Genomic DNA, 72,089 nt, shown 5'->3' with positions numbered 1-72,089 from the left:
TGTGGGTATTGGAAAACATGATACATTGATCATGAGGTTGTTTAGTAGGAGACTAAGTGGAGAGACGTTAGAATGGTTCACTTCTCAGAAAATGCGTCAGTGGTTAACATGAGGGGCCTTGGCTAAAGATTTTTTATAAAGATTTTAATTTAATGTCGAAACTGTCACTGACAGATACTATTTGGATAGGATCAAGAAAAAAATGACGGAGAATTATCGTGAGTATGCATACCCTGGAGAAAAGAAGCCGCCAAGGTACAACCTATGATGGCTCAAAGTGAAATAATCACTGTTTTCATTCAAGCTCAAGAACTTGAATATTATGAAAGGATGTTGCTCATGATGGGACAAAAGTTGTATGAATTGATCAAGATGGGAGAAACCATAGAGGATGGTCTTATGTCTGGAAAGGTTACGAGTCTTACTTCTTTGCAAGCCACCAACAAAGCCTCATCGTATGTTGCCATAGGATTTCCTAAGAAAAAGAAAGAAGATGTGTCTGTTGTGTCTTTTAGCCCGAGACCAAGAGCACAAAGATATTTTGGGTATAGTTCTGCCATTGGGAACTCCAACCAATTCTTTTCCCCAAGCAATTACCCACTATTTCCACAAACTCCAATTCTAGTCTACTATGCTCAACCAAACTATCAAGTATCCCAACCTATCTACCAAAATCATCCACCAGCATACCAAAATATACAACCAAATCACCAAGCCAATGCACTAGTTTACCAAAATCCTGGACAAAATAACCAAAATACCAATAACCTACCTCGCCCTAACCTGGAAAAAAAGCCTCCCCAAGTCTTCACTTCTTTTCCAGAAACAGTACCCAACTCCCCAATTCTTTGAGCGTCTAAAAGCAGTAGAAATGATTCAGCTAATAAAAGCAAAGCTAATAAATCCTACAACGAGGTTGTTTTGAGTGTGTGCCTACCATTCTCGAGGAGCGGTACATGATATAGAAAGATGTATCAACCTGAAAAATAAGATTCAAGACTTGATTGACTACCAAGTTATCACTCTCCAAACTCCTTCCCCTAATGTGAATCGTAATGTATTTCTTGATCATGGGGGAGCAACCATAAACATGATCGAAAGAGAAGAAGATTGGCTCAACTACAAGATCATAAGTAGAAAAGATGTCAATTCACTCATACCAATAGTGACCCATAAAGGCTTGTCCAGAGTTTGTGGTGATAACTGCGCCTCATCAAGCATTTGCTCGGGCAGCAGAAGAAAGCCATGTCTAGCCCAAAGAAAAGTTTGTTGTGGAAATGGCTATAGTTCAAGGAATGACGCATTCTGAAAGATGTTATATTTCGGAGGAGATGACTCAGGTAACGCAAAGGAAAGAGAACCAAAAGAGGCTAATCACAGAAGGTGAAGCTGAAGAGTTTTGGCGAAGAATGCAATCCAAGGAATACTCTATTGTCAAGCATTTGGAAAATACCCTAGTTCAAATTTCTATTTGGGCTCTCTTAATCAGTTTCGAGTACCATCGACAAACATTGTTGAAGGTACTTGATGAAGCGTATGTACCAATGGGAATAAGTGGTGAGAATCTGGCCAGCATGGTGAGTTGTGTCACTAGAAGTCACCAAATTACTTTTCGAGAAGAAGAATTGCCACTTGAAGGAGTGATGCACAACCAAGCCATGTATATCACTGTCAAATATAGGGGTAAGTTTATGGCTTGAGTGTTAATTGATAATGGCCCGAGACTTAATATTTGCCCATTATCAACCCTCACTCAACTAGATTATGACGCAGGAAAAATCCATCGAAATCGCATGAATGTAAGAGCGTTTAATGGTGCACAAAAAGAGACCATAGGAAAAGTAGACTTGTGCATCCAAATGGGGTGTCCGGAATTTGTCACTGAGTTCCGGGTAATGGGTATAGCCACAAGCTACAACTTGTTGCTAGGAAGACCATGGATACATGCGGCCGGGGCAGTTTCATCCACATTGCATCAACTATTGAAATTTATTTGGGAGGACCATGAGATTGTCATTCAGGGTGAAGGAAGTGACCTTAGTTACCCTGACTCCTCTATTTCTTTTATTAAAGCATCTCCTAAATGTATTGATTTTCATATGATAGAGATAATGAATATTGATGATGAAGATACAATACATCAAGTACCAATGCCACCAATGTACAAAAGGCTTGCCATAACTATGTTAATAAATGGGTTTGAACCTGGGCGTGGGTTAGGAAAGAACTTGGATGGAATATCTGAACCTCTTCCAATCAAATCCAACAATTTCTACTTTGACATCAGTTATATCCCAATAGAGGAAGAATTGTTTGAAGCTGATACAAGGAAGAAGCATGATCATGATATACCAAACCCTATTCCAGGTTTGTACCAGTCACTTTTTACCAAAGCTTTAGAGCCTGAAATTGATGATCTAGTGGAAGGGATATGAAGATTGTTTGATGAAGAAGATTGCACCGCAATCTTGGATGAGTACACCACGACATCATTCATTCGAGATGTTGGATCCAAAGAGAAGCTGCAAAATTGGATATCCATTCCACTCATGGTCCATTGAATGGCTCGGTAGACAAAAATAAGATTTGGAACTTTTATTTTTAAAAAATCGGTGTTGTTCGAACGAGGCCTAAATCCACCATTTATGTCACTTTATTTTTTTTATCATAATGTTTAAAAAAGGAAATGACTCGCATTAACTTGAGGCATGACCAAAGTTTGTATGACCTTTTGAAAATCAATAAAGCCTCGTTTATTTTAAATTGATGAATCTTATTTTTCTTAATGGATTAACATATTATATATATTCAAACTCTTGCTATCTAATATGATTGATTGGTTCTTATTTTCAGTAAAACTAAATCTAAACCTGCTAATGCCATGACATGTCACGAGCACGGTGAGCCTAGTAAGATCGATGAAGAAGAATGTGAAGAATATGATAAGGAAACTATGATGCCTAAACACATCATAGAGGACTTGAAGGAACTTCAGAATGATAGAAAAACCAAACTGGATGAGATAGAGATAGTAAACTTAGAAGATGACGAATTAGTTAGAGAAACTCAAGTCAGTGTTTATTTGATGGAAGAAGAAAAAGAAGATTTGATCAAACTATTCAAACAATACATTAATGTGTTTGCATGGGCTTATGATGATATGCCTATCCTGATCTTTCCATCTTTCTTTGGTACTGGACAATATTAGCCATCCGGATGGATATTTAGTTACTTCGACGACTTTTGATTGATCTGCTTAGTTACTTCTTTTATCCTTAAACTCAGATCTAGTTTGAACTTTCTAGTTTTCTGCTTTATTGGGTAAGACCCTGGATAAATAGGCAGCTTATGAGAAACAACATCTGTGCTCAATCACATGGATTATTGGGATCTTAATAAAGCTAGCCCTTAAGATAATTTACCTTTGCCAAATATCCACATACTCATTGATAATTCTGCAAAGCATGAGCTTCAATCTTTTGTGGATTGTTTTGCGGGATACCATCAGATTTTGATGGATGAAGAAGATGAAAAAGAAACAGCTTTCCTAACACCTTGGGGAGTCTACCATTATCGAGTTATGCCGTTCGGCCTCAAGAATGTTGATGCCACGTACATGAGGGCTATGACCACCATTTTTCATGATATGATCCACAAAGATATCAAAGTACATGCGGACGATGTCATCATAAAATCCCGTGAGAGTTCATATCACCTGACACATTTGAAGAAATTTTTTGATAAATTATAAAGGTATGAGCTAAAGTTAAACCCAGTCAAATGCGCATTTGGAGTATGACAATGAATGAGCTTACCTTGGCAAAGAAAATCCTTCGAGACAGTTATTTTTGGATGACTATGGAACATGATTGTTGCAGATTTATACAAAAATGTCATAAGTGTCAAGTACATAGTGATTTGATCCGAGTCTCCCCTCACAAACTCAATGATATGGGCTCTCCTTGGCCATTTGTAGCCTAGAGAATGGATGTCATTGGTCCAATAGAGCCAATCACCTCTAACGGACATAGATTCATTTTGGTTGCCATTGATTACTTCACCAAGTAGGTGGAAACAACTTCCGGTAAGTCTGTTACGAAGAAGGTCGTAGCTGATTTCGTCCGTAACAACTTGATATGCCATTTTGGAATACCAGATTCCATTATCACAGACAATGGTGCAAACCTCAACAGTCATTTGATGAAAGAGATATGTGATCAATTCAAGATTACCCACCAAAATTCAACTACTTATCTCCCTCAAATGAATGGAGTCGTAAAAGATGCAAAAACATTAAAAAGATCTTGAGAAAGATGATCGACAATCACAGAGATTGGCACGAGATGTTACCATATGCTTTGCTAGGATACCATACAACCGTCAGAATGTCAATCAGAGCCAGTCTATACTTGCTAGTTTATGGAACAGAGGTCGTAATACCAACCGAGGTTGAAATACCTTCGTTGAGGATTATCTAAGAAGATGAATTGAGTAATGCCGATTGGGTACTCAATCGGATTAAACACTTAGCCTTGATTGATGAAAAAAGGATGAGCGTTCTCTGCCATGATCAATTATATGAACGGAGAATGATTCATGCTTTCAACAAGCGAGTAAGGCCCCAAACATTTAAAGAAGGAAAATTGGTCCTCAAACGCATTTCCCCCATCAAGATGAGTACAAGGGAAAATTTGCATCAAATTGGCAAGGATCATACATGGCTCAAAAAGTGTTGTCCGTAGGTGCCCTGATTTTGTCAGAAATGGATGGCCAAGAGTGGCCGAAACCAATAAACTCAGAGCTGTCAAAAGATACTATGTGTGAGGATTTAGAGTTTTCTTTTATCTCTTTCCTTGTAATTATGTCATTTGTTTGTAATCATTTCTATGCTTGTTTGTTTTAAATAATTCTTTTCTTCGTAAGAACTACGTATGACCTAAATTCTCAAAAATGAGATATGTAGGCAACCTATGTCGGCCTCGATGATTTTCTTATTAAAATTTCCTATTTATCATTTACCTCCCGAGAGGAAAACTAAATTTGACTTGATTTTTTCTTCAACGGGTAATGTAGGAGCCACAACGGCTCAATCATATCTCTTGAAAGTTTTCTATTTATAATAGAAACTAGGATAGAATTTTTTGGGGGGACTCAAAAATTTCAAAGCAGATCTTTCTATAGAAAAGTCAAGACTGAAGGTGCATAAAAAATGTAATTTTTTAGAAGGTCTCAAAAATTCTACAAATCTCCTATCAATAGTTTGAGATTCACCAACAAATCTAACTGGGATAGAAAGTTTTAAGGATAAACTCAAAAATTTCATCAAAACAAGATTAGAAATTTGAAGTTAACTTTAAATGATCTCCATCATCAACAGATGATCTTAGCCAACTTCAGAAGTTCAAAGCTAACTTCATATGATCCCCTGCATTATTAGAAGTTCAAAGTCAACCTCAATAATCTTTAACACCGTCAGAGTTCAGAGTTAACTACAAAACTTTCCAGCTATGTCAGGATTTTCTAACTTTAACTCTCAAGGATCCTCAGAATTCTCCTAACTAGCCACCCGACATGCTTAAAGCTTTGAACCAAGGACGTTCATTTAAGCTATGTGTGACATTACATTTGGCAGTGACATTTTCCAAATTACTTTTTAAAAACTTATCTTTCTTAAAAGTTTTTCATATATCAAATATTTTGCATAAATATATTTTTGTCTTATATCTATCAAAAAGTGGGGGATTAGAACAAGCAATTGAAGATAGCAAGACAAGGAGCAAACAATCGGAGAAATCAACACAGATCGGTTCATTTAAAACTAATAAATTCTCTGTGGATGCAGGTTTATAAGGATGACAAAGTATCCATATCCTTCCATTCAGCACATACGAGGAAGTCAAAAGAATAAAGAGATTTCAAAACTTATAATTTTATGTTAAAGAAGAAAGTAATTGAGGTTCATTAAACAAAAAAAAGAGAAGAAGAAGTTCAAAATACAAGAAGAAATGCCTTATTCAAATCCCCAAAAAATCATGAGTCACAATAAATATAAAGTGTTCAAAAATGAGGATGATATTCACATACTAATATCGAAGTGATCAGGCGAAAGAGCGACTTTCAAGACATGCAAACATCTATATTGACATCAAATTATATTTTCTAGCATCAAAGACACTTGATGGGCATTCATAAGTCGCATCAAATACCAAATAGGGTTTGAAGTGTAACTAGCCAAAATATCACCTATGATGCCAAAAGTCGATCAATTATCGACATATGAAAGATATCGATCATCATCCTACCAATGGAGCAGCATCATCCTACCAATGTAGCAATAGCACCCTATAGGGAATCATCATCATCCTACCAATGGATCAACATATATCCTACCAAGATATCATCATCGGCCTACCGATAGATCAACATCTATCCTTTCGATGGAACAACATCATGTAAGACACCGTAAGTCGAAAAGATTGAACCAAGGAGAAAAGTCTCAAAATTTCGAATACATCCATGAGAACGAGTCCCTCTACGGCTCATAAAGCTTTCCACGACTCATAAGGTTGGGTCGTAAAGTGACCCTTTGAGCAAAGTTTGATGTTTCCCTCAGGAGAGGTTCTACGACTTGTTAGGATGGGTCGTTCTTAAGATGACGGGTCATAAAAAGCCCTCGTAAACCAATTTCAGAGGCCAAGTTTCAAGGATCTCTCAAGAAAAGATGATGACTTGACAGGGCATCTCTAGGAATTAAGGATGGGTCGTAAAGACCACACGTCACAAAACTTCAGAGACTTAAATTTTATAGGTTTTTGGGACCTGCACGACGAGCCCAAAAGATGGGTCATTTCCTTAAATCGTAAACCCTGCCCATTCCCAAACTTCAGAGACTCTATTTTAAGACCTTTTCTTAGACCTTCAATATGAGTCATTTAGATGACTCGACATTGCCAAGAGACCGGTATAATAGGGTCCATAGGGTCAATTTTCTAGAATTAATAAAGGGTAATTTTATCTTTTCCAAAGTTCGGTTCAATGATCCTAAACACTTTTATGGCCAAGTTCAAAGTCAATAAATACTCTTTTCTTTAAAATCCCTCCTGTTCAATTCAATCTCTCAAAATTTCCAAGGCTAGAGCTCACAAGATCTCTCAAGGTTTCTCTCCTATCTCCAAGCTAGGATTTCCAGATTTTTTTAAAGTTCTTCTTCAATTCCTAGTGAATTCAAGTAAGGTATGTGGGAGTTGATTCACAGACCCTTTTCACCCATGAAGTCCCAAAGATTTCTCAAGTTTTTATTCAATTTACAATTGATTATGAACCCTAGTTTTGATGAATTGCATTGGGTTGAGTTGATTTTATTTTTAGATGTTATCAATGATCTTTATATGCATGTTTTCATATAAATTGCATGATTTCAAGTTGAATCATAGATGCCCATGCATAGAGTTATTTTCAAGCTAAGATCATGAGTTAAAGATAATTTTTATGAGTTAATCATGAGTTAAATGATTTATAAAGATAGTTTTCAATGAGTTACAACTGAGATTATGATTTTTGAAGTTAAAGTTGTGATAATGATCAGAGTTAAGATCATTAGATGTTTAAACATGGTGATACAGACAATTCTCACCGAAGTTATAAATTCTTATTAATTACTAAGTTAGATGAGCTATTCCTAATTGTTTTAAAGATGGATTGATAGGAAATTACTATCTTTCCCTACTATGTTATGAGTATGTTTTACGAGTTTGAGTTGGGATATTGACTAAGCACCGAGAAGTCATCTAGGTTGGGCTCGGTCGGATAATGCAATTGGTTATCCAAGGAAATCCTAGTAGAAACCTAAAGTCCCAAACTACATTGCCCACGTAGGTTGTCTTCATGGCTTAGCTAGTGGATCCACATAGCCCAGTTGAGTTAAGTTGAGTTGAGTTGAGTTGAGTTATCTTTGAAGTATGCCCTGGCAAGGTAGCCTCCCCTGTTTCAATGCAGGAGTCATCGACCTGTCTCAATGCAGGAGTCATTGGATTCCATATAGTAGCTTGAATGGTCTTAGTTGTAGGTTAAAGGTCTTATCCCACATAAGTTCAAGTTAAGATTTAAGATATCAAGTTATGAGTTGAAAGTTGAAGTTTTATGATATGCATTGACTAAGAATTTCTTATGTTTAAAAGCTGTTTTTAAGCTATACTCATGCTCATAATGATTGGTCATGCATCTTATGCCATATTGGTTATGTTCTCTTACTTGTCAGCCATACCTCACATACTTAGTACATTCAAATATATTAATGCATATTTTGCCTACATTATCTCATAATGTAAGGACAGAAGACACTCACGACTACCCGCTCATGGCTAAAGTTTTCTTTAGATCTCCAAGGAATTGATGAGTCCTCATTCTACCAAGGACAAGACTTTATTTCATGTTTCTATTACTTAGACATTTCTTCTATTGCCAGGGTAAGTTAGGAACTTGTCCTAAGCCTTCATCGAAGGTTAAACTAGAGGCATATTTAGACGATGTATTGGTGTAGTCCGGGTTTATAGAATTGAGTTTCCCTAAGTCCCTTACCCCACTTATGATTACTTTCGCTTATGTTTATATTATTCTTTACCTTATGTATCAAATGAATGGTAAGATGGCTTATGGTTGGGTTCACTTGCATCTCGATTATTGTGTTACGACTAGGCCCTAGGTCGGGTCATGACAAACTTAATATTAGAGCACAAGATTTAGAAGAGTCCTAGGGAGTCTAACATGCCGCGATAAATAGAGTCTTATTCATTGGTGTGAAGTGCACCACATCCATGGATGTGAGGCTATGAAACACTTTAGGAAAGTTCTCACTTCTTTCATGATCTATGTCGTGCCATGGATCATGGGGATTAGCCTGATTGAAAGGGAGGAGTTTTCTACGTACCAATTGTGTTACATTCCGTATTTTTGCATCTTGGATTATTCGTAAGCTAATGGTTATAAATTCAAGGATTTTTAATTTTGAATTTTAAAATGACATGATTTGTTGTAGATGACAAGTTATATGGATAATTTATGTGAAGTAAAATACATCTCAAGAAGGACCCTTGAGCCAAATCAAAGTAGAAGCCATCAAATATTTTGTTTTCTTAAAGTCACATTTTTGGGTAAGCTAACTTCGGGAGGCCATAACCTCTTTAGAATTTGGGAACACTCTTAAAATGAAAATTGTATATAATTGAAATATATTTCCAACCATAGGTTGTGGGATGAAATGTGATATCGGAATAATAAGATATAGACGTTTTAAGTCTGACAGGCCAAACTAAATAGTGGATTCGATCCAACTCAATTCTAACTCGGGTCAGACCCAATGCCCACAAAATTAAATCTAATTTTTTTATCTCTTCCTTAATATTTTAGACCAAGACATATCTGGAAATTTCCAGAGAGAGTAAAAGAAGAGAAACCTAGAGAGAAACACCAACATCTACCACAATTAAGGCCCCGAATCTCAAAGCTCTTGAAGAGAAAATTGTTGTACGTCGTGTTGCCTTCAATTTGAGCTAAAAATCAGCCAATAAGGAGAAGATTTAAGGTGGTTGCTGCACATTTAAGGTAATATTAAAGTCTCTTTTTCATTGTTAACAAGTTTAGTTAGAGTTTTAACAGATTAGAATGGAGAAAATAGCGTTATAAACTCATTTGGTGATTTATTGAGATTTATGGGTTAAAGGGTTATTTTAGGTAGCTTAAATAGATGGAATTAGCTTAGTAATGATGTATAATAATGGTTGATATTGTTTTGATGTTGTTGATGAGTTGTTGTTCTTTAATTTGGAGGAATAAGGTGTATGAAGATTGTGAGTGTTGAAATCCATTTTTGGGATTGTGTAGCTGGTAGTAATTCTGGAATATCTCATTGTGTAGACCTTTGATTTTAGATATTAATATGTTTTGGAAAGATAATACACATACCTACAACTCTTATGGTTACGTTGTAGTCTATATCTGCTGTTATTATGTCGAAAAAAGAGGATGAATCATAAGACAAATTTTGTCTAGATTCTAGATTGAAAAATCCCTCATGTATAGCTGTTAGTGTTTTGATGATATCCTTTTGTACAAAATGAGTTTTGAGTTAATTTCTTTTGCATTGGAAACTTAAGACAGAGATCTAAAAGTTTCATGAAGGTTATAAAGTCCAGTTTTGCCATTTTCATTTTCAAATTTTAGATACAACTTGAGGTACTCTGCTTTCTGAATTTACTGTTTTGGTAACATGAGTCGGGTGGAAATATTTTAGGCTTATTGTCAATAATAAATCTTATTTTATGTCAATATTTTGGATTGTTGATGTTGCTTGATGATTATATGGCTGGTTTGAAAGTGGGAAAAGTGAGTGGTATAGGAGAGGTGTTGTCCAATTTTTTTTAGAAATAACCTACTAACGATAGAGTACGTTTTATTCTTGTCCATAGCTTAACCATAGTGCTTAAAGTTTTAATATAGGTTGAGACAATATTGGATAACATATACGTATAAACGCTAAAGGTATGTAAAATTAACATTTTCTTCTTTTGGCATGATCCATATGAAACGAACGGATGACGTATGCTTAAATTCCAAAGAAACTCTTATTCGTAGATACACTTGAATGGCTAATGTTCTTGATTTTTAGAATTTATATTGTTATGTCTTGACTCATGTGTATGATTCCAGTCATCCTAGTTGGTATAACTCATGTTGTGGTATAATTCATATTTTAGTATAATTCATAATTAGTGTGATTCATAATGACAATGGAAGAGTACTCGGAATGTCTATTGTCTTGGTTTTCAAATAATGGACTGTTTTTCTTATTTCATTAAGTCTCCGATAATGATCAAATTACACAAGATTGTTAATGATACCCTATTCAAGCATATTGTTATGGTATTATTCACCGAGTCCTACGATAGGCCGGGTATGTTATCATGTATGAATTCCACTACATTATTCATCGAGTCTCTTACAAGAGGGCCGGGTATGTGATATGATAATATGATATTATGATGATATGCCGATATGATTATGGCACCGAGTTCCATAATGGGCCGGATACGGTATCAGTGTATACTACTTTATTCCCCGATTCCCTTGCTAAAGGGCCGAGTATGGTATATATATACATATGATGATATATTGATATAATTGTGACACCGAGTCCCATAACGGGCCAGGTATGATATATGATAATGATATGCATGTCTTCATTTCATAAGACACAGGTACAGTGATTTATTGATTATGATACTTGGCTCCTGAATTTTTATTTCAGATGTGATCTCCTTTACGGTATTTTATGCTTTATATACTCAGTACATATTTCGTACTGACTCCCTCTCTTTGAGGGGCTGTGTTTCATGCCCGCAGATACAGATAATTATTTTAGGGATCCGCCAGCTTAGGATTTCCACTCAGCTGATATGGAGTGCTCCATCATTCCAGAGCATAGACTTTTGGTACCAATCTATTGATGTATATATTATTTATTTAGGGTACGACGGGTCCCTGTCTCGTCATATGCTATTGTTAATACTCTTAGAGGTCTGTAGACACATGTGTGGGTTTTATATAGATGTTGTCAGGTTGTATTGGTATGACTTATGTTTTGGAACATTTTCATTCGTAGTAATAGCCTTATCGGCTTACGCAATATGCTATCTTATCTTTTGACAATTGTGACAGTTTTGAGACGACGACCTGTCCGTATAAATTTCACGTCATATGGGTGTTAATCGATTATAATAGCATACGTATATATGGGTGACCAATTCGGACACCAGTCATGGCCTACGAGGTTAGATCGTGACAAATAGAGGGGTGTTGCACAAATTTGATTTGATCGATGGAAAAGTGAGAGGCCTAGAGAGGAGGAGCTCGTGACTTGGTCTGAGTTCAAGGGGGTGTTTCTTGATCTCTTCTTTCCACTAGAGTTGACTAGGCTAAGGTGCAAAAGTTCATTAACCTCAAACATGGTGGTATGAATGTGAGGGAGTATGCCCTCAAGTTTGCTCAATTGTCAAAATATGCTCCATTCATGGTTGATGACTCAAGAGCTTGTACGAGCAAATTTGTATTGGGTGTATAAGATATGGTTGCAACAGAGTACAAAACGACTATATTAATTCGAGATATGGATATATCTAAACTCATGACCTATGAGGAGCAAGTAGAAAGCGAGAAGTTAAAGTGGAAGAATAGGGAGTCCAAGAGGCCAAGGACTGATGATAGTAAATTCTCCCATGAAAAGTCCAAAAGTGGTGACGTTCTTATTTTCGCCAAAGGTATTCCATCCAAGGGTCTTCTAATGTTACTACTCCAAGGTTTGACAAAGATAGGGTTCCCAACCCTAAACCTTAAGGAGGTGCTCTCATTAGCCAAGCTACTCCCACATGTAAGAAGTATGGTAGGAACCACAAGGGTGAATGTCTAGCCGGGTTGAATGTGTGCTACCGGTGTGGTAAGTCGGGTCATAATGCCAAGGAATATAAGTGTAAAGATGTTCGTCCTCAAGGCCAAATTACTCAAGGATGCCAAGTACAACCAAAGGGTGGTCAACGTAATAATAGGTTCTATGCTCTCCATGGTAGGCAAGAGGTGGAGGAGATGCCTGATGTTGTTACCGGTATGTTATGGATCTTCAACTATGATGTTTATGCTTTGCTAGATCCGGGTGTAAATTCACTTTTGTTTCCCCTTATGTGGCAATGAGATTTGATGTTAGTACTGAGACATTGTTAGAGCCTTTCTCCATTTATACTCCCGTAGGTGAATTATGGCTAAAAGAGTATATAGAAGTTGTCTAGTTATGGTTTTCCATAAAGTTACCTTCTATGATCTAGTTGAGATTGAGATGACCCATTTTGATATCATCCGTGGAATGGATTGGCTATATGCATGTTATGCTTCTATTGATTGTAGAACCCGAGTGGTTAAGTTCCAATTCCCAAATGAGCTGGTCCTAGAATGGAAGGGTAGTAACTCCGTGTTTAAAAGTCAATTTATTTCATGCCTTAAAGCTCAAAAAATGATTTCCAAGAATTGTATATACTATCTTGTGAGGGTTAGGGATGAGAATTCTAAAGCCCCTATCTTAGAGTCGATCTCTATTGTAAATGAGTTTTTGAATATGGTTTCCGATGAATTACCTGGTGTCCCTCCCAAAAGGGAGATTGATTTTGGTATAGACCTTCTTTGAGATACTCAACCTATTTCTATTCCTCCTTACCAGATGGCTCCAAAAGAATTAAAGGAGTTGAAGGATCAATTGAAGGACTTATTAGATAAAAGGTTCATTAGGCAAGGTATTTCTCTATGCAGTGCTCCCGTATTGTTTGTTAAAAACAAGGATGGTTCACTACGTATGTGCATTGATTACCGATAATTAAATAAGGTAACCATTAAGAATAAGTATCCAATTCCGAGAATAGGTGACTTGTTTGATCAATTGCAAGGGGAAAGTTACTTCTCAAAAATAAATCTACATTCCGGTTATCACCAATTGAGGATGAGGAAGTGTGACATTCCCAAAATGGCTTTTTGGATAAGGTATGACCATTATGAGTTTCTAGTCATGTTATTTAGTTTGACCAATGCTCCCATGACTTTTATGGACTAATGAATAGAGTGTTCAAGCAATACCAAGATATATTTGTGATTGTGTTCATCGATGACATTTTGGTTTACTCTCAAAATGAGGAGGAGCATGCAAATCACTTGAGGATTGTGTTACAAAGTCTACGAGACAAATAATTATTTACAAAGTTCAACAAATGTGAGTTTTAGTTAAGGGAGGTGGCTTTTTTTGGTCACATTGTGTCCAATGAAGTTATTATGGTTGACCCTAAGAAAACCAAAGCAGTTAAGAATTGGCCTAGATCATTATCTCCTTTGGATATTATGAGTTTCTTGGGCCTAGCCGGACATTATAGGAGATTTCAGAAAGGTTTTTCATCGATCTCGTCACCTTTGACCAAGTTGACTCAAAAAAAGGTGAAGTTCCAATGGTGGGAAGCACGTGAAAAGAGTTTCCAAGAATTGAAGGATCGTCTCACTACCTCTCTTATCTTGACCGTGCTGAAAGGGTCTGATGGTTCCATGGTATATTATGATGCTTCAAGGATTGGTCTTGGTTGTGTATTGACCCAACATGGTAAGGTAATATCTTATGCTTGTAGGTAACTAAATGTGAATGAACGGAACTATCCAACCCATGATCTTGAACTAGCAGTGGTTATGTTTGCTTTGAAGATTTGGAGACACTATCTTTATGGTGTCCATGTGGACGTGTTCACTGACCATAAGAGTTTACAATATGTGTTTAAGCAAAAAGATTTGAACCTTCGGCAAATGAGATGTCTTGAGTTTTTAAAGGATTATGATATCAGTGTGTTGTATCATTCGGGTAAAACTAATGTCATTGCCGATGCACTAAGTAGATTATCCATTAGTAGTGTGGCACATATTGAAGAAGATAAGAAACAATTGGTTAAAGATGTTCATCGATTGGCACGCTTAGGTGTGCGTTTGGTTGATTTTGATGATGAAGTTGTTCTTGTTCATAATGGTTCGAAATCATCTCTTGAAGTAGATGACAAGGCCAAGCAAGACAAAGATCTAATGTTGGTTGAGTTAAAGAAGTTGGTCACCGAAAAAGCCATTGAGGTTTTCTCTCAAGGGGGAGATGGTGTACTATGTTACCAAGGTCGTTTGTGTGTACCTAATGTTGATGGGCTAAGAGAGTTGAAATTGAATAAGGCCCATAGTTCTCAATATTCGATTCATCCATGTTCCACTAAGCTGTATCGTGACTTGAGAGAAGTGTATTGGTAGAATGGCATAAAGAAGGACATAGCAGAGTTTGTAGCTATGTGTCCAAATTGCCAATAAGTTAAAGTTGAGCATCAAAGACCGGGAGGTCTAGCCCAAGACATCGAGATTCCTACTTGAAAGTGGAAATATGTGAATATGGATTTTATAACAGGTTTGCCTCGTACTAAGAAGCAACATGATTCTATTTGGATTGTTATAGATCGGATGACCAAGTCGGCTCATTGTATACCGGTTAAGACTTTCTATGGTGCAGAAGATTATGCTAATTTGTATGTTCAAGAGTTGGTAAGACTTCATGGTGTGCCTTTGTCCATCATATCTGATCAAGGTACACAATTTACTTCACACTTTTGATGCAAACTTTATTCTGGCAAATATGAGTATTGGATAACTTATATTTTATATCTAAAGTATGTTCAGATGTAGATTTAACAGCATGAGTAGTTTTTTTAAAATATCTTGAAGGAATTAATCCTTCTTGAATACAGCTAACATCTGCTCCACTATCAATCATGGCAGTGTTAGTAATCATAAATTCATTATTAATTAAAATAGTACATTTAATATACCAACGATGAACAGTTACAATCTATAACATTCCTAAAAATGAATTTTGTTTAGAAGAAGGTTCACTAATTTCACCAATCTCTTCTTCTTGGGTTAGGACGTCAATCTTACCTTTCTCTTTATCAGAGGGGAGTGATGATTCAGAATCATCTTTATTATCATTAGTTTCTAATTGAGAGATCCTATGATCATGAATCATCTAATTTTATCTAAGAGCTTTAGTCTCTTTTTTGAGTTTTTCTACTTCAAATTTTAGATCATCTAAAGAAGTATCCCTTATTATAGTATTAGTCTTTGTATCAAGACGAGCAAGGACTTCCGTTAAAGAATAAGATTTTGAATCAATATCAATTTTTATCTTAAAAGATTTAGATTTATTAGACTGGGAGCTTATTGCCGAAGCCACATTAATAATTTTGCTCCAGATTTCTTCATTAGAATTTTTTTTAATAGTTCAATAATATTCTCAGAAGTAATGGTATGAACATTCAAATCTTAAAATTGAGACTGAAGTTTATAAAATTCATCAGTTTTGCATGGACAGTTATTACCTGTGCAGTTAATGCCACAATTAGATGAAATATCATTTTCATTATTGGAAAAATCAATAAGTTCAATTTCACTTTTAGATTTCTCAGATTGAGATTCAGACTCAGAGTAATAATCTGATTCGGAACCCAAAGTGTATAATAAACCATAGACTTTATCATGAACATCTTCATCAAGTTTTAAACTTTTAAGTTTTTGCAGTTTATAATTGGGAGCAATATGTCCATATTGACCACATTCATAGAATTTTATTTTGCTACGATCTTTTTTAGAATAATTTTTGATAAATCTAGTAGATTTACGATAAGCCTTTTTTGCTTCACGCTTGTCTTTACTTCTATGAGAGACACGATATTTTTGATAGGGTCTATCTTTCCTAAAGTGGCGATATTTTTTAGATTTTTTACCCGTTTTATGAGAAGGGCCTTCTACAACAAATTGAGTACAAAAATCTCCTAATTGAGATTTTTTCCTTTTGCTATTAGCTTTTAATTGTTGAGTTAATTTAAGCTCATTGCACAAATTTAATCCCTTTTTAGTGCATGTGTCAATTAATTGACCATAAGTATAAACATCATAAGGAATAGCTGAATGAGTTCCTCTAAGGGTTTTTCTAACTCTTTCTGCAAATAATAGTGAAGTCCATCAATAAATTTAGTCTTCCAATAAATATTATTACTTTCAGATAAGTCCATTACACGACTTAAAAAGGTGGCTTTATACCACCTAAATTCTCCTAAATGTCGACATTGAAGTCCATTTAGAAGGGCTCTAAGATTTTCATTTTGATTGGTAAATCTACCATTAAAATATTCTAAAATGGTAAGAACTAATGTATAAACGGCATCCTGTCGAACATTTTGACAGGTCTTTAAGACGTTCCTTCTTCAGAAACGACTGCCTCAGTTGTTACTTCCCTCTTTATGGAAGAAGTGATAGCAGTGCGAGCATCGTCCGTTAAGAAATTATCCCACCAACCTCGTAGTTGGCCTGTAAATTCTGCCACTATCATTTTACAAGTGGTATGATCATCATTATGATTTGTGGATTTATAAATAGTAGCATGCATCAACATTTTATGTAAAAGTATGGAGACTTGTCTACCAGTTAAGCCATCAACATTCCATTCATAAATTTGATCACCGCTATAAGATATATTAGAATGAATCCAGTCTCTTTCTTCTATTAATACATCTTGAGGAGTAGGCCGCAGATAATAGTAAGTTAACATAGCTGGTTTAGTAGCATATTTGCTATTTTGACTTAGTTTAGACTTTTCGCTTCGATAACTTTTAGAGCGAAATGGTTTGAGTTCAGAAATATCTTCTTCAATGGAAAAGTTATCTATAATTTTGATAGGCTTAGCATTTAAATTTGCTAATTTTTTTATCAAGAAGTGCTTCTAAATCAGTTAGTGACTTAGATTTAAAATCTTTTACTTCTATAGGACGTTGAATATGAGTAGGAGTTTGAAGGACTGTCTTATTTTCAGACGTGGAAGCAATATCAGATGGTCGGTTCCTATTTAAGGTTTTTATGAGCAATATTAGTTCATCAAGTTTAGTGTCTAGAGAACTAATATGTTCACCAATAACTTTAACATAAAGACTTAAATAATTATTTTGAGCAATTAAATTATTAATTTTTCGTATGCTAATTTTAGCAACATCATTATCAATGAATTGTTGAAAGTCTGAAAAGGTGAGTCATGTATTATTAGGTAAGATAAAAGAATTTTGAAGAGGGTAAACTGCCTTAATAATATTATCACTTTCATATTTAAAAGTCCTATGTTGTAAAACTTTGACATATAATGGTAAATATGTGGTTATAAACCATGACACAAAATACATAATTTGATTATGTAATGCACAAAATTCATAAAATTCTTGAGAAATATTATGTAGATCATCTTGACTATAAGTCTCAAAAAACCAAGTTTTGAACTTGTTCCATTTATATTGATGAAATTTCCTTTGAATATGTTGACGTGTCAGGGATCCTGGACTAAAATCTATTTGGTGTGTCATCATAATTCAGAGTTTATTTCTATCAATACCCCCATTAGGGTCAAAATTCATTTATGATGCAGTTGGATCCAAGTCAGACAATTTATCAGTAACCTGTACAATATTAGTGACGGGGTCAATTTTGACTCTTTCAACCATTTTTTCACTCAAAGTATCACTTAAAGTATATAAAGATAAAACTCTATTACAAACTGGACCGTATATAGGTGCTTCAGAAGAAATAGGAAAAATATGTTGAATCCCAGGCAAAGTTCTGTATCCAGAAAATGACCGTCTGTTATAAACAGGAGATTTATAAATTGGAGTTTTATTGTCATCAAATTGGATACATATTTTTCCATTGAAATTTTGAGTTATATGAGAATACTCACTATTAGTCAAATTATTGATAACCTAATTTGGGGCTATAACTGAAACTAAAGTCCATGTAGTTGGGAAATTAATTTTTTCCCACCTAATAGGTCTCCTAGTAGTGACTTTTGATTTAGTAAAATTGGTTTCAACTAATATAGTATGATTAGATGCATCATATATTTTACATTGATGATTCAAAGTAGATAATAATTTGAAATAAATTCTATAAGATAAACATATAAGTTCAGAACCTGGAACATAATTATAACCATGTGTTTTGACATTTAATGTTAATGCATCAAGAATATTAACATCAGACAAAGATAATTGAAGATTAGATTGTGTATTGAAATAAACTGGACCATACACCACAATTGATTCGATAGAACCCATCAATGATTGTCTAAAATTCAAATTTCTAGCATCCCTAAGTGCAGCTAGAAAGGTTTCAGGTAACCCTTTAAGAGTTAAGGGTTTAAAAGCAATTTGAACCATGCCTATGTGCATAAAATTATTGTTGTTGTTGTTGTTATTATTATTATTATTGTTATTATTAATGACTAAATTGAGAAAGAGTAATTTTTTGAGTATTAAAAATCCAATTCATGATGCTTTTCAGGCACAAAATTTAAAGAATATAAAGAAGATTATTGAATTTTATAGTTTTAAATTATATATGATAAAATATATTTTAAATTTTATAATCTTAAATATGTCATGTAATTTTTATATAGTATATATATATATATATATATATATATATATATATATATATATATATATATATATATATATATATATATATATATATATATATATATATATATACACAAAAAAAAAAACATCTTACTTCTAAAAATAAAATAAAAAGAAAAAAGACATAAATAAAAATAAAAATAAAAAGTTTTTCAATGGTACCTTCTCCTCCAAATTAGGTCTCTATGATACGATAATATCTAAAGCATCATTTTTTTTATTAAGTTTAAAATATCTAAATTTGAATGTACGTCTAAATTATTAATTTCTTGTTTCAAGATTTGAATACTAAATGATTAAGACTGTTTATTTTTTAACATCTGAATGTATATAATTCATCATTATATGAGCACAAGAATATACGAATCAAATAAAATTGTAATTAGATGTTTACATAACATGTTACTCTAAATCTAATTAGATAACATATGTAACCCATAAAAGAGAACTTACTTGTTCTTCATGTAGCGGAAGCGGAAGAATAGAATGAACCATGATTGAATTTTATTGATCGATAGTAATTTTCACAATATGTTGGAGCAACCACCTATACTACAACCTAAACCCTAATTGATTGAGGAGAGAATAAAGCGTAGGATTGCTATATTCTCTGTATTTGTTGTATTTTTTTATTTTTATAATTACACACATATATGTGTTTATATAGAAATTATTAAAGCTAACTAATTATCTCAATGGGCCTTAAAGTACCCCTTATGGGTGCATCCGAATTTCCTACATCACCCACTCACCCATAATATGAGTGCTTTTCTAATTTGAGAAATAAATTTTCTCCTCATCTCACTACTAAAAAAATTGAATTTAACGACAAAATGATTTTGTGGCTAAATAGCAAAATTTTTGCTAATCCTCCTTAGCGGCAAATTAACGACATATTTTTGTTAGCTAGGAGCAAAATAATGACGGACCAACGACGACGTTCGTAGCTAAATGCAGTATTTTTTAGTAGTGTCTCCTCAATCATTCATATAGAAAAATAGACTGTGCGACCAACATATATACTCCTAACAGATGTATAGTGCTTAGTTCTTTGATCGCACAACCTACTTTCCTATATGAATGATTGAGGATACAAGGAGAGAATTTGTTTCTCAAATTAGAAAAACACTCCCATTATGTGTGAGTGGAGATGTAGAAAATTTGAGCCCACCCATAAGGGGTGCTTTAAGATCCATTAGGATAATTAGTTAGCTCTAATAATTTTTATATAAACACACATATGGTGTGTAATTAAAAACATAAAAAAAAATACAGACAAATACCAGAGAATATAATAATCCTACGCTTTATTTTCTCCTCAATCAATTAGGGTTTATGTTGTGGTATAGGCGCTGCTCCAACATATTTTGACACCTACCATCGATAAATAAAATCCATATGTGGTTCATTCTACTCTTTTCGCTTCCGCTATGTGAAGAACAAGTAAGTTCTCTTTTATGGGTTTCATATGTTATTTGATTAGATTTAAATTACCATCTTTTCCATAATCACATTTACTTAGAAAGAATTGATGGAACTGTTTTTTATATATATTTTTTTTTATGGAAACAGACCCTACACGAGGCTCCCACCTCTCGTGCACAGTCAGGGGTTGAGCATCACCCCCAAGCCTTATCATAAATAACAAATAGAAAAATACAAGGAGGGGGACATAAACCTTACCTCCGCTCCTAGGTTGGTTCATAAGTCGGCTAACCTACTAAGGTCAGCTGACTCATCCCCAAATACAAAAAAGGACTATCTAGAAACTAGAAAGCAATAAACCTATGAGATGACTCCTCTCGGTACAAGTCAACTAAGAAAGCATAAATGAGGGAGACTCTCTCCTTCCATGAGAAAAAAGAAAGTAACCTACACTAGTCCTATTCAACTACGCTACGTATCATACATATCTAAATTGAAGAAAAATAAGTATACGAAACTTCTATGTCGCATGGGGTGAGAAAATTCTTTTCATCTTTGCCCTTTTTAGTCTTGTCGTACCAAGTAAGTCCAAATGGAAGGATGTATCAACATCAAGATCATGACTATAAGAGCTAAGGAGGATGAAAAAAGGGAAAAAAACAAAGAGTTGTAGCCAGCCGCAGCTGGAGTTGTTGTTGAGGATGATGTGGGGTTGAATTGTTGTAAGTTGCAGCTTGTATGTGATGCAGTTGTGGCTTGAACTGCTGCTTGAAGGTTCAACTGATGGTGCTTTGCACCTTGGAGGGTGCTTATGTGCCTGCACACAAACAAATAAGCAAGTAAATGGCTCCAAGTAGCTTGGATGCAGGAGGGCTGCTTCAGGTGTTGTAGCATAGTAGCTGGAATTGATGAATTGTTGGCTGCCCATCCAAGTGCAACCATACACTTTGTAATCTCTGCACCTGCAATAAAATAAATAAAAACCCTGCACAATGAGGCACAAAGGCTGAAGATCTGGGGTTTATTGGCAGCTGCTTGAGTAGCAATGTTACAAGAGGCTCAGCACTGTGCATAATCTTGAGAGCTTCCAGGTTGGTGCACTCCAGTGTTGCAGTGATTGAAGTAGCCAACAGGAAATGTAATAGAGCTCTAGATGGTTTCTTTGATACTTGTTTGCATTGTAGGAAGTCTAAAGGAGGCTTCAACTTCAAAGAGATGTTGCCTTTCTTTAGTGTGCCTGCACATAACAACTTAACAAGAAACAAATAAACAATAAAGATGCTCTAAGAGTGCTTAAAAGTGTTATAGTTGTCTAGTATATCATGCTTGTGCAAGCTGTAGTATCCTGCAATAGAGAGGCATGCTGATTTATGCTGCAGTTTTGCAAGCTCTTGGGAAAAAGAAGATGATGAGGGACTGGTGGTTGGTTTTTGCAGGTCTCTGATGTTCCCGCACAAGATGCTTTATATTTACCCCTTCATTTTAATGAGTTTCTTAACTATTTTTCATTTTTAGGATTCACTTAATAGCTGATGCTGGAAACAAGCATTCCATATTTTATTTTGCAACAACTTTAATAATCTTATCATGAATATACCAGCAATCCAGCATGCCTTCAACCATTAGGTGACAAGAAACTAAAGAAATTGGAAGAAAAAATAAGGTTTTCCACAATACTGTAACAGCAAAAACTTTATTCTTATAATCATATTCAATAAAACTAGCACAAACTTTATATTATCAAATAAGCACAAACGAGACTAGAAATTTCATAAACAAAACATAACATTGCAAGGGGATTTCAAAGCTCTTAAGAAGCCAGCAGTACTACCAAGAATATTTTGAATATACAAATTAAAAAATTAAGTACTTAATTATTTTTTTAAAATCTTACCTATTCAAGAAGAAACAAATCAACAATCCTTTGAGAGAGAGAGAGAGCGCATACGCTGATATTTGTAGAGAAAGGCTGGGAGGGGGCAAGCGTATATATATAAAGAGAAAAACAACGCTTGAGTTTTATGGAAAAATAAATTAGTATTTTTAAAAGAGTTTGAATAGAATTGAGATTCTCATATAGATGTGATAATCCATTAGGAGATTATTATTTTTAAGAAAATAAATGCACTTAATAGACTGAAATCTTAATTATTCAAATTCAAATCTTCAATAAGTGCAAATAAATAAGGTCTTAGACGTAGCAAAGCGAACTCATCATTTGTAATTTAAATCAATGAATTAATTCAATGAAATTGACTTTAATTAAAATTCATATTTATATTAATATATTTCAATTTTCTTTACGAATTCAAATTTAATAAAATTTGGTTGTCCACACTAACAAAATATAAACAAAAGAAAGACATAAATTAAAATGAGTAGTTGTTTTTCAATGAAAAATTATTTGGGTGTATACTTTTTAATAAATAATTACTGATTTTAGCGATATTTTTTATTTATTATTATTTATGATAAATCTAATATGTATTAAAAGCGAATTATGCATGCAATATAAATATTTTAAAATATATTATGAATGTTTGATAAGAAATTAATATAATATATTATAAAAGTATATAAACTTATATTATATGTGATTTATAAATCTTTCTCACTAATATATTTTAAAATATAATATAATAAATATATCTACGTAAATTACCTTTTCCAGGCACAAGCCAAAGTCGTGAAAGAGGCTGACATCTAAGTGCTCGGGTTATAGGCAAACCCGTTTGAATCTTTACTCAGGTGCCTTTTTTGCTTCCTAGGTTTTACTTAAATCGAATCTTTTGAGTTTCCTATCAACTTTTCTTTTTTGCGTGTTGATTGAAGGCAATCATCCAAACTGACATATTTTGGAAGTCTGTATCTTTATCGTCTATTTCTGGTAATTCTCTTGTGCTGGTAACTAGATGTGAGATCAAATTCAATCCTATTTATTTATAGGATTTTTGGGCAAATTTTTATCTTGTGATAGATTGAATCAGTCTTCTTTCCCAACTGAGATAGTTTAATTGAACTCGCTGTGATCCATCATAGAAAGTCCGAGACTTTATGTATATAGAAATACTATTGGTGAATTCTTAATTATGATCATAGAATCAATCAATTGTAACTGAAAGAGTTTGAATTAAACCGGATGTGAGATCCATGGAACAATGTCTGAATCTTTATGTATCTTGTAGGATATCTTTGGGTAAATTCTTTTGTTGTGTTGATTAATTCAATTCTCTTTCTAACTAAGATAGTGAGTCACTAGAAAGTTCAATTCTCCATCTACATCTGAGCTTGTCTATTCTTATTGTTTTGACCTTTGCTGTAGAATTGCAAAAAGTCGTAATGGCAGGGCATGACAACTTGAATGGGTCTACAGAAAAGTCGAGCAGTGGTATGATGGATGATTTGCCGACTTTCAATGCTGAGAATATGCAAAACAACATGAAAGTTATTCTTTACAGGTTGGTTTGAGTTTGACACCATATTTAGGTGGACTGAAATTATAGTACCTTCCTGTTTCTTGATGATTCCGGCTAGCAACAATTTAGCTGATTTTATTTTTATAAAGTCCGAACGTATCTTGATACAGACTGTCGATCTGAATTTCGTCCTCAATCATGTGAGACTGATGTTAGCCCAACTGAACAACTAGTTGAAGTTAGGGATTATATGCACCTGTAGCTTTAACTCCTTCACTAGGGCATCATTTCGGTGGAACGCCACTAGGATATAAAATAAAGAATATGACATGTATCAGTTTAATTAGATATCATACCTCATAAGATAGCCTCAGTGCTAACTTCTTTTCATCTGTGGAATAACACTCTACATTGGTATGATTAGTCTATATTATGGCCAATTGGGTTGCAGTCCTTGAATTCTTCTTATCTTCCATTCACCCAAGACTGTCACTCCTTGCACTTAACCAGAAAGTATATTACCCTTGGTGTAGTTGTATGCTTTCCTTTAATGGTTCTCGAGGAGATGCGTATAGTCCTATACATATCCGTTCTTTTACCTCAGTAAAGTCCTACAAGTACCTAAATCATCAAATAAACAGAATTATATTAATGAGCTACTCAATAATTTCCTCCAATTCAGCAGCTATAGTCCATGGCGGCTTCCAAGTACCGTCAAATATTTTTTAGAAAAAATGAATCAGTTTCTAATACTAAATTGAATACATCATGAACTACACATTATCGAGCTGCCTCCAAAATTGCAATAGCCTCGGAAAATGTGTATGTGCCTTCTCTGATTTCCTTAGCTTCTGCATATATCAAATCACCTAGAGGGTCTCTAATGCAAAAGGCGTAGGAGCTTCTACCTTGATTACATCTGGACACTCCATCTGTGTTGCATTTTAACCAATTCTCTGGAGGAAAATTCCAAAGAACCTGAGTAACCTTCAAGGCTGGCACAAATTTTTCCAAGACTCGAATTATGTTTGGCCATCTGTGTAGAACCTGTTTGATTGCTGGCTTCATGGTCTTGACAAGCAATTGGAGAGTGCTTGAAACCTGATATATAATTTTATTAACAGTCACCTAATACCCCAAACCAAGAACCACAAATTGTAATCATATTAATGGCAAATTTAACCTTTTCAATTTACAATTAATAGATGAGTTGTAGTGTTTTGAATAGTTTCTTTTTGATCAGTAAGTAATAGCTTTTTGAGTAATTGAACAGTTAATACCTGTTTTCAATGCTGCCAGAAGTCTTGGGACTATCCGTGTCATTTTGCCTCTACAACAAAGCAACCCCAAGTTCCATAAACTTATCTTAAAAAAAGGAAAAATAAACAAATCCAAGCTCTGTATTGCAACTGTCTATAAAGAAATGTAATTACTTGATCACACAGTTGGAACAGAAGGAAGAACGAAAATATGATTGAGACGGGCAGTAGATCATATGTGAACAAGTAAAATTGGATTCTTTTTGTCTTTCTAAGCTAGTGCTTTTTTTCCTTGTCATTGGATAATTCCATTTCTTTCAGAAATAACCTCTCTACCTTTCCGAGGTAGGTGTAAGGTCTCGTACACTCTACCCTACCCTCCCCAGAGCTCATTTGTGGGATCACATTGGGTATGTTGTTATGGTTGTTATTGGATATCTCCATTTATATTGAGCATTCTGTTGTTCAGCCGCACATTCATGGCAATCATTGGTGGTGTCATTGCCGGCATTCTGGGACTTACTAGCTTGACAGGATTTATCTTTTATTTTCTTGTCATGGCAATAACTTCAGTAGCACTCACGGCGAAGGCGAAGTTTTCAATCCACTCCTACTTTGACAGCTGGAACAAAATTTTGCTTGATGGACTTTTTGGCGGGCTTATGGTACTTCTTTACATTCATACTTCTATTTAGATCTCTTCTTCGTACATTCTTTGTTTATTCTAATCCTTGATCAAGAAATAATTCATCTGCTCGCTTAATCACATGCATAAGAAAAGTTTAAAAGGATAGAATATTGTAAAACAGTTACTTTCTTTCAGAATCATGCTCCCTCCATTTCAAAAAGAATGCCTCTTCCCTTTATTGACAACTATTATTTCAACTTTCTAAATGACATATTTAAGACCACAAGATTAAAGAGCACTTTGGTATATTTGACATATCTTTATTTAAGACTACAAGATTCAAAAGTCTGTACTTTCTTAAACTCCGTGCCAAGTAAAAACAAGACAAACGAATTGAAACGGAGGGAGTAATATTTTTTTGAAGCCTTGATTGATTCGTCTATCCTGCCTCATTTTTTCCCTGTTTCTTTAACACCCTTTTGGAAGATTTTTGAGTTATGAATTCTTTCCATATCATCTTTTCTTTCTTCCAATTTTTTCTTTAAGTTAACTAATTATTATAATATATTATCTATCTCGGGGATATTTTGTTGATTAGAATCATGTTTATCAGTATTCCTGTGGATCTTCTTAATTATTTTTAGGGTGATGGGTGTTGATTTCTAGGAGCCCGTTTGGATGGGCTTAAAAAAGTGACTTTTATGTATGAAGTGATTTTAGAACTTTTAAGTGCCGAAAGTTATTTTTATAAATAAGCAGTTGAGTGTTTGGATAAAAGTGCTTATGCTGAAAATAAGTTGTTGATGTGTTTGGCAAATAAGTGTTGTTAAGCACTTATTTTCTATCAAAATGACTGTAATACCCTTAAAACTGTTAATACCATAATAAATTGATTTAAAAGATTTTTAAACTCTAAAGTTGATTTAAATCAAAAGTAATTTATATTGTAAAATCACTTCCACTATAAAATGTTTATTTAAGTTAATTTTTTATAAATACATGTTACTTAAGGGGGGTGCATGAGCTAAAAGAGACACTTATTTTGGAATGAAGAGTTGTGTATTAATTATGAGAATATTAATTAAACCATTGTTCTTCCTCCAATAGATATATCCCATGTTAACGGTGAAGAGTGGATTTTACAAGATTTAATGATACGTTTTGGCACTAATAATAAATGTTGAGTTCTTCTCTGTAGAGCGTGTTTTTGGCTACTGTATTGTTCCTGGAAAGCCCTTCTCGTGTATAGTCTTTAAAAAATGTTTATTTATAAATTCTTGTGAAGGCAAATTTTTACCATTATGTTATTCACTATCACCACACAACTACCAATTACCCCCACTACTTGGCATTTCCACCACTGCCACCGCCATAAGTTGGCCTCTACCAACACTTATTCACCTCCACTGCCAATCATATCCACAGCTAATCACCATACATCGATCACCAACCTTCATTGTGCAACATCTTAATAATCATTATTAGATTTTAAATATAGACTTGACATTTTGGAGAGATACACAATAAATACTTTACACTTTAACTAACCTAATTTACGTGTTCTCTTTTTCTGAGTCACATGTCACAACCTCTTTTACCAATTCTGTAGAACTAATTATTTCATACTCAATTGAACCTCTTTATCACATTCATTGTTGAGTTTTCTTTTTCAAATAGTCCCTTGAATATGGAATTTACTCTAGTGGTGAAATACATCGAAATGTTAATACTTTGCACTTTATATGTTTAGTCAATTTTAAAAACAAATAGAGCCTTAGTTTTCCTTGTTTCAAGCAGTGTTTTAAAAAGCACGGGTGTCAAAGATGGAGAATTTGACACAAAATAAAAAGTGCTAATACAACCGAAAGCACTCCACTATAAATACAAGAAGTGGAAAATATTCATATAATACAAGCATCAAGCATTAGAAATGTCACTAGCAATCATATCACGAAACCCCATCCAATAGACATCATTTTGTTCTCCTACATCTTTGACATCTACATTGTTAGCTCTTGAAGTTGTGCCAATATCATTAGAATCAACCGATGGAATATAGCTCTCATTCTCGGCTGTTTGGAATGCATCATCCACATTGCATTTCTTTCTAATATAATTGTGAATGACCATAGTAGCAAGTACGATGTCCCTTTGTGTGTCAATGTGATAGTATGGCATATCTCTCAAAATAGACCATCTTTCTTTTCAAACGCCAAATGTGCGCTCTACTACATTTCTTTAAGAAAAATGTAAATAGTTAAATTTCTCAATGCGTCCTCTTGGCTCTTGCAATTGTCGAGTTGCACCACAGTGAAATTCAGCTAGGTGATATCTTACATTATTTCCTTTGTATGGAGCCATGTATCCTTTCATGTGTGAATATCCTGCATCAACTAGATAATATTTGTTTCCGCATGGATGTGGAAAGTTGAGCTCTTCTCTACGAAGGGCCTCAACAAATATACGACTATTGTGAGCTGCTCCTTCCCACCCAGCCCATGCAAATGTAAAACATATATTAAAATCAACAACGACGAGAATATTTTGAGTCGGATAACCTTTACGTCCAATATATGGTATCTCTTGACCTTGCGGTAATCTAGCTTTAACATGTGTGCCATTAATTGCTCCAATACAGTCCAACAAGAAGTGAATGTAAAATAAGAAATTTGGGATCCATTTTTTTTCTCGTTGAATTCTAAGGGGCAAGAAACTATCATAAAGCTTTTGTTATATAAGGGTAGTAAAGATACAATGCAGAATAACAAATTATCATAAACTGGTTACTTACTTTAAATAAAGGGAGATATCTTTGTTTACATGGCTTGTGAGCATTGCAACCATCATTATAATTTGGATGTGGTTGAATGATATCTCTTGCAAGCTTGCAAACGGCCTTTAAAACACTATGAAAGTGTCTATGAATTGTCTCTCCAGAATGTTGAAAGATATCTTGTATCATTCGATTTTCAACTCCATGTGCACAAGTCATCAAGAATATGCCTAACATTTCATGTCTAGACCTTCCACGAGTGGGTTTAAGCCCATATTTATCAGTTAGGTCATTGGATAGATCAATGAACACCGCCTTCGTCAGTCGAAAATTTTCATAACAACGAGTCTCATTTCCTCGTAATATCTCTTGGATAAACTCATTTCCAGAGCGTATTGATGTACGACAAGGTTCTTTGCATAGGTATTTTCACAATACATCAAAATATATTTACCTGTTATATGACATAAAGCCATCCACTCCTTCTACTTTCTCGGAATCTCTTCTAGTTCTTGATCTTCGTCATCTAACAAATCACTTAAATGAGGAGATACCACATTGCTAATATCCCAATTCTCCATTTAACTGAAAATGGAAATGACTCAAATTAGTAAAGAATGAGAGTTTTTCCAACAACCCAATTTCAAGATTTTTTAGAAACTCCATTGTTTCAATGCACTCATATCTATCTTCGGAAAATCACATTGTAAATCTCAAATTACTATTCCATCAAAGAAACACAACATTAACAATACATAAAGTTTACACGTGTAACCATAAGATTTAGGAATAAAACCGCAATGTCTAAACAACAAGCAATAAGTAAAGTTTACACGCACAACCCTAATGTTCGAACATTAAACAATAAAAACATTTAACCATAGCAACGCAATTAGCCCATTTTCTCAAGGTGTAACTGATAGTTATACTCCAACCAAGATTTCTGAGCTTCATCAGTTTCCATCTTAAGAAACAGTTGACGTACATCCTTCTTAAGAAACATGTTGCAAACATAGTTGTACTTTCCACTGCCAGGAGGAATATCAGAAAAATTTGCCAACATATTCATACACTTATCGATGACGGGATCATCTACCGAAGGGGATGTAGCAGTGCTTTTACTAGACATAAACTCCACTAAAGAGTGTATATCCTCTCTAAATGATGCCGCACCAGATTTTGCCTTATTTTTTTTGACTTGATTGCTAGTGCCAGTAGCATCAATTGAACCTCGTCTTTTAAGTGACGGCTTAGGAAACATAATAGAATCCACATTCTATATATCATCACTTTCATCATTCCCTCCATCACTAGGATTGATAAAGTGTTATTTGTCATAGCCACCAATATTATTTGTTCCTTCTTCATCAAGATCTACTCCGATGCCAGACATTTGTTCTTGATTCGCTGCACGTGCTCTTTCTCCAGTAGCAACAATATCAGAAAACAATGCATCATAGCGATACCATATAAGTGAAAGATCTATTTTCCCGAACTTATTGTATCGATCATCCTCTTGTAACAAAAAAATCAAAAACTACTTTAAACTAACCAAGCAATTTAACAATGAAAGAAAAAAGAAAGACATATAAAAAAATGTAAGAGATGTACCTTAATTTTTCGCTCCAACCAATCATTATCTGCCATAATTGTATTTTTCGTGGCATCCCATCATAAACCTGTCTCCCCTCTCATCAACTTCTTAAAAAGAATCCAATCTTTTTACATGTTATCCCAATGATTTTTCATTTGTTTTTTTATCATAGTTTCTTCCCGTGGCTCTATTGAATTTTTCAACAACATTATTCCATCCATCTCTATTTAAATGAGTGTGTGGTCTACGTCCTTGTGTAATTTCATTTTCACACAAATCTATAAATTTAATGTTGGCATCATCATCCCACTTAGCATTACTTCGTGCTTTACTAGTTTCCGGCATGATTGAATGTAAACAATCTGAAGAAAGGAGAAATAAACGTTCATGAACTCTGCAACATCAAAAGAAGAAGTGGAAGCAGCAGCCGCAGCAATCATGTGCGAATGACCGGGGAGAGGATCTTGTATGGTTGTGTAATTTTATCATATGTGAATAACTGATGAGAGAATATCTCGTATGTTGGTTAACTTAAAAAGGAAAACATAAATGGAGAATCTTAATGTCCCCTATCTTCCTGGACGTTCTCAACATTTCATCTACTTTAACTTCTGTTTCAGAGGCATTTTCAAAACTCCAGCTTTCCCTTTATGTTCGACCTATTTTTGTATTAGTTCATCCCAAAAAATATATTCCTGTTACTAAATTGGCAAACTATATCCCTGCTACTAAAGTAGCAAAAACATGGTCTCAAAAGCCCATCTTTTATTCACAGGCCAGTAGTATTCTTAAATTGGATCTATGGGATCCACAAAGCTTTGGCATGCACTGCTAGCTTCTTCTCATAGGTGTTGACTTTTGTAGCATACATAACATAATCTTAGAATAAGAAGGATGTTGTTCCCGAAACATGAGAACTCACCACAAGCATGCAAGCAGCACTTTACAATTATTTTAAACCAAACAAGTAGAGTTGCAGTACTCATCCTATGATCTACCAATCCATATGCCACCACATTAAAGGGTCGTTTGCATTAGAAAAAATAATATATACATTAAATTTGTGTACTATTAATATTTTATCAAGTCTGTTTAGCAGCATAAGCAGAGTAATCAGATGAAGCTTTTTTAAACTTCTCACCAGACAAAGGTTTAGTTTGACACATGAAAATCTCAGTCTCATTAGCATCTTAAACCTACAAGGAGAATTCTCAATTCTATCACCCATAAGAAGTTCATCAAGATTCTCAGCACTATCCTTCACAGGCAAAAAGGCAAACTATAATAACTATAGGCAACTCAGTGTCAATTGATGTCAATGAATTGACCTTAACATTCAACAAATCATCAACTCCATATTTATGAGGGTAACTTCCAGGCAGATAAAACCCATAACCCAATTCAAACACCAAGCAGATTAACAAAACCCAAATCTTGAATTTGTCAAAAGATCTCATTTTTAGTGGTTTCTTGATCAAATCTGTATGAACCAGATCAGGAACTGTAAGGAAAATGCCAAAATCAGTGGAATTTCTCAACAGGGTTTAACACAACAATGAAAAATCCAATGGTTTTGGGATCAGATTGTGCAGTCTTAATTGCCAGTAAACAAGAAATGCAAAACAAGAAAATGAAGATATGCAGAGATTTAACTTACCTCCTAAAGGGAATTTCTGAGGTCTACAATGGAGAGATTGTGGAGTGACAGAGGAAGAAGCAGAGGGATCTAGATGCAAAGAAGAGAATTTGGCCAGACGTTGTTGCTGAAGAAATGAGGAACAAATGTTAATTTTAGGGTTTTAGCTGAGAGGGTATTTTGGGAATTAAAATAAAATATAAGAGATATAAAAATAATTTTCATGGCTAACCAAAATGTCTTCAAGTCTTCCAAAAAAAAAGTTAGGATTTCCAACTTTTCATTTTTAGGTGACTTTAAGAACTTTATGGCTTAAATTTAGCATTTTAAGTTGGTAGCCAAACATCACAATAAGCTAAAAGGGGCTTATAAGTTGGTTTGACTTATAAGCCCATCCAAACGGGCTCTAGGTCTTTTTTCTTTTCTTTTATTCGTAACTAATAAAGAAATTTACTATATGTAGCACCCAGGGGATTCTTGGTTTGGTAGCCTATGATTACCTTTTAGTTTTGATATAATTATCCAACATAATAGTTTCACTGTTTGATTGCTGAGAGGAATTTACTATCTTTGCATGATGATTTCAAATTGTTAATCTAGCTTTATACCCTTAATTCGACACTCCATTGACATTGTTTCTTTTCTTTGCAGTCATTTGTGCTCTTCTGAACGTATCCTTGTCTGTTATAGTATTCTGAAAGATAGACTTATTCATTTTTCCCCTCCCTTAATAAAACTATTTGAACTATCTAGGCCTTCGCATGTCGCCTAGGCGTTGCACTATAGCCTAGGCTTGGCGCACCCCACTTTTTTGTGGTTTTAATAATAATAAAAAAACGTCTGTTGTCAAAATTTTCAAGTTTTACTATCATAGCAACAAGATAGGAATGACTGTACAGATATTATCAGGTTAGAGTAGCTGTCAACATATTATCCTCTTCTTCAATCCTCTATCGTAAGAAATACTAACCGGTATTGTTGGAGGAAAAAAATGTTCGGAACAAAAACACATGCATAATTGTAAGATTTTTAAAACTTTTTCAAGGGTTCTCAATTTTTTTTTTTTAAGAAAATACTTATTCAACCAAATATGGTAGTTCTGAAGAAACTTAAATAAGTTTTTCAATATTAGTGCCAATATTTTCCTTGCATTCTTGCATGATTTCTGTGTACATTTACCATATCATCCCTTGCATGGTGTTGTATACATTCCTATAATTCCTTAACACGCAAAAGATTTGCGTATGACATTGTGCATATATTCTGAGGATCCTGTGTGAGATTAAGACCTTCACTATCCTTGATGCTGGAAGCTAGCTCACGCGCACATCAAGAAGATGTTAGACATTTTCTGTACTGGATATTCAAAGTTTGCACTCATGATGTTTCTTTCTTTTAAGCTTGCTAGAAAGTATTACTGCGGAACAAACCACTTGTTCAAATTTTAGAATTGGTTTTGTTAGGTGACTTATATTTGAGTACAAAAGCTTCAGTAATTGTATAAGCAGGTAGACATTTCAAATCACTGTTGAATGATATAGATGAGCTGGTAATCTTAGCCAAATCTAATTATTCAGGTTCAGAGTTCTTGCAGTTGAGCTTTTCTCTAAGTTATACGTTCCAACTTTAGGTTGGCTTTGCCTTACAGATGGAAAGATACAGGTTTTGAAACTGCTCCACTTTGATTTTCAGCAGACATGTATTTTATACATTCTTGTGTGTTCTTTCGTTTCTGATACTGCTACGTTTCAGAATGTTAAAAAAAAAGTGTGCAGACTTTAAAAGTGGCATGCTTGGGAAGCAGCTACAAAGGCAAGATGCCTTTCTGCAAGACTTAAGTAGATTTCACAACATACAAGCTTTTTATAGGTTGAAATGGCACTTTCCTTTCAAATAAACAAGTAAATTGGGACATCACCTCACAGTTAGAAGGTATACATTACAACATGTGAAAACACAAACTGCCCAATCGAAACTTTGAATTCAAGAGCCAGGCTTTATATACAAAGAACCCTAAACTAAGAACTATAACCCAGTTGAGTATCTCTCCTCTGTTTAATCATGTAAAAAAGAAACTGTAGCCGGCCTCACAAACTGTATCTGCCTTCATTTAATGTACTTACCCATTTACACCTGTAAATTAGAAATAAGCTCAGTACACATTGATTTTCTTTCAAATATGAGAAAAAGAAACATTCCACTTTTCACTTGATAGATGTCAACTTGGAATATTCTATAAGCATACATTTGCTTTCTGTTTGAGATTTCTGATCATTCTTATAGAAACTTGAGAAATGCAAAAGCTGAAGCAAACACTAAAGAGGATAACAAAGCACAGTGAATGACTTACCAGCATCTGAGGTACCCTTAGAAATACAGAGGACAAGACATATAGAAGACCTGATACAACTAAAGCCGCAACAATGTTGTAGCCAAGACGTTTATCATCTTTCATGGGAATAAATGTGGATTTCAAAGTGTTTGTCAATTCAAATAATCTGTGAGAAACCTGCACATATATAAAGACACAGGAAACTGATTTGTTGCGTTCATGTGTTCTCCTCACGAAAGGCAATGAACAAGAAATTAATCTACTTACTGCAACATATATGGCAGTGGTAAGCATGAAGTTCATCAGTGGGTAGTTGGGGATCAAACATAGCAACTTTTTAGGCTGTCCGTCTGGCACACCAGATCTGCGTTTATTTACCTCTGCGTTAAATGTACACATTTGTTCATACCCACAATTCATCTTTTTTCTTTCAGAAACAGAACTACTAAGATTTCTCTGTTTCCATAGAATCACATTGTAATTAGTGGTCACTATGCCAAAAGGTTAAGCCAACTCGAGCACAAATACTTATTCTAATATCTTTTTTCATAATTAGCTCAAAGTCAATTACCAAATAAGATCAGAGCTTGAGGAACATCACAATAAACAGCCAAAAGTAAAACTTACATCAGTCTTGTGATAACATTATACACATATCAGAGAAAGGGTAAGTATCAAGAATCAATAAGAACTAGTGAAGCATACTATCTTAAAAAACCATGTAATGGATGTGCAAGAAACAAATCAACCTTTAATTCATCTCTCATACCTTAACCATATGTGGATTTGGGATATATAAGTCTCCAAAGTGATCTTCCCAAGCCATCTACAGGTCAACAAAACAATAAGTGGTCTCTCTTTAAGTAATAAGCCAAAATTCAATATCTACTTATACATCTCTTATGAATTTACCGGCTTTCAATGCCTTCCCTTGAACTCAAACATATGAAAAATGAACTGTAAAAACTTTTAATGCAAATTTACTTACGCAAAAAGGGTTAATGTGTAGCTACGAAAATATTGGGTAACATTCCGCAAGGATATGTAGACACTGTTAGATAAGAACACCAAAATTTACATTAGAAGGGAACATGCAACACATTATCACTAGTGAAAGAAGAAACTCTCAAAATAACTGAGCAATCAAGTAGGGGGGAAAGACATACGTTATTGGTATCCAAGATGTGTAAGGATGATATTTGTTATATGTGACCTTCGGAAGCTTGTATATGTACTCATACCAAAGATATCCCATCTGACATTTGTATAATTAAGTAAACAAGGGAGAGAAGTTTGAAAATTCAGACAGTGGCAAAGAAAGGAGGTACCGTGAGTGACATTATGGCAACAGCTGCTTTTATCGATATCCTACGTTTCACTTCAGTTTCCTCAAGTTTCTCCATCCATCTCTCTACCTGATAGATGAAACTTGAACCATTTATGAACTAACATTGTTAAGGAAAGGAGCTGAAATTTCAGAAAAGGATAACGGACAACATCCTCAGCGCTGCTCTGACAGTTGCAAAAGTTCATAAGTGGACTGCATGACAGGTAAACATTGATAAATCTCTGAATGAGAACCTACTGTTGGATGGTAGTATGCATATATCATTCCAATTATCCATATGTAACGATCAAGACCTGAACGGAATTCCCATTCATGCAGGAGAGACTGCCTTGGTTTTGAAGGATCTGGGTCAGCATATCCTAAAATACATACATACACACAGGTGTAAGTAATCAGCTATGACTAAGGATAAAACAAAACAAATTCAAGGTACCAACCAAGGAAGAAAGTAAATGGGCACCAAACCACTTCAAAGACTCCTGGAACTTCCCACATCAGAATAACAACCAAGAAGCAGGCAATGAATTTAATGGCAATAACTGTCCCATTTTCATTGTATTTGTTGAATACACCAAGGGCACCATAAACCATCAGTGTGAAAAGAGTGTGCATGGGGCATATATAGTACAACATGTAATTGTTGTTAAGGATAACACAGCTAAAGAATACCAAGAAATTAAGCCTCCACATCATCTGTCCATCAAAGACTAAATCTTTCAGAAGCACTGCCAATTAAGGAAAATTCAATACAAAAGATCTGCAAAGTCAATGGGCAGATACTACCTGAGTGAATCTTGCAATGCTGAAATCCTTGTGGATGTAGTAGTAAGAGAAGTTTCCGAATCCAGTCATCCATACATATGCAGCTATAAAAACTCGTATGGCATTGTAAATTTCTGTGGCAGCAAAGTAGTGATACATTAAAAATAATACCTGTTACAAGAAATAAAATTATGAGAACCCAGAAGTGTATGTCACATGCAACAGAACCTTGCAGACGGAAAATAAACTGAGATGTTTATGAGAAGGAATACTGTCACCGACTCCAAGTTATTAAAAAGATACTGCCTAGTTGTCCAAGTGGTACAAGAAAAAAGCATTTCCAAGATGCAATTGCAGTTGGTTTACTTTTAAATTATGCCATAATTTTTTCCTGATATAAGTTATGCCATCATAAATACTACACATGGCCCCCTCTGTGTTTCCTTACTCAAACAAGGCCCCCCTTGGAGAAGATTTTGTTCACGCTCGGATATTCTCCTGGTGCCTACAGCCCTACCCTAGTATCCTATTTTCTTCTCCTTTTTTGTAGGGGCTCACATACTCACAGGGGAAAGCATGTTCAAGTTTTTTCGTTGCATAGAGCCATTTAATATTATCCAACAATTTCCAATGCCATACTAGAATCATGAGGAGATTCATTACTCACAACAAGAGGTGAAAGATAAAGTTACAACATGTAGTCCGATTTCATGCCAACATATGCAGGAAAAATCAGGAGAAAAGAAATCATAGAGTATCAGATAGAGAATACTTTAAGAGATGAGTTACCTGCATCCATCCTTTCCATTCTTCAGTTTGATGCCTATTCAAATACATTATGGACTTTCCGGAGAAAGGAGACTTATCATGGTGGATCTTAAAAGAAGTGATTGCTGAGACTATGATGAGAAGGAAGTAAAGGAAGAGGAAAAGATCACGGTTGTAGCTCTGCAAAGACAATCAAAAGAAGTGGCAAAAGCTGGTTAAAACCAAACGACTACATACAACCAGTTTCCTGCTCATAACGATACACTAAAGACTAGAACCTTAGAATTTATCCGAAGTTGCAAATGATCTTGAACCAGTAAAAAAATACACAAAATAGAGTCTTGATCAGTTACACTTTTTTTATTTTGAGAAGGTAACAACTCTTGATCAGTTATACTAGCTTCTTTATTTTGAAGGAATGCACTTGTACTCCTTGAGTCTGTGTCTCCACATTGCCAAAGGATATAAAGATGCTCCATCCAGATATAGCACACAACATGGGCCAACTTAGTTTAACGTAAAATTATTATTGTAAGCACAATAACAGGGTACTCCGGTGCTCTAACAGCATTCAGGACAAAAACATCATATTTTCCACCCTAATACTGAAAAATTCATGGCCTAAAAGTCAAACTGTAGCAAATGAGGAAACAGAAAAAAGAAAAAAAAAAGGAAACAAACAGCTGCGACAGACAAAAAAAATGATAGAAGAAAGAAAGCTGCATCTATCCCTGCTATATTAGTCAATTCTTTTGATGCTGCACAGTTAAACTTGTGCTTATGCTTTTACCCCAAAAAGAAAAGTTCAATATTTCTTTGGTTAACAATTATATACAATGTCAGTGGAACACAAAGATAAAGAAAAAGTTTACTGTACCTTTTTTGATTCATCAAATAGATTTGTACGGTCAGATAGGCAAAAATAAGTTAAAAGGGCACCAAACTCTGATCTGTAGATAAATAGGGGGAGATGAGAAACAACAAGTTGACCCATAGTCTTCAGGAACTCAAGCCTTCAAATCATGAAAGTCCACTTACATTGTTCTCAGAGTTAATCGATTTTCAAGCAAGAAAATTTCATCCATCAAGAAAAACCTGAGGTGTTTACCTTACATGAGTTCCATGAACTGACAATTTATCTGATTAAAGCAAATATAAAATTTCAAACCTAGTAATCTGAGATGTCACAGATGAACTTCTGATTCTAGGCGATGTAGATTGAAGACCACCTCCTTCCAATAAAACAGCTCTATCATCTTCTTTGACTGCTTCATTTCCCAACTCAACCAAATTGATATCAGAATGCCTACTGCAATATGTAAGAGGAATGCACCAGATTTAAATTATATTGAAGAAGAAAGCCCTCGCTTGATCAAGACATGCACCACTGATTTGAGGTACAGGAAAGATATACCCGCTTAACTTAAAAAAAACCATATATTCATGAAGAACCTGCACCTTAACTCACTAATTCTCGGAGATAAGATGGAAAAATATGAACAGGCAGATGAATGAATATACCGGGGAGTAAGAAAGGAATCGTATCATATTAAAATATCAAAGAACTGGAACATTATTATCATCACTTCTTACGACACTTCACATTTGATCTGATATTAAAATGATCCTCTTTCTAGAGAGACAAAAGCACACAAATGAATGCTCCCCAATGTATATTTTTGCGAGGAAGCATCAACAAAAATAACAAAAGAAATAGTAATAATAATAACAACCACCATAATAAGGAGCATATTTCTTTATAAGGGGAATTAATAAAGAGCTATCATATAGTCGGGAAAATTTGACAAAAATTGCTATCGCCATCCAATAATTTTTCTGCCAAAAATACAGATCCGAAGAGGTTTAATCCGCTTACACTTTGGATGATGCTGAATTTTTCTTGTACTCCAAATACTCTGAATATAACCAAGCAGCACATACTGGCACAATTCCAAGAAAAAATGACACCTGTAATTCATTTAGAGGAAAGTTACATTTTGATATATCAACCATCCATGGTCCAAAATCAACTCATTGAAGCCTAGAAGTACAAACACTTGATCATATGGCAAAAATCATGTAAACCACCTTCTAACTACAAAATTCTACCACAATGCTATGAAATTTGAAACCAAGAAGACAGAACAAGAGTGGAAGCTCAAAAGTCCCATTAAACATGGATACAACCAAAGAAATAAAACCCCAATTTAAAAGTGTAATCACAAAGGAGTCACACATTAGAACATCCAAAATGGCACTTACCCAAAAGCATTGAACATCCTATTATGATGTGGAGTGGGAGTAACCCCTTAAAAAATCAAGTACCATCTGTTAAATCTAAGTTGAATGAAAAGATAATAAAGTGGGAAAAGCTATGAAACAAATCCTGCTTAGTCAAACAAGTCCATTCATTTAATCAGTGCAAGATGTAATAGAGTGAACAAACATGTTTCAAAAAGTAAGGTAAACGCATTAAACAAAAACACATGGAATTTTAATTACAAAATCACAAGAATCAGAGTCCATTAAACTGCTGGTATTTGAACCAAAACCAGAATCTAAAAACAATGAGAGAATTGAACAAGTAAACTTTATCACCGCTAACCAGAGAAAGCATTCAGCAAAAGAACACCCATAATGAAGAGCGTTAACAGTGGAAGCAAATATTTGAACTTGATACAAAGCATGATTCAACTGCCAAAGGAAAGGGCATTGAGCAGTGTTGACTAGAAGGTATGGTTAGTCAAGCTAATGGTAGTTAAGCTAACAAGATTAGTTAGTTTGTTGTTAGAAGTTAACTAACTAGTTAACAGAATTAGTTACAAATACTGTTAGAATGTGTATGTGTACAAATATACACAATACACTATATATGCATATATACATGTATTTGGAATGAATGAATCAGAAGATATTTTCTTCTCTTTCTCTTCCTACTTCTCTCTAACCCCTGAACTCTCCTCATCCCTCTCTCTGAATCGTCTCTCATTTCTCCATTAATGGAGTTCTGAGAACCTCCATTAATGGAGTTTTAGCATGGTATCAGAGCCACACGACGATCTACGAAGTGCTACGAAGTGCGACAAAACTCCTGCTGAGATTCAAAGCTGAGAAGCACTAGAATCGCAAGTCAGCGGCAAAAACAAACAAAGGAAATGGTGGTTACAACCGGATTTGAAGCTGGATCTACAGAAACCAGCAACCAAAATACAAACGAGGCAACTCGATTCAACATTCCAGTGATAGATCATAACCATCCGCTCTATCTTCAACCGAGTGATACTCCAGGTAGCTCACTGATCTCCGTGCAGCTCACCGGTTCAGAAAACTACGCAATATGGAGTAGGTCCATGCGTATTGGACTGCTAGGTAAGAGTAAGTTAGGGTTTGTGGATGGTAGATATCCTAAGTCGAAATTTCCATCTGAATACTTTGATATTTGGGAAAAATGCAACGCAGTAGTGTTGTCCTGGATTATGAACTCTGTAAGGTCAGACCTACTTAGTAGTGTAGTATACAGTGAAGATGCTCACAAGGTATGGTGTGAGTTAAAAGAGAGATTTGATAAAATCAATGGAGTACACGTATTTCATCTTCACAAAGAGATTCACAGTCTAAATCAAGGAACAATGTCAGTGACAGATTACTACACCACACTTAAAAGTCTGTGGAACGAGTTCGATTCCATCATGCCTTGTCCTGGATGTTCATGTGATGAGTCCAGAAAGTTTAAGGAGCACTGTGAGTATCAAAGGTTACTCCAGTTCTTAATGGGGTTGAATGAATCATACTCAGCTGCACGAGGTCATATTTTACTTCAGACTCCTATCCCAAATCTAAACAAAGCTTTCTCACTCATTCTAGATCATGAGAGCCAGAGAAGCCTAACCAATTCAGAGGCTACTCTTCACAGGAGTATTGAAAGTGCAGCCCTGTTCAGCCAGAAAGCACATACTCATGGGAATGGAAACTTTGGAAGTGGTGATGGTAATCCAAACAGAGGTCACTATGACTCTCAATACAAGCCACAGGTTCAGAGAACTCAGAAAGTTGTATGTGAAGTGTGTGGATACAGGGGACACACAAAAGAGCAGTGCTTCAAGGTTAAAGGGTATCCTGTGGGGTGGAGATCAAAGAAGAAAGGTGGAGGCCAGAGCTCCTATGCTAATCAAGTTGAAGTATCTCAATCCACTAACAATGGCCTGCTCTCTCTGAGTCCTTCAACTTCATCACCTGCCACTTTTTTCACACAAGATCAATATCAACAAATCATTCAGATGCTGGCAAAAGGAAGTGAGAATGCAGGGGAACATGTATCTAAAGCAGCCTCAGCAGGTAGTACCTTATCTGCCTTAGTATCCAAATATGTGCCTTTGGACTGGATAATAGATACTGGAGCTACAGATCATATGACAGCTAGTCTTGATGTGCTTGATGCAGTTCAACCTGTGCCTAACCCTGAGAGAAAAGAAGTTCACCTCCCTACTGGTAATGTAGTATCAGTCTCACACACTGGGACCACAAAAGTACTTGGTAGCCAAAGTATTAGCAATGTGTTGTTTGTTCCAGACTTCAAGTGTAACTTGTTGTCTGTGTCAAAACTAACCAAGGAACTTCAATGTATGGCAGCCTTCTTTCCTGACTTTTGTATTTTTCAGGACCTCTCAAGTGGACTGGTCAAGGGGATTGGTAGAGAAGATCAAGGTCTCTACATCCTCAAAGAAAATCTCATCAGCTCAGCCTTTCTCTCCTCTGCACACTCAACACATACTGCCTCCACTTCAACAAGTCAAGCTGAATCTGAATCTTTGTGGCATAGAAGATTAGGCCATGCCCCTATAGACTTACTAAAGAAGTCATCTAGCCTCGATATAGTTCATACTACTGTAAATTTACCTTGCACAGTGTGCCCCTTAGCTAAACAAACTAAACTGCCTTTCCCAACTAGCTTCTCTGTCTCTACATCTATATTTGAGTTAGTTCATTGTGATATTTGGGGCCCTTACAGAGTTCCCACTCATTCTGGTATGAAATACTTTGTGACATTAGTGGATGATTTCTCAAGATTTACTTGGCTGTTTCTTATTTCTTCCAAAGCTGATACTATAGTGGTGCTGAGAAAGTTCTTTGCACAAGTTCATAATTTTTTCTCTACTACTATTAAAACCTTCAGAACTGACAATGGGAGTGAGTTCCTTAGCCATGACTTCCAATCTCTACTATCCACTCTTGGTGTCCTTCATCAAAGTTCATGTGTCTACACTCCTCAACAAAATGGGGTTGCTGAAAGGAAGCATAGAACAATTCTAGACATGGCTAGAGCAATCAGGTTTCAAGCTAGTGTACCTCTGAAGTTTTGGGGTGAGTGTGTCACTACTGTTGTATACCTTCTGAACAGACTTCCCTCTAAACTCCTTCACTATAAGTCTCCTTTTGAAATGCTTCACTCTTCCCCTCCTTCTCTCTCCCATATCAGAACATTTGGGTGCCTGTGCTATGCATCCTGTCCCAAAATTTCAGACAAATTTTCCCCCAGGGCTATTCCTGCAGTCATGATGGGCTACTCCCTATCCCAAAAGGGCTATCTCCTCTATGATCTGCACTCCAAATCCATGTTTGTTAATAGAAATGTAGTGTTCAAGGAGGATATTTTTCCCTTCAAAGACTTACAAGTGTCCTCTAATCCCTTGTTTCCAGTTGTCACTATTCCTTCTCCCCATATTGCCTCTCCACCTATGCCACTACCCTCCTTGCCACCTTCTTCCCCATGCCCTGTTCCTGCTCCTCCCTCTTCACCTCCACCTCCTAGGAGGTCATCTAGACAGACTCATCCTCCCTTATGGCTTCATGACTTTGTCACTGCCAATCATGGTGTCTCTTCCTCCTCTTACCCAATATCTGACCATGTGTCTTTTGCCCATCTGTCTCCTCACTATGCTCATGCTCTGGCTGCCTATTCAGCTACAAGGGAACCTACCTCCTACTATGAAGCCTCCCTTGATCCTAAATGGATCCAGGCTACGGAACTGGAGATTGCTGCCCTGCAAGATAATCACACTTGGAGTGTGGTTGATTTGCCTCCTGGTAAGAAACCCATTGGCTGCAAGTGGGTCTACAAAGTCAAATATCAGGCTTCAGGTGAGGTTGAGAGATATAAGGCTAGGCTGGTGGCCAAAGGGTATAGCCAGCAGGAGGGGCTTGACTATGGTGAAACCTTCAGTCCTGTTGCAAAAATGGTTACAGTCAGGTCTGTCATTGCTTTGGCTGCTTCCAAAGGCTGGTGTCTTCATCAAATGGATGTTCACAATGCTTTTCTCAATGGTGATCTCTTGGAGGATGTCTATATGACTGTTCCTGCTGGTTTTGCTAGACAGGGGGAGCAAGGCAAGGTCTGCAAACTCCACAAGTCACTCTATGGCCTCAAGCAGGCTCCCAGACAGTGGAACATAAAATTGACAGAAGCCTTGGTACAATTGGGCTTCACCCAGAGCCATTATGATTACTCACTTTTTACTAGAAAAGCTGAAGATGGTATTGTGATTGTCCTAGTGTATGTAGATGATCTCTTGATCACTGGCAGTGAACAACATCTGATAGACTGCACAAGGAGTGATCTGCAGAAGAAGTTCAAGATGAAGGACCTTGGAGAACTTAAATTTTTCCTTGGGATTGAAGTTGCCAGATCCAGCAAAGGCATACATCTATCTCAAAGGAAATATGCAATGGAATTGATAGCTGAAACTGGTCTAGGGGGAGCCAAGCCTGCAGCTACACCACTTGAACAAAATCTAAAACTGACCTCAGTCAAATATGATGAAGCAATTGCTCCAAAAGGAGAACATGAAGACCCTGCTCTAAAGGATCCTGACAGGTACCAAAGGCTAGTAGGAAGACTCCTATATCTTACTATGACCAGACCTGATCTTGCATTTTCAGTCCAGAAGTTGAGTCAATATATGCATTGTCCCAAGGAATCACATATGGATGCAGCACTTAGAATAGTCAGATACATCAAAGAAGCTCCAGGACTTGGGTTATTCATGCCATCAGAAGCATCAGAACAACTTCTTGCCTACTGTGACTCAGACTGGGGTGCATGCTTAGAGACCAGGAGATCAGTTACTGGATATGTAATCAAATATGGTGAAAGTCTCATATCCTGGAAGTCTAAGAAACAAGAAACAGTATCCAGAAGTTCAGCAGAAGCAGAATTCAGAAGTATGGCAAATTGTGCAGCTGAGGTAACTTGGTTAATTGGTCTATTCAAAGAACTTGGCATTCATATTGAACTTCCAGTCAGAATGATTTGTGACAGCAAATCAGCCATACAAATTGCTGCAAATCCAATATTCCATGAAAGAACCAAACACATTGACATAGATTGTCACTTTGTAAGGGAAAAAATATGTCAAGGAGTCTTGAAGACTGAATTCACACCCACTGGAAATCAACTAGCTGATCTATTCACAAAGAGTCTCGGCAAAGCCCAACATCAATTACTGCTGAATGGTCTAGGAGTACTGGACTTGTTTAAGCCATGAGCTTGAGGGGGAGTGTTGACTAGAAGGTATGGTTAGTCAAGCTAATGGTAGTTAAGCTAACAAGATTAGTTAGTTTGTTGTTAGAAGTTAACTAACTAGTTAACAGAATTAGTTACAAATACTGTTAGAATGTGTATGTGTACAAATATACACAATACACTATATATGCATATATACATGTATTTGGAATGAATGAATCAGAAGATATTTTCTTCTCTTTCTCTTCCTACTTCTCTCTAACCCCTGAACTCTCCTCATCCCTCTCTCTGAATCGTCTCTCATTTCTCCATTAATGGAGTTCTGAGAACCTCCATTAATGGAGTTTTAGCAAGCAGAAAACACAGCGTAACTACTTCAAATACAAAAACCCCAACTAAGAAAACGGATCCAAAGATGGGTTTTCGAAGATTGACTAACCTGACCAGGTGATAGGGGGCCGTAGATTAGCATCATCACAGTTCACACCTTATTTTTCAAGAAATGATGATTTCACATTAAATAGAAGAAGAAGAAGAAGAAGAAGAAGAAGAAGAAAAGAAGAAGAAGAAGAAGAAGAAGAAAGAAGAGAAATGATGAGATGTAGTTATGAAGCTTTGGTGTGTTGCTATTTATTATAGTGTGCTGTGCTGTGCTGTGTTCGACGGAAATGGATGGGAGGGTGAACACTTACAAAAATGATTCTTAACTCAAATATCTTTGCTTATTCTCTATAAATTCAAATATAGCCTCAATACATATGTTCAAATAAATCTTTTTCATGTCTTTTAAATATATTCATTTGCTAATTAGCATGATTTTAATATTTTTTTAATAATTTTTAAGTATATAAATTTTATATTTTCAAAATTTTTCTATTTGAATTGTCGGTCAAAATTAACTTCCAAAATTAAAAATAATAATACATAAATTAGAATAGGAAAAAAATACTATAAAAAGAAATATTCTTGTACATGCAGTGGGAAGCACCTCCTACCGACACAAGTCAAATTGTGACTCAATTTAAAAATTGCGACATCACCTTAAGCTGGCTAAGGCGTGAGATTTCAATTATAGCAAATGTCTATATCCTCTTCTACCACTCCCTAGATGTATATTATTTTTTGATTTCAATTTATGTGATATATGTGGAATTTAAAAAAGTTAATTAAATTTTTAATATTATTATTAGATATTTTAAGTTATTAATTATTATGATTTATAATATTTTAAAAATAATTTCAAATAATATATGTTGTTTCATCTGTCCCAATTATGTGGCACTGATAGAATTCAAGAGTTAACTAAATTTTTTATCTTTTTAAATTTTTTTTGTTATTAATTATTATGATTTATATTTTTTTTCAAATAATATATGTTACTCTCCTGTCTCAATTTATGAGGCATTGATAGAATTTCAAAGATCAATCAAAATTTTTATATGCTCTTTAAATATTTTATGTTGTTAATTATTGTGTTTTATAATACATTTTATGTAACTTTCGGAGAGAAAATGATCAAAATGGCCCTTAATGTATGGGCTTTGCTTCCATTTGGTCCTTAATATATGAACTGAACCGAAATGGTCCTTAATGTATCATAAAATGTGATCATTGTGATCTTCAACCTATACTAACAATACCCAATTCTTTTACTGTTAAGGTAAACAGTCCAGCCACTGAATGACAGTCAACCCTCTATCCGACAACACCTAAATACAAAAACCCTGCAATATCCCCATCTTGGCACACTCTGTTCTTAAAATATCCACATCCAGTTGATATTTTACTCCTTAAAATGGCACATAGAATTAAATAAACCACATATAATAATATATATACACTACTACATAAATATATAATGGAGGACATCAAAAGAATATATAATGTCACGAGGAAAAACTCATTAGAGTGAAGGAGAAAATAAAGACAAATCAACTGAGCACGAAAATATCAAAAAATTGAATTAACAAAAAGAAATGAGGTATGTCTGGTAGTCATGTTTTGGTGAATGAGTTATTGGAAAAGGATGAAAATCACCCTCGAACTATTCGAAATAGTTCACATATATTCTTCGATTATTTTTGAATTAAATATACCTTCGCCGTTATCAAAGGAGACCACAAATACCCTTTCACTTAACGGTTGACCTTTTAAACTGACGTTACAGTGTCACATAAAAAAAATTATCCACATAGACGATCACATCAACCTCTCTACTTCTTCCTCTTTAGTTCAGGGGTATTTTGAACCCTTTTTTTATAATTTTAATTTTTTTTCTAAATTTCCTACACTACCACATTGCTACTAGGGCTTAGATCGAGCCCCACTTCAAGTCCTCTCAATGCTAAGTATATCAACCCACGAAATACATGTCATACGGTAACCTATAAAGGATCTCAAGTCACTCTTTCATTAAACTTGCTTGAAACATCATTCATACTTTTTCATAAGTCATTCATAAACATTACTTGCATGAATATCATGATTTGATGATAATTGAAATACGTAGTCATAATACATACTTGAATTTAGAGTAAATCTCATATACATAATTAATTTGATTGAAAGCCATAAGAATACCTTGAAACCATTGAACACCATAATCATAATTCATACAATTCATCATAGAAAATAGCTTCATGCATGGGCATTTATAATTCATCTTAAAATCATACAATTCATGTAAATACATGCTTATAATAATAATTAATAACAATTTAAAACGAAATTGAAACAACCCAATGCAATTCATCAAAACTAGGGTTAATCATTGAAAAGTTGAAGAATATGTTTGAAGAAAACTTTGGGACTCCATGGGTGAAAGAAACCCATGGATCAATCCCCACATACCTTGGTGAAATCTACTCAAAATTTATGGAAAATCTTAGTGGATTGAAACCCTAGCTTGAAGTTTGGAGAGGAACCTTGTGAGAATTCTTTGATCTTGCCTTATGAGAATTTTGGTGAATGAATTGAATAAGAGGGGAATTTGAAGAATTAGATATATATAGACTTTGAACTTGGCCATAGAAGTGCCTAGGTTCATTGAACCGAACTTGAAAAATGACACAACTTCATTAAAACTGAAATTTAGACCTACAAATCAAACCTTACGATTCATCCTCAAGTCTACGATTCGTAAACATGACTCATCCTGCAGGTCTAAAATCCTACAGTGTAAGAGTCCTTTGAAGTTGGTCCTACGAGTCGTCATTACGACTCGTCGTGGTTCCTGCGAGTCGTCTTGCAGGCCTGGAAACCTACAAGTTTAATAGCCTCTGAAGTTCGACTCGTCAACAGGAAGACAACTCGTCTTGTTGAGTCGTAGAACCTCTCCCGAGGTATGCTCTGGGTTAGTGCCAAGACTCCCTCTATGAGTCGTAGGGTGAGTCGTAATATTGAGTCCATCCCACTTTTCGAGAGATTTCTTCTTGGTTCCAACTTTTCGACTTCTAGAGTCTTACAAACAACATGACTAGTAATTATGTTTTGCCTAGTGAGGCTACACGGTGAAAATAACATTCTTAGGGAAATTATACCCAACAGTCATATAATCAAATTCATTTGGCATGAGCTACATTGGACTACTTCTTCTATAATTTTTAACAAGAGAAAACAAGGGAATAGAGATGTAGTAATTAAATGGCAAAAATTTGAAGTAAGATTCGACCAAGTGAGCACCAATTGAGCTTGAAACGAGATGATGTAAGTTAAGACGAGACGGAGAGTAAATGAATCAACAATTAGATGAATATTAAGATTTAAACAACCATGAACTTAACAAGCTACGATCCGAAAATTTAAACTTTATTCATAACGAGATTATGGTCAGAAAAGGTGAAACAAACGACAAGCTATTGTTTTTATACGACTTAGCAGGCAATAAAGAAGAGGTAAAATAGCAAGATTGTGACTTTCAAATTTATACTATAAAGCAGCGTCAAGCAAACCAGATTACCCAAATGTGCACAACTTTATCAACAATTCTAACCAACTTACTTAGGTTATGCCAAAGAGGCAATCAAAATACCCAAAATAAGATATACATTCCATTTAGACATTCATGCTGAAAACTCTAATCAGAGACTTAGGCTAGAAGATTAACGTATCACATCCAAATATTATAACAATCAATTTTAAGACCTCAAGCCTACCAAAGACGAAGCTACCAGTAAACAGAAACCAAGGATCTGATGCTTGGGAAAACATGAACATAATACATCCAAAGGAAAATATATCCAATAACATCCAAATGAGCGGATTCAGGACGAGGGGCCACTAAGCCGCATGACTAGACTAAAAACAGTAAAGAAATTGACCTGAAAATCGAGATACTTGTTATTTGTAACAACAAGGATAACATAAAAAAATTAACCAAGATGAACAATAATTTTTACAAATGGATTTAGGTAACCAACAAGTGTAGAACCAAAGAAGCTAAGACGATTCATGATTATAAAATATATATATTTAAAGTAGATAGAATGAGAGAGCTATTACCGGCTAATATATATCAATACAATCATATTCTAACATATGAAGACTGAAGCACAGTTAAGAACATATAATAGAAAACAGGGAACAACTAGAAATTAAACAGAGCGCTAAGAACAGGGAACGGGAGACGACAAGCGAAGAGAATGAGATTCTACACCGTCTGTCTTTCGAGATTAACCGATGCTTAAGAATTGTGAAAAAATTTAATAATGACAGGGATTCCGACCTTAAAAAAGAAATAACCTCTGTTCGTTCTCCTTTTCTTTTTTTCTCCCTTTTTTTGATAATCAATACCATGTATTTATAGCTAAAATTTTGAATTCTAATTTAGCCATTTGAGCAGAGATGAGGGATTAATTGGAAAGGATGAATGAGAAGTCAAATAAGAGGAAAACACACCCTTAAAATTTCCGATTTCATTGTGATAGTTTTTTATTCGAATTAGATTTAGAGGCAAGAAAATATAATTCATAGTCAACAATAAGGGCTCTATGAAATCTCAGTGATGGAGAGAGGAAAGATATTATCGTTGAAACTGCGAATTTACGATGTTGTTCGAGAAATTGAGGGAGAAGACGACGCGTATGGGTACGCGTATCGTTAGATGTATGTATGTGCTCGGATCTTTTGTTGTTGTGAATTAAGGGAATTGGGCTTTCTTTTGTATGTAATGTTGTAGGATATATATATATAGGAGTGGACGGTAGTGGGCTGAATGTTGTATTGATTAGTAGTATATGTTAGTATATGGGAAAATTACTTAATTGGATGTGTTTTAAAAAATATTTATCATTTTTAAATATATTTTTATTTTATTACTATTTTTAATAATTAATAGTAATATTTTAATTAAAGAAACATTATATGCCCTTTTTATTTGAGGAAGAGGAAAGAGTTTTCTCTCTCTAAGGTTTCTCTAAGGTTTCTGCGTCTCTCTCTTCTTCCTTCATCTCTTCTTCATTCTTCCCTTATTCCTTCATCTTCTTGTTTATTTCAAACGGAATTTATAGGTTTTAGGTGCACAATTATAATGGAAGGTCAGAAATCTCCTAGAAGAAGCCCACAAATTCGAATTGTTGATTCAACCGGTAGTGGTGAAGTGAATGTCGGTCCAACTTTTAATTTGAAAATTTCTTCAAATCAATCTTCAGAAGAAGCTGGTGGTGAGGTTAATCAAAATTTTCAAGCATTGCATGTGAAGAAAAAGGGCGGTGGAAGTAAGAAAAAAATCAATGAATTGAGTTCTAAATCGAAAAGAAAACGAGTTGACGTTGCATCGGCATCTAAGAAATTTGTTGACAGTGATGATGATTTTGAGGATTTACCTCCTCAATTTCAGTCAAAAAAAGTGAAACCTACAGTTGCTCAGGAGAAGAATCCAAAAATTCGAAATTGATTGTGCAAAAATACGGTTCTACTGGAGAGTTTATATCCGGTATGTCATTCTACCAACACATTATTTAACTGATAGCATTTTCAATCTGTTTATGTGTATTTTCTTAGTTTGTTGTTGTTTTGAACTTGTGTGCTAGATGTTGAAGAAAAATTTATGTATTTGATACTTTTATTATAGTCTAAATTTATTTGCTCAAGTTTATTATATTAGTGATTGTTGAGAGTTTTGTCATGAATTGTTAGATCTTTTGTGTTGCAATTTGTTTATTTTTTTAAATAAATATAAATGAATTAAACTTTGAATTAAAATGTATTACACATACATTAAAGTTGAATTAGAAGAGAATAAGAGATGAATGAAATCTGTAGTTAATTGATTTTTTTTCCAGTTATCTGTACACCACAAAAATGAATTAAACTTGAATGAAATTGTGTATTACACACATTAAAGTTGAATTAGAAGGGAATTAGAGACGAATGAAACCTATAGCTAATGAAAAAAGTTTTCAGTTTCTCTATTTTGAAATCACTTCTTATGTTAGATTCATAATCCCTTAATCTTTTGTATTTATCTTATCTTATTGTTGAGCTTAAGACCAAAGGAAGATTTGATATCAATAAATAGATCTTCTAAGATCATTGCTATGTATTATCAATTATTGTCATATAAAAGACATTCCAATATAAAAACAGTCATGGGTAGAATTGGCAATCTTCTGTTTTCTCTTGCAGTTTTCATTATGCTTCATTACCATTCTTCTTCACTAGCTAATATTAGCACTGATAAAGCTACTCTTCTTTCCTTGAAATCTCACATATCTTTTAAGTCATATTTGAGGGTTCATGTTAAGATATAATTATCTATAGTGATAGATTGATATTATTTATATGCAGGATCGTAAATTCTGGAGACATCCAGATATTTTGTATTCTTCAAGTAGGTGGTCTTCATATACTAATCATGACGTGATTGAGAAGATAAAACTTTCTTTATCTGAAAAACAGCTCGAGTTGTTTAGGAATACTTATTTTGGTTACTTTCTTGACCTTCCGAAAGTGACCACCCAACTCCAACTTATTCATTGCCTTATGAACAGGGAGTTAAAACACACACCAGATGATGTGTTTGCTGTTGAATTAAATAACAAGATGCTATTTTTCGGGCTTAGGGAATTTGAGTTAATTACAGGCTTAAATTGTGTTAGTGATGGTTGCTCTGTTAATGTTTCAGATTCTCCTTGTCGGTTGTTGAGCAATTATTTCCCTGAACAAATTACTGTTCAAAAGAATCATCTACGCGAGTTGTTTTTATCAAAAAAATTCATAGATGATGACTTTGCCATTTCACTAGCTGTTTTGTTCTTTATTAATGATTTTTGTTCTCATATGAGAACAATGAATACCAAATTAGTAATAGAGATTTCTACCTTGTGGAAAGTGGACAATTCAATTCTTACCCGTGGGGTTTAGATGTCTACAAGAAGTTGCTTGATAATGTGAGGCACAAGCTTAATTCAACCAATCAGTACTATAGATTAGGTGGATTGCCTCTTGCCCTTCAAATTTGGATATTTGAGTGTTGTTATAGAGTCGATGAAGATTTAGCTCTTTAAATTTCTGATTCTATTCCAAGAATTTTGAGGTGGAAAACAGTTGTTGAAAGTCCTTGGCAAAAGCATATTGAAAATGACATCTTCATGCCTACGAAATGCAAGGTATCTATACAAAGTTAATACAATTTATGACACATATATATATTATTTCAACTCAAGTTAATACATCTATTTGTTTCTGTATTTTAATTTCAGTTTGAGAATATAGTGGCGAGTGAAGATGAGGTATCTAAATTGAGGCTTCCTGAACCTCGTGATTACCATTCTGAAATTTTGAAATTGGAGCCAAAAGGATCAAACCATAGTCTAGATATATTGACCAGGGAGGTTATAGAGTTGAGAAAAGAACTTGCAAAGGTATAAGCTAACTTGCTTTTAGGCTTTATCTTTTTCAAAACTGTTATTCTAATAATTGTGTTATATTTGATTATATACTAGGCGAATGAAAATCACAAAGCTCTTGAAGAGAAGATAGATTTACAATCTATTCAAATGAAAGAATTTGTGATGAATTCCAACAAACAATTATTGAAGGATATTTCTTTGTTGTTTGCTAAGAGAGACAACAGTTCTTTTACTCAAAAAGCCAGGGAATCATCTAACAAAAAGGCTGGCGAGATATTTTCTGGTGGATTAGACTTCAATGGAGGTTCTTTTATGTTTTAAATACATCTATATTATCTTGTTTTGCTTGCTGGTAGGGACTTAAGTTTATTTACTGTTTAGAGTTTTTACTTATCTAAGTTGTAGTTTAAGCTTTAATTTTTTATTCACATGTTTTCACTTAGAAGAATGGTGAACTTTGACTATGAATATAATTTGCTGCATGGTTTTAGCTGCTAGTATTACTATTCATAATCATAGACCTTGGAACTGAATAGTGGACTGTGTGCTTGTATTCTCTGTGATAATGTAGAGGAGTTACATTTTTATGAATTAGACACGAATGAAAATTGTAGCTAATGAAAAAGCATTCAGTGATGTGTTTCAGTAGTATTATTAAACTGAAACCTACATTATGAATTAAACTTGAATAAAAAATAAATTACATACATATTAAAGTTGAATTAGAATAGAATTAGACATGAATGAAAAGTGTGGCTAATGAAAAAGCCTTCAGTGATCCATAGAAATATAAAAATGAATTACGTACACACTAAAGTTGACTCTACCTCCCAAAGTAGGGGTAGGGTCTGCGAAGACTCTACCTTCCCTATACACATGGTATGTTGTTGTTGTATATGGTTTAGCTGCTAGTGTTACTATTCATAATCATAGGCATTGCGGAGCTGAATTGTGGATTGCGTGCTTGTATTCTCTGTGCTAATGTGGATGAGTTCTTTTACCAAACTAAAATTGTTTGTGTGCTATAGTTTTCAAGTGACATTGACTAGCACTGTCATATATAGTTTAGCTTTAGTGATTTCCATACTCTAATATAATGTCTAGTTAATCGTCTTCCGTTTCACTCCATAAATTTGGTTAAAGTATCTTGAATAGAGAAATTAGATGTAAATGAGATGGAGGAGATTTTTCATTGTAACAGAGATTGTTGTTTGAAGTTGGAGATTTTTAATATGTTAAAAATTCTCTGTTCTAGCTAAAATATGTTCCCATGATAGTGGAAATGCTTATACTTATCGAATTCTATGTGTAACTTGGGATAAAGAGGAGTGGAAGTAAAAGTGGATAGGTGTCATCCATTTTTCAAGTTTGGTAGTGAAATAAATTAGAAAATTGTAATAATAGCAGGATAGCTGGGTAATTATCCATTTGGCTTTTTCAATCTTCCTTCTCCCTTACTCTCCTCAAGGAATCAAAAATGGCCTATTTTTCTTATACTCTCCAAAAATGTTGTCGCACCCATGTTGGGTCTTCCAAAAATGCACTATTCTTGGAGGATCCAACACGCACCTAACTGTATTTTTGAAAAGTCCAAGCAACATAGAACATTATCTGTCAAAATTGATTAGTTTTCCACTTTTCTCCAAATTTTTATTCACATGTTTTTCTTGTAATATATTTTAATTACACATAGCATTTTCTCCTTGTGTTGATGCATCAATAATGTGTCAAGAGGGCATGACATTCAAGTTGTAGAATCAGCTCAGCATGAAAAATCTCAAGTGTGTAAAGCTATCGTTAAATTTGCTACTGTTGGAAATTTTGAAAGCAAAATTGGTAATGAAGGGTTTAATACAAATATAATACATATTTCATATACTTTCATTCAACTTTGTTTAAATTATTCATGTTATGTACAGATGAAGATGTTGCAGGAATTGCTATTGAACAAGTTTTATCTGAGGTTGTTGCTGATATAAATGGTATTAGTTTTATTTTGAAAGTTCAAATAAACCTCTTTGATCTCTAATTACTCTACCTGCTCCTCCCTTAATGCATTACTAAAAGATTTATTTTGTATATAGGAGAAGAGGTTGTTGATCTTAATTCAGTTGAGGCACAACCTAATAGTAGTGCAGTTAACAAAGGTGAACTAGATTGTGGTGCGTCTACTGATGCCGATACGGTAAAGGGTTGTCAAAAAACTCCTCAAATGCTTGATGACTTTATGTTGTGTGCTGAAGATCTTTCCCAGATCCGTAAGGCAGAAGCATCATACCTAAGAAAGAAAGCCACTGTGGAGGAAAACAAAAAGAAAAAGGCAGCCACTATTGAGGAAAACAAAAAGAAAAAGAAAGGAGCCGTTGATGAAAATAAAAAGAAAGCGACACCGAGAAAGTGTGCAAGGAAAAAAATTCCAGGAAAGTCAATTAAATCTCCTTATATACAACATTTTGAATCTGGAGGGACTTTATGTGTAACACATCAAATATTTGAGATAAAACATCCATTTTTACTTGCAATCGGAGTAGATGATGAATCTGATTTGATAGATTCATTTAGTTTGTGGCTTTATACGAGTACAAAAAAGAGGTAATTTATTTATGTTTGTTGTTTTATATGTCAAAAAAATTCTTTAGTTTAAATGAGTCAACTGACTGAAAATTTCATTTTTTTTATGCTTTAAAGGGGAAAGAAACCGTATCCAGATGCTATTAATGTTCTCAAGCCAGCATTTGAATTAGGTGTTTGCAATGTACAAGCAAAAGAATGGTTTTTCAAATTGGCACATTCTGGTGAAGCATGAAATGATGAGGTTAGTTATGTAAACTCCAGTTGAACACTCTCATTTTTCTGAATCAACTTCTTCTCCCATTTTTCTGGACAAACTTTAATGAGCTCACTGAATTGACTGACACTTGCTACAGATTTGAAGTATTATCTGAGATTGACATCATTTTAAATCTTTTACAACATCTTGACGTGATTTTTTATTATATTAGAAAGAAGGAGAAGTATGAAACCAACAATAATATTCGATTTACAACTACTGATTGTCTATTCAAGACAAAGATTGCTCAATCTTATTTTTAACTTTATGAAGCTCATGAAAATAAGAAGAAATTTAGAATCAAAAATTCAGATGCTATTGCTGAGTATATATGCGGATGCCATTTGTTGGCAAGCACCCCATGGGACAAAGTGAATTATGTTCTCTTTCCAGTAAATATTAAAGAGGGTTATCATTGGATTTTTATTGTGTTTGATATTGTTAAAAGGTGTTTGAAGGTGTATGATTCATTTCCGGCTAGAGGGGGGTGAATTTTCTGACTCAAAACGCTGCTGGCATGAATTCATCGGTTTTACCATACTACTTGAGTGTGGTCAAGTTCTATGATAAGCGTCCTGAATTGAAGAAATCACCTAAATACAATGGAAAAAATGAGTTTGAGCTCATTGAATGTAAGTTCATAACTGAAGGGATTCCAAGACAACAACAAGATTCATTGTAAGTTTAATTGTTTATCAAATTAATACTATCGTTTGTATTGGTCTGATTAAACTCAATAGTATTTTTATAATGATTTTATATTTTAAATTTTATAGGGACTGTGGAGTTTTTGTGGCTGCATTTGCGGAGTTAGTGAGCAATGGCCAGGATATTGCAAATCAACAACTAAGTGCAAACAGTCTCCGAAAGAGGTTTGAGGCTCTACTATGGGAATATGCAGTGAAGAAGCAAAAGAGTAACCTTGAAAGTGAAGATGAAAGACCACATAAATAAATAAATGTAGTTATACTAGTTAAAATATCTATGAAAACTATGTTGTCTAAAAACAGTTTATAACTGATGTATTAGTTAGGTTTTGCAGATTGTTTTGTGCTATCCTTTTTAAGATGTTTTTTGTACATGTAAAATATAATTTTAATATAGTTTTTTGTTCATGTTAAATATATCTTCTTTTTTATAATGCAATACATAGCTACGTTAATGTTAAAGTATTTCGGTAGTGTTATCAAACTGAAACCCGCATTATGAATTAAACTTGAATAAAAAATAAATTACATATATATTAAAGTTGAATTAGAATAGAATTAGATACGAATGAAAAGTGTGGCTAATGAAAAAGTCTTCTGTAATCTATAGAAACACAAAAATGAATTACATACACACTAAAGTTGAATTAGAAGAGAATTAAACACGAATGAAAATTGTAGCTAATGAAAAAGCCTTCAGTGATGTGTTTCAGTAGTTTTATCAAACTGAAACCTGCATTATGAATTAAACTTGAATGAAAAATGAATTAAACTTGAATAAAAAATAAATTACATATATATTAAAGTTGAATTAGAATAGAATTAGATACGAATGAAAAGTGTGGCTAATGAAAAAGCCTTCAGTGATCTATAGAAATACAAAAATGAATTACATACACACTAAAGTTGAATTAGAAGAGAATTAAACACGAATGAAAATTGTAGCTAATGAAAAAGCCTTCATTGATGTGTTTCAGTAGTTTTATCAAACTGAAACCTGCATTATGAATTAAATTTGAATAAAAACTGAATTAAACTTGAATAAAAAATAAATTACATATATATTAAAGTTGAATTAGAATAGAATTAGACACGAATGAAAAGTGTGGCTAATGAAAAAGCCTTCAGTGATCCATAGAAACACAAAAATAAATTACGTACACACTAAAGTTGAATTGGAAGAGAATTAGACAAGAATGGAAAATGTAGCTATTGAAAAAGCCTCCAATAATCCATAGAACACAGAAATGAATTAGACTTGAACTAAAAAATAAATTCTTTTTTTTAAGGGAACAGACCCTACATGAGGCTCCCACCTCTCGTGCACAGTCAGGGGTTGAGCAGCACCCCCAAGCCTTAACATAAATACACAAAATAAAAATATAAGGAGGGGGACATAAACCTTACCTCCGATCCTAAGTTGGTTCATAAGTCGGCTAACCTATTAAGGTCAGCTAACTCATCCCCGATACAAAAGAGAGGCTAACTATAACTAGAAAGCAGTAAACCTATGAGAGGACTCCTCCCGGTATAAATCGACTAGGAAAGCATAAATGAGGGAGACTCTCCCCTTCCATGAGAAAAAAGAGAGTAACCTACACTATTCCTATTCAACTATGCTACGTATCAGACATAGCTAAATTGAAGAAGAAAAAAGTATATGAAACTTCTATCTCGCATGGGATGGGAAAATTCTTTTCATCTTTGCCCTTTTTAGTCTTGTCATACCAAGTAAGTCCAAGGAAATATGCAACAACATCAATATAAGGATGAGTAGTTAAGGAGGATGAAAGGATAGGAAGTAAATGGAGCTATAGCAGCCAGTAGCCTTGGGGTTGTTGTTGAGGATCATGAAAGATAGAGAAGTTGTGTAGTGCAACTTGTATGTGATGCCTCCCTGACTTGAGCAGCTGATTGGATGTGCACCATTGTGTGCCTTGTATTTTGCATAGTTCCAGTGCTGTCGAAGCTGATCAGGGGTGTACCTGCACATCCACACATGAACCAAGAAGGAGTTACAAGAGTCTTGAATGTAAGAGAGCTGTTGCAGGTATTGAAAGAATGCATCTGGTATGCATAGAGAGGTGATGGGAGTAGGTGAGGCCCTTGCTTGTGTGGCTGTTGTCTCCCTTTGTCTGAGACTTTATGTACCTGCACAACCAAGAAACCAAAGAGCCAAACAAGTATGGGAGGTGTGATGGCTGTTGCAAACCTGCAGGCAGCTTCTTGATACAAGTAGCCAAGGAAGGTTGCTGCATTTCTGTAACCAGCTCTTTATTGCCTCTCCCAACAAGCAAATCTGGAAGCTGATGTATGAAGTAGTAATGACTTGTAGTTGCTCATTGAGTGCTGCAAATTATTGGTACAGATGTTGGATGCTGATGGCTGCTGGTGCTCTGAGAACCCAAGCATTCTCAACTTTGAAGTTGTAGCTGGGGTGCACAAAAGCTGTTGCAGGTGTTGAGACCAGGAACCTGGTATGTAGTAGTGTTGCTGTGATGATGAGGTCCAAGTAAGCCAAGTAGTTGTCTCCCTTAGTATGAGGATTTATGGACCTGCACAGACAAATAAAACCAACAAACCACACAACCAAACAAATCTGCAAACTACTGTAACTAGTACTATTAACTAGTAGTTGTTTCTTATGTGCCTGCACATAATAAGTAAAGGAGTAAGGAGCTTCAGGAGTTTTGGGATGCAAAGGGTCTACTTCAGGTGTTGCAGTGAGAGAATTGGCTTGAGTGGAGAGCTGATGTGTTGGTGAAGCCCTAGCTTGTAAGGTTGCTGTGTCTATGTTGATGCCTTTTATTTGCCAAGGTGCCCCATCAGGTGTTGTACTTACACAAAAACCATCAAAGAAAAACGAATAGCCAACCAGCCAGAAAAACCAAGATGGGCCTTGTGTAGCAGTCTTGGAGTTTCTATTTGATTTGGTGGTTGTATCTTTGATTTCCTCCATGTAGTTGTTGTTAATGCATGTTGATGTATCACTCCAGCAACCTGCAACAATACAACAAACAAACAAAAGCAAGAAAGAACTTGCACAAGCTAGCAAAAAGGAAAGGACCTCTAATAGTGTTTTGGAGCCTGTTTGCTTTTTCAAGGTCGCTCCCCTAACGTCTTCAATTATCCGATTGAGCTGAAACTCCTTGAGACTTGCACAAACATGCTTTTATTTTTTCCTGCAAGATTTTGAGGCATTTTGCACAGGTTGGAACTTCCAAATAGCAAAATGCTCCCTCTTTAGGCTTAAGACAACTGACTTTTTCAAGGTCGCTCGCCTAACGTCTCCAATTATCCGTTTGAGATGAGACTTCTTGGGTCTTGCTCCTATAGTATTTTCTGCAGTCCTGCAAATTTTGGAGACCTTGGTGCAGGTCCACATGGTCCAAATCACCCTGCACATCATACCCTGCTGCATTTTGGTCATAGTCTGCTGCAGGTCCTTGGGTATCTCCATGTTACTTCCATAGTAGAGGGGGTTAAGATACTTGTTATTGCAAGCTACTCCCAAGAGGATACCCTTCCTTATGATTAGGATCAGCTCTTCAGAGTACCTGCACAAGATAGACAAACAAAAGGAGAAATCCCATTGCTGATTCCTGTGCTGCATCTCTATAGCATTCTTATATTGTTGTTGCTGCATCTCTGTAATGTAGTTGCTACTGCTGTAGCATCTACATGTGATGTTGTTGATATGCTGGTGCAAGAACTTCAAACTCAGCTGCTGCAACTCCAACCCCAGGCTCAAAGTAGCATTAAACCTGCACAATGAGACACACAACAGAAAACAATAATAGAACCAGAGTTTCCTTTTTGATTGCTGTTGAATGGAGTTCCATGTGGTGGATGTTGTGTTGCTGGTTTGGACAGTTGTTGCTGTGGATTGTTGTATGCTGTTATATTGCTGGTTGACATTTTCCATGTCTGCAACTACTTGCATAAACAAAAGGACAATAGAAGAGAAGATAGCTACTCTATCCCTTATCTCTAGTGGTATGGTAATTATTCTAGGAAAGCAGTAAACTAGGGAGACTCTCCCTTTTACAATGGTCCTGGATATCATTATATATATAAGCTAGTATTAAAAAAGTGTGAATAAATGTACTTGAATGGAAACTAACACTAGAGCATGATTAGTGATATCCTTCAAGGTGGTTGGTGGATCTTCTTCATCTTTGTTCTCCTAAAGCTAGCCATGCCAGCTTTGTCCATTTTGTAATATCCCTTGGTCTCTCTTGGAAGTTGTTGAAAACTATAGTAGTGTTGTGTATGGTCCTTCATGTGGCTTTCTTTTGAGAGTGTATCTGCAGGGAAATTAGCTTCCCTAAAGATATGTCTGCAGTGGAAGCTTTCCATCTTGCTAATCAATAACTGCAGCTCAGTAAGATAGGTGTGAATATTCCATGGTGGTTTCATCTCTTGTTTGAGCCACTTGATCAGTAGCTCAGAGTCAACTTCCAGGGCTACCCTACTGTGGCCATGTTGTAGACACCATTGAATACCAATAAGAGTTGCTTGTACTTCAGCTTGGTTATTAGAACCAAAGCCTAGTGGAGATGCAAAGGCATATATCAGCACTCCATTATAGTCCCTAAGAATGCCCCCTGCCCCTATCTTTCCTGGATTGTTAAGGGCACTCCCATCTGTGTTGAGCTTGATCATTGTAGGCTGTGGTTTAGTCCAACATACTTTGGTTATTCTCAACTCATGTTGGCTTTTTTCAACCATGGTAACCAAATCTGCCCACTTACTTGGAAAATCAATATATGGATACACAGTAGAGATAAGCATATATAGATCTTTGGATATTGAGAATATTACTCTAGTAGCATTAGACTTCTTGCCTCCATACTTGCATGCACATCTATTCTTCCATAGATTCCAGCACACAAAAATGGGGATGGCTTGCATTACTAACTTATGAAGCTCATTGTTAGTTTTGATTAGCCACCACCTCATCAATAGGTTTTTTAGAGGAGTGTTGCTGTGTTGTAGACCCCAGTACCCTGAGAAGTGCTTCCAAATATGTTGTGCAAAGTAGCCTGAAACAAGGATATGGTCTACATCATCAAGACCTGCTCTATAGCAGCAAGAGCATGCAGCAGGCTCCTGTCCAAAGGCCACAATTCTGTCATTTGTGGGTAGCTTAAGTCTGAAAGCTCTCCACAAAAGAAAAGAGACCTTGAAAGGAATGCTATTGTGCCATATGTTGCTGTTAGTGAGAGATCTTGTCTTTTTCTTTCTTACTAACTCCCAAGCTGATGCACAAGTGAAGTTTCCATGAGAGTTAGGCTTCCAGATGGCTTGATCCTGCATATTTGGAATATAGCTGATGGGAGTGCTGAGAATTTTGCACACCAGCTGAGGGGGTGTATGTTTCCTTACTTCCTCTGCCTTCCATCCTCCATTAGTTCAGAGACAGTAGTGTTATTCAATCTAGGGAAACTTTCATTGTGGTAAGCTAATGGACCTACCCCTAGTCAATCATCCCACCAAAAGCTGCTTGTTCTAGACTTGATTCTCCATTGTATATGAGGCTCAATATCTCTTTTATTGCTCATCATGTGCTTCCACATGAGGGATTATCCTGTGTTCCACTTCTTTATGACTGGATGAGCCCTTTGGCAGTATTTTGCTTTAAGGAATTCCCCCCATAATGTCTTCTTTAATCTGAAAGTCCACCACTATTTATATTGGAAGGATAAGCACACATCCTCTAATTTTTTAACACCTATACCACCCTCCTCATAAGGATAACTGAGAGTATCCTAAGAGGCCCAGTGATATTTTCTTCTTTCAGTTTCCCATCCCCAAAAGAAGTCAGCAACTAGTCTTTTGATTTGATTCATGGTGGTCTTGGTAGGACTGATAGCTGACAGCAGGTGTATTGGAATGGATTGCAACACTGATTTCACCAAGGTGACTCTACCTCCATAGCTTAACATTTTAGTCTGCCATCCCCTAATCCTGCTTAGAACCTTAGAAACCATACTAGAGAAATATATGATCCTTTGTCTTCCTATATATAAGGGACAACCTAGGTAAGTGATTGAGCCATGAGTGCAATTATATCCTGTGATCTTGCTGACCCTTTCCACCACATCAGAGGGAGTATTTAGTGGCATCATGGTTTGACTCTTATCTTTATTGATAAGTTGTCCTGAAATAGCTTCATACAGTTTAAGAGTTTTGGTAATCAATGTAAGTGAGAAGTTGCTGGTAGATGTGAAAATGATCACATCATCTGCAAAGCTCAAGTGATTTACTTGAGGACCTCTTCTTTCCATCTGGACTCCTGTATATAAATAATGGTGATGAAGATTGTTGAGAAGTCTAGACAAAACTTCAGCTCCAATGATGAATAAAGTAGGGGATAAAGAGTCTCCTTGCTTGAGTCCTCTTGTAGAGTGGAAGAAGCCATGCCTTGCACCATTAATGATGACTGAGTACCAATTGTTTGACATAATCCTCCAAACCATATCAATCAACACTTCTCCAAACCCCATTTTCCTCATGACCATACAAATGAATGACCAAGAGACCCTATCATAGGCCTTGGCCATATCTAGCTTTATCACCACATTATCCCCAGCCTTTGGTCTCTTAATATTGTGGATGATTTCTTGAGCTAACATTATGTTCTCAGAAATACTCCTACCCTTAACAAATCCAGATTGATTATCTGAGATTAGCTGAGGCAATATTGGAGCAATTCTGAGGCTTATCAACTTAGAAATGATATTATTAGTGAAATTGCTGAGAGAAATAGGCCTGTATTCTGAGAGGCTGTTAGGATGCTCATTCTTAGGAAGTAGAGCTAAGCATGCATGAGAAATAAACTTGGGAATACCATGTCCATTGAAGAAATACTTGACTAATCTCAGTAGGTCTTCACAGATGATATCCCAGCATGAATGAAAGAATTTTCCATTCATTCCATCTGGTCCCGCAGCTGATGTAGGGCTCATAGAAAATACAACTTTCTTCAGTTCATCCATAGTAGGTAAGGATTGCAGTCTCTCATTCTGCTCCTCTGTAACCATCTTTGGAATGCATTTAAGAATATCTTCCCTGATCAGTCTCTCTTCTCCACTGAATATTTTTTCAAAGTGTGTTGTGGCTGCTCTTGCAATATTGTCTTCACCTTGAATAGTATTGCCATGTTCATCACTAATCTGATGGATGAATAAGTTTCTTCTTCTTCCTCTGATAATAGCATGAAAATAGCTGGTATTGGCATCTCCATCTTTGAACCAATGAAGTTGAGTTTTCTGGTTTAAGATAGCCTTCTCCATCTTCAGATATCTGATGTACTGAGCATTGATCTGATGTAGCTTGGACCTGTTCTCTTCAGTATTATCACTGATTATTTTTTCTTCAGCTTGTCTCACCTGCTTTTCATATTCTTTTACTGAAGCAAAGATGTCCCCAAACTCATTTCTTGACCACTTGCTAAGAGTATTAGAAACTCTTTTCAGCTTTTGTTGGAAGGTTCTCATTAGATTTCCTTCCACAGGATTGTCCCAACATGCTTTTACTGTGCTAAGGAAATTAACATTATCTGTCCAGCAGTTTAGAAATTTGAAATACTTGATAACATTACCTTGTTTTGCCATGCTTTTAAGTAGTAGAGGACAGTGGTCAGATCCTGTGGAGGCCAAGTGATTGATAGTTGTTACAGGCATGACTTCTAACCAAGATTCATTAACCATGGCCCTGTCAAGTCTTTTCCAAATCCTAGCATCTTTGTCTCTATTGTTGCACCAGGTGAACTTCTGCCCACAGAACCCCAGATCAGTGAGTCCACAAGCTTCTATCACACTAATAAACTCAAAGCTCTTGGTCACATTGTATGGCTGGCCCCTCATCTTTTCTTCAACATCTGTAATAACATTGAAGTCTCCAATGGTGCACCAAGGCTTCTCCTTACTGGAGAATTGCAGCATCTTATCCCATAAGTCTCTTCTCATATAGTCCTTGCATTTTGCATATACAAAGGTAATAAGGTATCTATTAGGACAAGCCACATGAGTAATGTCACAAGTCATTTGCTGTTCATCCTGGTCAACAATGTTGCATACAATGTCTTTGTTCCAGAATAACCAGATTTTGCTGTTGGAGTTGGACATAACATTATCCATACCTAGCTGAATTCTGTGGATTTCAATTTGGGATTTGTTGGAGAATGGTTCCAGCACTGCTATAATAGACAACTTATGGAGATCTTTCAACTTTTGTAGCCTGTCAAGGGACCCTTGAGTATTAATACTCCTTGCATTCCAGTAAATTGTACTAATCATTAAGGTTTGTGAGCTTTGGACCTAGTGTTGATATTGCTGTTGAGAACAACCTTATCAGAACTGCTGATGATACTTTTCTTAGTCTTCTTCTTTATTTGCTTACTTTTAGAGGGTGGATCATTCTCCTCTTTGTCTTGCTGACTTTTCCTCTGCAATAAAGCTGTCATTGTGGATCTGAAGCCTCCAGTTGATCTTCTTGTTATGCCTCTTTCTAATGGTCATGGTCTTCCTCATCTTCAGAATGAGTGACCCTATATTCATCAAAGAATCCCTGGGACTTAGCAACCTGTTGGACCTCATCCTCATACACCTTGTCCCTGGATGGGCTGAAAGCCTTAATCAATTATTCACTCACAGCATCCTCATCCTCATAGTCAGTTATTGGTTGATAATCACTATCTTCTTCATTCTCAGATACACATACTGCATATTTATCAACCTTAGTGTTGAGAGTATAGTTGGCCTTGGCTACATTGGTATGTGTTTCAGTATTGACACCTGCTGACTGAATGGGAGTTGTGAGAATGCAATGGGCTTGGAGGGTAGTGATATCCATTCCCACTTGATCATCATCAATTACAAATTATTGGCAAGGCCGATGAGTTTGTTGCATAGTCATGCTGTGACAAACTTAGGAACTCCCTCAGCATGATTTTTTTCATCAATTTTCTTCTTGATAGCATCCCTCCTTTTCTTACTTAACTTGTTCCTCTTTACAGTAGAGTACTTGGCACTGGTGCTAGCAAGTGACCCCAAGTCTTTAGCCATAGAGCCTTTAGGAGTTGGCAAAGTAGAATCCTGTGCAGTACCATTTCCTTTAGCATTTTCAGGCTGGGCTGGATCATTGATATTGTTGTGCTCAGTGGTTACAGTGGCTCTAGAGTCACTCCTAGGGTCAGTGTTTTGGTTCTCATGCAAAGCATGAGACAAATCCCTTCCCCTTATGGTTACCCCTTCCTGCAGGTTAGAGTGTGCCTCCTTTTCACTTCCATCCTGCCCCCCAACAACTTCAGCATCAATAATATCAACAGCATTAAAAATTGGGGGCATCCTGGGGATTGGGCTAGTAGAGTTAATACCTGAGTCCCTTGCAACATTGGTCTTTTAAGTAGTACCTGTTAAGATATTACTTATACATCTAATATGAGGAGAAGGGGTTTGTGGGAGAGATAAGTCAATACCTTGTCTCTGAGTTGTAGTACTTGCTTGCCTTACTGATGAACTCTTCACTATTGAGTTCCTTTGGTTGTTTGTATCTCCTGCACCTTGGTTAGTGGGTTGATCTTGCATAACAAGATCAACATGAACATTGGAAGTAGTAGTAGGAGTAGCATTCTTACCTGGATCAGCATTGACTTGCTGCACTGGTACATACTTACCTTTGAGTAGTGCTCCTGTGGTTCTGATGTCCTGGTGCTGCTGCACATTGGTAGGTCCTTTGTTCTGTTTTCTTCTTTGAGTTTGCCAGCCATTGTCCTCCTTGCTAGTCATAGTGTTTTGTGGCTGTTGTGGTACTTTGGTTGTTGAAGGATTGTTGTGCACCTGTAGGTTGGCAGGTGGTGGATGAACTTGTTCTCTTTTATATTTCTCATCATGGCTCTTGGTTTTCTTTTCATTTTCTGCTTCTTTCCTGTTCTTTTGTTCTTTATCTCTTTTTCTTATGTTGTAGACATGCACCATATGCCTCTGATGCTTGCAATACATGCAATATTCAGGGACATTCTCATATAGTAGTTCTTGCCATCTTCCAATAGTTAGATCTCTTTTGTCATAGCCAAGCCAGACATGATGAGGCCTCTCTTGGGTAAGGTTGATTTGAACTCTCACCTTGGCAGTACTTTCTCTTGTCTTTTGGATAGAGGCAACATCCATAAAGAGGACTTTTCCAACAGGGGCCAATACTGTAGTAACAAACTCCTTTTCATAGCAATGCCATGAGAGTTCTGGCAGTGCTACCCACAAAGGAACTATAGGAGTTTCCTCCTCAGGCCTAAAGGTTGGTGTCCAAGTTTGTATCCTCATAACTTGCCCTTCAATGGTCATCCTTTGCCTGGTCCACACAGTTGTGTAATCCATTTCATTGTCAAGGTCAATGTATACATGCCTTGCATTAAAATGGGCAATTTTAACACCTCCCACAAGCTGTGTTTGGAGGATGAAGCTTCTCCTTATGAGGTCCACCTTTGGCATGGTGTTACTAAATTTCCCAACAAGAGTATATTTGCATCTTTGAGCCAATTTAATCATGAAGTCATCATTGTCATATATCACAACTGGTAACCCTTGTCTAGTAGTATAGATAGGAGTAGATAGTTCAAGAAGGGTGTCATTCTTAGCTTGGTTTAATCTAAGCTTAGACGCAAAGGTTTGGATCACAGTGTAGGGGGCAGGGTGAGGGACCTATTCCTTTCTATTGAGGAACTGATTTCTCTGAGGATTTCTATTGTTGTTTTCAGGTTGTTGAGGTTGGGTACTAACAGGTTTAGGGACTTGATTGTTGGGGCTAGGCTTATCAAAGTTGGAGGATATTTTTGGGAAGGTACTTGGAGTACTTGTAGTTTTGTGAGTTTGGAGTATGTTGGTGGTCAGGGTCTCAACATTAGAATTAGGCTTGGTAGTGTTATGCTCATTACCCTGCATAAGATTGTTAGAAGCAGTACCAAGGAGTGTATTTACTCCATTGGATTTCAACAAATTAACATCAACATTCATAGAAGTAGAATTATGCCCAGCTGCACTATTCTTATTAGTATGATAATGATGCACATCAGCACTAGGCACTAAATTATTTTCCAAACCTTGCCCACGATTATTAGGAAGATCAATATGATTAGGAGATAGTTGAATGTCATTAGGAGAACACACATACTGACCCTGCATATTGAAATTAAGAGAAGGAGAAAATTTACCTTGTGCTCCTGTGATCGAACTAGTGCTGCAGATATGGTTTAAGTTTTTTGGCATTGGATCATTGCAAGTTATTTGATTATTGTGGGATTGACTACAATCATCAAGGTACTGATGGTGATCATTAGCCAATGTAGGTTCCTCAATTCGAATACCACTGTGACTGTGATAATCTCCTTCGGAAAAGTCTTGACGACTTTTTGAATTTGAACTTTTTGAAGATAATTTGGGGTCAGTGGTTTGTGTAGGAAGCGTCACAACAGCCTTTGGAACATTTTGGCATTGGTGTCTCAGTATTTTATTCACCAGAGCTCCAGCAGTCTCATCACGATTGTCTCCTTGACGACTTTTCAAATTTGAATCTTTTGGTAGTGATTCGAGACTAGCCATATAGCTAGAAAGCTTCTCTACACTGTTACACACCTTTTGGCATTGGTCTTGGCTCAATTGGTTAATCGGAGGTCCGGCAACCTCTTCTCATTTAGTAGCAAAATGGATATTCGAAGCCTGTGGTTGAAATTCGAGCTGGTTCTTGATGCCTAAAAGGTTCTCCTCATCGATCTTAGCATGTTGGCATTGATTTTGATGGGATATACTTGCCGGAGCTCCGGCGCCGACATCGAAGTTTTCACCGGCGATTCTAATGCCGGTGAAACTTGTAATTGGACGCGTCTTGACCAGGAGAAAAACCCCAGTGGGTTCGACATCTCGAATATCGCTGGAACTTGTTTGAATTTCAATTCGCTTGTCCGGCGAGACTGTGTTCTTCAACTTAAATTTTGAAAATTCAGTGCTCACAACTGGTGATGTAATTTGTTCTAATTTTTCGATTGTATGTAGTCCAAGTGATGATGAATCATTTGCACCCACTCTTGAGACTCGAATCAATCCATCTTTGTGCAAAGCAATGATTTTGTGTGCTGCTCGCAGCTCCTCCTAAGATATGTGTACAGTGATTGCATCCGTATTTGGTGAATTGGAGGAGCTGTGTTTGGACCCTCGGGTCATCGTAACTTGCGTTACGTTCGTATCGATAGGATCTACGATCCTATCTTTCGAACGAAATGTTTCAGCATTGGGAGGTGGGTCCCCCTTCATTTTCGTATTTGTGACTTAAGTGCCCTTATTGGGAGCTTTTTGCTAGAGAGATATTGTAGAGAGAGAAAGATGATGCGATCACTAAAAAAAAATAAAAAAAAAATGAATTCTTGTAGCAAACTAATGCCCTAAAACAAACAGAGTTTATTCTCTATTTCAAATGTCATTCTTTATTCTTAATCCAAAGGCCTAACATTCTTGCATGTCTTCTTATTGTGACCTTGTTGTCCACCATATCTGCATGTTAGTTTTGATTTTTTGAATCCATGTTCTCTCAATTGTCTGTGTCTTTTATATTTTGGCCTCCCAGGAGGTCTCTTTCCAAGTGGTGGAAGTACAACCTCTTCAAGAACGTGTGTTGGTATATTTCAGGTGCTTTCATCTAGGAGGGGATTCAAGTGAAACTGGTATGTCAACAATAAATTCCCTCTTGCGTAGTAATCAGAGCAATATTTTTCATAACTAGTGTGTTTTGTTGTTAAAACTGCCAAAGCATGTGGACATAGCAGCTCATCCAATTGAAATCTCCCACATGTGCATGTACGTTGTTGAAGACATACTGTGAATTGTGTAATGCCATCAAGTACTGTATACATATATTCATTTGTCTCCCTAACCTATAAAAAATAAGAAAAAATATTAGCAAGAGAGATATTACATGTGAATCAGAAGAAAAAATATTAACAAAAAGAAATTTACAGATACCATACTCTTAATTTCTCCAATGCAGTTTTGTTACGTTGTAGAATTTTTTCATACTTTTTTCCAAGGTAAAATCCTGAAAATATTGCCTTTGACCTATTATTGTTATTCCATTTTTAAACAAGTTGTCTCATGAATTCTAGGAGGTGCAAGACTGTAAGAACTTTAGCATGTCTTGTTCTTGAATTGACTGATTCTGCAATGTTTGATGTCATCATCCAAGTTCTATTTACCTGAGCATGAACACGTGACCATTTGTTGTATCCAATGTTCAGCAAGTAGTCTTTAATCCTCTTGTCTATCTTCTCAACAATTTCCATATGTTGATTAAACTCTACCGTGGTGTATGTTTTTGCCATAGAGTAGAACAATTCTGTTACCTTTTGCTGACTCTTTCTTATGTTTTTTATTATGTTTTGCAACAAGTGCCATATATACGCGAAATGAGGTATTTCATCATAGACAGTTGAAGTTGCCTTAATAATGCTTGCATGCCTATCTGGAACGATACACATCTCTGATCTTTGACCAAATGCCTCTCTAAATTATTCAAAAAACCACCTCCAAGATGCATCATTCTCTGAATTAACAATGACATAAGCAAGAGGCAGTATACTCCCTACATCAGGTATAATGTTTAATACATTTTTAATACATTTTTGTTTTATGTGTAATACACTTTTAATACATTGTGCAGACTTTTAATATAAATTAAAATTAGAATTTCATTTATAGAATAATTAGTATTGCATTCGAAAAGTCTCACCTGCTGCATCTAAGGTATTAGTTGTTAGCATTGTCCCTTTGTATGCTCCTTTTAGAAAAGTTCCATCAACAGCTACAATTGGTCTACAATACTCCCATCCTTTTATCGATGTAAACAGAGCTACAAATGCATATAGGAAATGGTCATCCTCTGATTTGTGCAATCTTATATAAGAACCAGGGTAAGTTGCCTCTAGTATGTGAAAGTAACTTGGCAACTTTGCATATGATTGAGCTGGATCACCTCAGACTAATTCAAGAGCTTTTTCTTTAGCTCTCCAAGCTTGCATATATGTGAGCCGCACACCATATTCCTGTAACATATCATTTTGTATATCTCTTGGTGTGTAGTTGGCATCTGGATCAATACATTTGTCAACAATAATACTCCCAACAACTGTCTTTGTTTCTTGTGTTTCCGATAATGAATTATGTAGCAACAAACACGTGTGTTCGCTTTCAAAATCTCTAATAGCAAACATTTGAGATTTATTCATGGTTAAAGCGCATAAATTCCAATTACAGTTTTCTCCAAGGCATTGTATTGAATAGCTGTTGAAAAAGAATTATTAATAGACAATCAATAGTATAAACTAACTTGAATTTAAGTCTTACCATGTTGAGCTTGATTTCAATGTCTTGAATTCGAAGTGTTTAAGAATGGAATATCTTTTTAGTGCCCTGATAAGGATATATTTATTTTTGTAAACTTGATCTTTCTCAAAAAAGATTGATTGGGGTTAATAATGATGCCTGGTTGTATTTCTTCTTGCTCATCAACTTTCTCACATGATCCAAAGCCAATTAACTTCAGCGCATCACCGATACCACTAAATGCATTAAAAAAGTATGAATTGTGTGTAATCCTCATGTCTTCTGAAGTGTCTGAACATAATAGTGGAATTAAGGTGGAATCACACTTCAAGTTGACCGATTCAGTGGTTGTGACACATAAAGGGTATTTTGACATATCTCCATATTCCTTTTTTGTTTCAATATACACTTTTACTCCCATATCGTTATGAATTTGAATTGGAGGAGACCTTTCATCAATCTTATATCTGATTTCAACTTTACTTGTTGATGTATCTATTGACAATTGAGCAGCAATCACAGAAACGAGGCTAGCAAATATTGAATCGGTATTTATCAACACACCATCTGCCAAGTAATTAATATACTTGTTGCTAGAATCCCATCGGCCATTGAAGTAAAGTAGCACTGCCAGATTATCCATGTTTTTCTCCTGCATATTTTTTTGAAGATGCCAATGAAAATGCTGATTTAGAAATTAAACCAGTGTTCTGTTTGACTATATTGTTGTCGCTGTTACTTTGACCAAGAAAGTAGTATATTCTCGACAAAAAAATAAGAAAAATAGAAATATAAACACAAGTAAAGATCACAAAGATTCCAAATAAAGGGCAATATAGTAGGACAAACTTATTAGCAGGCTCACAACTGAAGTCACTCAACTTAATCAACATCATGCATCATGTGAATTCTAAAGTTTTTCCAATGAAGCACAAATATGTGAGTGTCTCTGTGTATTATATATAGTATCATATTTATTATAAGCATAAAAGATTTTCCTGAAGTACAAGAATTGAACCTGCAGCTTTTTTATATACTTGTATATAAATCCATCAACCAAAAACTTAACTGATCATATAGCTAATCAAATAACAACTGGAAAAATATGTCACTGCAAAGAAAATAAGTACTTAGAGGATGGATAGAAAAAAGAAAAAGATCATATACATGATTAGTTCACGGATTGGCTAGTGCATTCCCTAGCAAAGTGGCATGCCTCTCCACAATATATTAATTAAAGTTGAATAACAAAGGAATTACAGACACATTAAACTTGAATTAAAAGAGAATTAGAGACGACTGAAACCTGTAGCTAATGAAACCAGCCTTCTCTATAAGCCACAAAAATGAATTAAACTTGAATTAGAAGAGAATTAGACACGAATGAAACATGTAGCTAACAAAACCAACCTTCAGTGATTTGTGATGCCACAAAAATGAATTAAAGTTGAACAACAAAGGAATTAAACTCACATTAAACTTGAATTAAAAGAGAATTAGAGATGACTGAAACCAGTAGCTAATGAAACTAGCCTTCTCTGTAAGCCACAAAAATAAATTAAACTTGAATTAGAAGAGTATTAGACACGAATGAAACATATATCTAACAAAACCAACCTTCAGTGATCTGTGAGGCCACAAAAATGAATTAAAGTTGAACACCAAAGGAATTACACACACATTAAACTTGAATTAAAAGAGAATTAGAGACGACTGAAACCTGTGGCTAATGAAACCAGCCTTCTCTGTAAGCCACAA

The 72,089-nt window shown here is 35.4% G+C and overlaps 3 protein-coding genes and 3 pseudogenes across 7 annotated transcripts in view; 3 read left to right on the top strand and 3 right to left on the bottom strand.

The window, feature by feature from the left end:
- LOC129887383 (uncharacterized) overlaps positions 1-3,374 on the top strand; it is a 13,173-nt gene extending 9,799 nt beyond the window's left edge. The window contains exon 2 of the mRNA XM_055962462.1: positions 2,854-3,374. Coding sequence (XP_055818437.1) covers positions 2,854-3,208 — 355 coding nt within the window. The 3' untranslated portion in view covers positions 3,209-3,374. The remainder of the gene's footprint in view (positions 1-2,853) is intronic.
- A 19,833-nt stretch (positions 3,375-23,207) lies between these two features.
- On the top strand, positions 23,208-33,433 carry LOC129887381 (uncharacterized). 4 transcript variants are annotated; one of them, XM_055962460.1, is made up of 6 exons: positions 23,218-23,288; positions 23,373-23,427; positions 23,863-23,998; positions 25,685-25,880; positions 32,498-32,517; positions 33,083-33,433. In XM_055962460.1, the coding sequence occupies exons 3-5, from the start codon at positions 23,880-23,882 to the stop codon at positions 32,513-32,515; spliced, it is 333 nt and encodes a 110-aa protein (XP_055818435.1). In that variant the 5' UTR covers positions 23,218-23,288; positions 23,373-23,427; positions 23,863-23,879; the 3' UTR covers positions 32,516-32,517; positions 33,083-33,433. The 4 variants fall into 4 exon arrangements, with proteins under 4 accessions (XP_055818436.1, XP_055818435.1, XP_055818433.1 ...); XM_055962461.1 differs by lacking the exon at positions 23,373-23,427 and having other exon boundaries at positions 23,208-23,288; XM_055962458.1 differs by lacking the exon at positions 23,218-23,288 and having other exon boundaries at positions 23,295-23,427.
- Positions 29,321-30,567, bottom strand: LOC129887382 (L10-interacting MYB domain-containing protein-like; annotated as a pseudogene).
- A 273-nt stretch (positions 33,434-33,706) lies between the features above and the next one.
- On the bottom strand, positions 33,707-45,691 carry LOC129887380 (protein REDUCED WALL ACETYLATION 2). 2 transcript variants are annotated; one of them, XM_055962456.1, is made up of 16 exons: positions 45,015-45,440; positions 38,933-39,024; positions 38,225-38,365; positions 38,095-38,151; positions 37,934-38,006; positions 37,078-37,236; positions 36,310-36,459; positions 35,964-36,219; positions 35,764-35,885; positions 35,507-35,593; positions 35,345-35,433; positions 35,167-35,229; positions 34,948-35,004; positions 34,446-34,542; positions 34,197-34,355; positions 33,707-33,979 (listed from the first exon to the last, which is right to left on the bottom strand). In XM_055962456.1, the coding sequence occupies exons 1-16, from the start codon at positions 45,048-45,050 to the stop codon at positions 33,974-33,976; spliced, it is 1,644 nt and encodes a 547-aa protein (XP_055818431.1). In that variant the 5' UTR covers positions 45,051-45,440; the 3' UTR covers positions 33,707-33,973. The 2 variants fall into 2 exon arrangements, with proteins under 2 accessions (XP_055818431.1, XP_055818432.1); XM_055962457.1 differs by lacking the exons at positions 33,707-33,979; positions 34,197-34,355 and having other exon boundaries at positions 34,446-34,558; positions 45,015-45,691.
- Positions 45,692-52,164: 6,473 nt separating this feature from the next.
- LOC129885009 (uncharacterized) lies at positions 52,165-56,218 on the top strand (annotated as a pseudogene).
- An 11,431-nt stretch (positions 56,219-67,649) lies between these two features.
- Positions 67,650-69,487, bottom strand: LOC129884230 (uncharacterized; annotated as a pseudogene).
- Positions 69,488-72,089: the final 2,602 nt, after the last annotated feature.

The sequence above is a fragment of the Solanum dulcamara genome, chromosome 4, assembly GCF_947179165.1.
Source record: "Solanum dulcamara chromosome 4, daSolDulc1.2, whole genome shotgun sequence".
NCBI classification, from domain to species: Eukaryota; Viridiplantae; Streptophyta; class Magnoliopsida; order Solanales; family Solanaceae; genus Solanum; species Solanum dulcamara.
Note: the sequence above shows the minus strand (reverse complement) of the source record. Positions and strands in the feature narration are given on the sequence as shown.

Bases quoted from the DNA above. Each gene is read 5' to 3' on its own strand.
- LOC129887381 (XM_055962461.1), top strand. From the start codon at position 23,880: ATGGCAGGGCATGACAACTTGAATGGGTCTACAGAAAAGTCGAGCAGT. The intron at 23,999-25,684 runs GTTGGTTTGAGT...TCTGTTGTTCAG, and splicing joins ATGAAAGTTATTCTTTACAG to CCGCACATTCATGGCAATCA.
- LOC129887380 (XM_055962456.1), bottom strand. From the start codon at position 45,050: ATGATGCTAATCTACGGCCCCCTATCACCTGGTCAG. The intron at 39,025-45,014 runs GTTAGTCAATCT...AATGAATTACAG, and splicing joins GCCCCCTATCACCTGGTCAG to GTGTCATTTTTTCTTGGAAT. The intron at 35,005-35,166 runs GTAAGTAAATTT...GTTGACCTGTAG, and splicing joins TACACATTAACCCTTTTTGC to ATGGCTTGGGAAGATCACTT.